At 38.9% G+C, this 59,568-nt stretch overlaps 3 protein-coding genes and 1 non-coding gene across 4 annotated transcripts; all 4 read left to right on the top strand.

Moving 5' to 3' along the window:
- The first annotated feature begins 16,018 nt into the window (after positions 1-16,018).
- On the top strand, positions 16,019-21,941 carry LOC148872305 (uncharacterized). Its single transcript, XM_088971086.1, has 3 exons — positions 16,019-16,461; positions 18,084-18,392; positions 21,619-21,941. The coding sequence occupies exons 1-3, from the start codon at positions 16,340-16,342 to the stop codon at positions 21,686-21,688; spliced, it is 501 nt and encodes a 166-aa protein (XP_088827212.1). The 5' UTR covers positions 16,019-16,339; the 3' UTR covers positions 21,689-21,941.
- Positions 21,942-28,011: 6,070 nt separating this feature from the next.
- LOC148872304 (putative sugar phosphate/phosphate translocator At3g10290) lies at positions 28,012-40,520 on the top strand. Its single transcript, XM_088970270.1, has 4 exons — positions 28,012-28,693; positions 37,327-37,430; positions 39,200-39,428; positions 40,094-40,520. Exons 1-4 carry the CDS (start codon positions 28,259-28,261, stop codon positions 40,238-40,240), a joined length of 915 nt encoding a protein of 304 aa, XP_088826396.1. The 5' UTR covers positions 28,012-28,258; the 3' UTR covers positions 40,241-40,520.
- A 3,784-nt stretch (positions 40,521-44,304) lies between these two features.
- On the top strand, positions 44,305-45,267 carry LOC148872303 (uncharacterized). The gene has a single exon (XM_088970116.1). The coding sequence runs from the start codon at positions 44,305-44,307 to the stop codon at positions 45,265-45,267; it is 963 nt and encodes a 320-aa protein (XP_088826242.1).
- A 10,163-nt stretch (positions 45,268-55,430) lies between these two features.
- On the top strand, positions 55,431-55,503 carry TRNAK-UUU (transfer RNA lysine (anticodon UUU)). Its single transcript has one exon. It is a non-coding gene; the product is annotated as a tRNA-Lys (tRNA).
- Positions 55,504-59,568: the final 4,065 nt, after the last annotated feature.

Here is a 59,568-nt window from a genome sequence, read left to right as displayed (position 1 = left end):
AATAAAAATTGAATTGATGGATGAATGCAACTAGGGTTTAGATTTTATTAAATCAATGTTATATAATTACTTATTTAATCCAACTTAATACCGAAATTACCCTAAGGTATATTAAAATTATTTGCATGTGATGGTGGACTTCCCTAAATTAATTAATAAGCTTTCTCAAGTCATATTAATCCTTTATTAATCCAATTATACGATCAAATTTCTAAGTGGTTGTCAAAAGGAAAAATAAGCATTAAGTTCTTTGGAAACCTCTAATCGTAGAAGGGGATTTGACTCACTAAGCTTCCTTGATTCTCACACATGAACTAATCATCTTTTGATATCATAGTCTATCATGCGATTTTTATTGCTTAGGGATCTAATTCATAACAATCATTTGGTCAATCATACATGAATCATCAAATCATTAAAAGATTGGCCAATTCTTTTAAAGCATTAAACATAGCAATAAAAATTCTTCATGCAAATAATAAAGGTCTTGAATTGAATTAAACAAATAACTATATAATCTTAAGATAAAAAATCCATCTAAACCCTAGCTAAGATAATTTAGCTAGACATCATTAAATTCAACATACACAAAAAAATTAAAGGGGAAAAAGAGAAAGAATACATCAAAGAATGAATAGAATAACAAGAAAACTTTAGCCTTTGGAGGTCAAAGACAAGTGCAGCAACTAAGCCTTTCTCCCTCTTAGATTCAGATTCTTCCTCTCTTCTTCTGATGTGCTGAGACAGCATCCTCTTTTCTTCTCTTCCAAATTCTCTTTAAGGATGTGTCCCTTTTTCCTTGAGTCTATGGTCATTTTTATAGTACAACATCCCTTCAATTATTTCTCAATGCAAATTCCTAATTCAACACAAATTAGGTTTCTTAGTCTTTATCTCAATTGAATTCCTATCTCTTCTGCACTGCCAACTAATAGACCCAAAACTTGTAGCTCAAATTGCAGTTGGTTGATGGAGAAATTAGGATGAGTGGTAAACTTAATAGTTGTAGCCCTATCTCTTAGCTTTAACTAGTCATTTGAATCACCTCAATCCGAATTATAGGTAGAAAGTTATGCCCAAAATACGAGAACTATATCAAAACAATAAATTTTTCGATTTTTGTGCATACATATCAAATCCGATTTCAATGGATTCTCTCCTTCATGACTACATCATGGAGCAATGGTCATTCCTCTATAATTATCTTGATCAATTAAATCAAACTCCACCTTAAATTTTCACAATTAAGCTCCAAATTATCTTCCAAGACAATTTCATCATAATTAGTGCAATACCATGCTAATTCCAAAAACATTATTACCAAACTCATCAAGTTATAGGTATGAAAATATGTACAAATATAGGCTTATCACTTTGCTCTCCTCTTCCTTTTATCTCATTTTTTCTTTCTTCTTCTCCTTTCCTTCAAAAACCTTATCTTTCTCTTTATTTCAAATCACTTAAACTACCCCTATTATTTAGCGTAATGAGACATAATACCCATACTGTTTAGCTATTGTCTTGTGGTACCCTTAAGTTTTTTGATAATTGTCCAAATCCTCCCCTGTCGTTACTCGACCATTGGGTCCCGTTTGCATGTGACACCACGTGATTGATAATTTTTTTTCATAATTCTCAAACTACCATTTTATGGTCAAAAATACCATTTTGGTTTTAGTTTGGGCTCGTTGGCTCTGACAACACTGAACCGATTGGACCGTTACTTGTCACCAACACTAGAACTGTAGTGTAGGGCTCATCGGCGTCCTGTTGCTAGTCACCAACACTGGATCGTTGATTGTCAATATCAACGTCGTCGGTGCGGTGGAAGTTTTCTTAGAGCAGGGCTCATCATTGATGTCCTCTTACAGAACGGCAATGATGTCATTTTAACTAGCAATGTCGTTTTAATTTACAGCGTTGGTAGCACTGACACCGTCGTTGGTGACACCAAGGAGGGTTTTGAAACCCGTGGTGTTTTGGAACTATAGTGTGGGGGAGGATAACGGCGGTGACCAATGCACTGTGCCACTACCATTGTGGTGTGGGGGAGGAGAGAGGAGAATGGTGGTGGGATTTCGAATAGATACAATCATTGACTGTCATCTATTCAACGAAATTCCTAGCCCCCCTTCCACCCCGTATGCCCAATCACCCATATGTGATGTTTAATTTGTTCTTCTAATGATTGCAGGTACAACAATTGTGATCCGTCACCATGAATGTGGTGTGTACATGCGGTGGAGAGTGTGTCATTGTCATGGTTAGTCATGGAAAGTCTGAGAACATTGGCTGATAGTTCTATGGGTGCCATTACTATATAGATTATCAGTTAGGTAATTTTGTTATAGTTTGCCCAACATGTTCTATGTAGGTTAATATGTTAAATAACATGCATTTGTTTTAGTTTGCCCCTGATAAATGATGCAACTTTTTCTTATGGAAAGATGAAGCAATGATGTGTCCCTATGGCATTGGGCTATACCGAGTGTTCATACCGAAAAAGCCTAGCAGCCAAGAAAAATGGTTATGGGTCTAGACAGAGCCTCGGGTAAGAAAAAAATTTGTTATTCCATAATTGTTTTGTTCAATGACTTATGAAAATTCAATTGTTTTTATAGGATGCAGGTGCTTGTAAATTCTTTTCATGAGTAACATCGGTGGATAATTTAACCATGAAAGTAGATGATGGTTCATGACCTTCCAGAATAAACGAAAGGTTATCTAGGGACACATCGGACGAAGTAGTAGTAGTTATACAATCTGAGAAGTATAGTTTGGATAGGATGTCCAAATTTTGTGATAAATTATTGAAGTGTATCAAGGATTTACGCATAAAATATGCATAATGTGGCTTTCTAATTTTGCATTAGTGTATGAAGATGTCTATTTAATATGTAGGGATGACTCACATAACTCTCTCTCTCTCTCTCTCTCATATGTTTAATCAAACAGTTGTGAACTTTTTTTCATATACTGTTAAGTATAATACTACAGTATGTTTATTGTCCATTTATCATTCTTAAACAAGTATCATTGTTGTAATATATTTGATTGTCATATATTTGACTCATATCTTGGCCATTAAACAAACTATCGTATATTTGACTCACACCCATAACAAGCTATAATATATTTGACTCACACCCATAACTTGTAAGAAAACAAACTGTAATATATTTGAACTTAATAATCCTTTGCTATACAATAGGTAGCATGATGTGGACCTCTAAGAAAACAAATTGTCTCTTAAATCCATATTCATGGTCCATATTCATAGGATGGAATGGAACTAATTTAGAAACCCCTTCATCCAACCAAGCTGCCTCTTGAATAGTGAATAGCGATATAAACTATTTATATCACCACTATATACTTATAAATTCTTATCATAGGTGTGATATAAGTTTAAAGGTATCTTAAGTTTAAATTCTTCTATGTTCAAAATATACCAAATTCTGAAGCATATCACAACATAGGTGTGTCAAAAATAAAACAACCATCACATATATGTATAAGTTTAAATTTTGTTTTGTTCAAAATATACCAAATTCAAAAACATATCACAAAGTTCAAAAAATATACTAAATTCTTAAACAACCATCACATCTATGTGTGAAAATATACCAAAGTTCAAAAAATAAAACAATTGAAAGTTATGTCTAAAATAATCAATGTCATCATATGGGCCTTCTCATGGTTGGGAGTATCCTGAAACAACCATCACATCTATGTGTCAAAATATATCAAAGTTCAAAATATACCAAAGCTCAAAAAATAACACAACTGAAAGTTATATGTCTGAAATAACCCATGTCATCATATGGGCCCTCTTATGGTTGGGAGTATCTCAAATCCTGACTACTCTGTTCCTCTGCCTACACACACCAATTGGAATGAAAGTCAGTACAAACTTCAATTGACATACTTAATTGTTGTGAGAAATACTAAACTGTTATGATAATAAAAATGTCCTCACATGCCTTTCTAATGAAGTAATGTCTAGATGTTGCAAGTTCCCCATGTCAGTTCTATCATCTATACCTCCCCTAACAGACCTCCCCCATGTTTTACCACCCCTATCAGACATTCCACTTGTACTACCATCTGCTGCTCCTGGTGATGACCCAACTTGATAAGTTGTTGGCGTGTGATGGGGCACGTATGAATCAACAACAACTTGTATAGATATAGCCCCTCTCTTGGGTGACAAGACTTTCCTTCTTGCAATCTGGGTAGGATCATGATCAGCAATAGGCCCTCCACCCTACAATTTAAATACCCTACTTAGTACACATTACACAAATAAAATATCATTCATAAACTCATTTGTGTTGAGTCTTGAGTGATTTTTACCACTAGAACCTCTCTATTCATATTCGGAGGAAGGGCTCTGCAATTCCTTCTATTGTGCCCTGTTATACCACAAATGGAACACTTGATTGTCTTCCATTCTAGTAGGGCACAGTATAATAGGGTTGTTTCATCCTCTTCTCTTCTCATGGTTGGGGGTCAACTTGGCCTCCTCCTCACTATGGAATGTCTAACTGGGTGGTGTTGCACTTGTTACACCTTTGCATATATTGCCTTGTCACATAGGTCCTCCACCATACCTCTTGTTAAAATAAGCACTGCAAGTGCATGAGCACAAGGTAGGCCACTTATATCCCAAACCTTACATGTGCATGACATTACATTCATCTTGGTGACATTTTCAACCAAATCAGCTCCTAGTGTTTGATACTCATATTGTCTTGATTAGAAAACCCTAACAGACATGTTAAAACACAATAAGTAAGTACATGTACAATGAACTGCTCAAGCCAAAAACATAATAAGTATATGGGCAATAAGCATCACCTAGCTTTCCTTGATCTTTTGTCAATGATTACTTGCACCTTAGGCAACAGATCAGACCTAAGTGCAATGGATGCCTTGTGTCTATAATAAATTTTTTGCACCCATCTTTTCCTTATGTCCTCTAACATCTCAATAATCGGTATTGCTTTGGCCTCCCCAATCCACGCATTAAATGACTCTGGCCAGTTGTTTGTTATGTCATTAGACTTAACTAATGGGCCAAACCCATGTCTGGACCATGTGTTAAGGGGGATTCTACTAAGCCATTCAAATGCATCTCTGCATATGCTTTTGATTACTTCCATGTAACAAATAAAGTCAGTATGGGTATATGATTTCCCAACAGCCTATACAACATCCTTCAATGCCTTCCCCTTGAAGAGCTTTTTGAAGTTGTTATATAGATGTCGTAGACAGAACCTATGATTTGCACTAGGCGTGCAACATGATACTGCTTCAACAATGCCCTGTAAACAAGCATCACATTTATTAGTGCTATTTGTAATCAAAACAAAGGAAATTACGCATTATCTCAATCTTGGTGTGAGTATTATACCCCTTATTGTACCAGTCTTGGTGTGGCAACCATCTAGTCCAATAAACTTTCTACAACCATTCAAGAACCCATCCCTTGGACTTGCAAGGCATATGAATACTCTATTGAAAACCCCATATGTGTCTTTTTTTGAGGCAAGTGGGGCATGCAGCTTCACAACAAACCTAGGGTTGCTTTCAAGCAAGACTGTACAATACTAAGGAAGTACTGCATATGAATCTGCTAATGATCCCCTAATCTTATCAACAGCTTTAAGCTTAGCCCTATGTATTTTTCTTTAGGTGACATCAATCCTAAACATTCTCCCGATTTCAGACCTAAGCACACTACTTGACATGGTAGGATTAGCCCTTAACAGCCCTTCAATCTTTGTTGACAGCCATGTATTTGTTGCCTCCCTATTTGTAGTCATCCTGATATAACCATGTGTATCATTGAGGGTCTTCACTATGAAGTTGCCTCCATCATGGCTAAGGGATGCATGAATCCTCCAGCCACGGTCAACTACATCATGCACCCTAGTAAACCTACACTTCTCATTTTTCTTTCTTTTAATCTCTATACTCTCCACCACACAATATTGTCTCAATGCTTGTCTAAACTCTTTCACATTGGTATACTCCATACCATCCAAAATCTTGGTTTGGAAAAGTCAAAATCCCATATATTGCTCATTTCCCCTGGACTGTCATACTCACTGATAGACTCATATCAGACAAATCAGCACCACCACCATCATGTATACCCTCATGATTAGCGTCTGAACCTTCATGATCCCCACCATCATCATCCTAATAATCCTCACCATCATCATACAAACCCTCAAATTCCCCATCATCAACATCATGATGACCATCCAACCCCTCATCATTGCCATGGCTATGATCAGCTACACCTCCTTCATCATCAACTACATAGCAGTCAACATTATCATCATCATCTTGCAATTGTGCCTTTCCCCTTGCCACTGCACCCATCATCCATACTAACACAATTGGCTTCGGTACAAGTAACATAGAACATTATCTTACGGAGGTTCCCATGGATGGAAAACATGTCTATCACATCATTTTCACAACCAAGAACACTTAAATGCTCCTCTAATTCCCATCACTGTATCTTGTAGTTAATAGTCACCATGCTTCTAGGAGGTATAGCAACCAATGAATAGAAGTCATTCAAGATGTCTAGATAGCATATTTTGTCATTGTCCATATTATCCACATGTCCAACTTGACCATTTACGTATGATAACTTCCCATCTGTGGTCTTCTAATAACCACCATAATTGATGATGAACATGCATCTACTCTCATCCATCACCTACATCATATATAGGGACAAATATAGTTACACCATAATCTACAAAATAAGCTACACTACAACCTACAACATAAGCTACACTATGAGCTAGAACATATAAACATACACAAACTAAAACATATGCTAAATTCCCCATCTATAACATTCCAATCATGAGCCCTACAATTATTCACTGGTATTGACAATTTCATGTTAAAACAGTGTTTCAAACATTGGTATTGACAGATTCATGTCGAAACAGTGTTTCAGACATTTTGTTGAGCACCTGGACCCACGTGTTGATCCCATGTGTATGAATTAAAGTAGACACATGGGTCCCAACACACCACATATACCCAGATCTGTGAGTGGTCCCCCAAAACCTAGCTATCTACCTCAATTCTAAGTGTCGTTTTACTTGGATTTGTCAATGAATCCTTGTGAGTGGTCCCCAAAAACCTAGCTAAAAAACACATAAAAAGCTGGACCATACCTCTGTGATGACAGAAAACGCAAGCTTTTAATATTTGAATCCCACTACAAAACAGTAAAAAGTTGTAAGAAAAAATTCTAAGACCTAGATCAAAGAGACGACAAATGTCGTCCAAAAAAACATGACAAAAATGCATGGTTTTTCATACAAACCTGTTGTGCACCGCCGTACAACCTGTCAGAGTTTGCAGCGGAAGTCGTGGAAGATGATTGTGGATCTTCTCCGCTTGAACGATGATAAATAGTGTTCAAGCGAGAATAATCCTTTAATCTGTCCCTCATTAAGGAAGGGTAAAAACGTAATTTGCAAAAATGGTGCAAAATTGGGTTCGATCTAAGTGAGAGTTAACGGAAGGTAAAAATGTAGAATCAACTTTTCCGTCCCAATTTAATGACGATGACAATTGTTAGAAAACTTAAGGGTACTACAAGACAATAGCTAAACAGTAGGAGTACCGCGTGTCATTACACTAAACAGTAGGGGTAGTTTAAGAGATTTACTCTTTTTCTTTTTTTGTGTTATTTTTAGTTGTTTAAATATATTTAGTACCAAAGCGTTTTTAAGGCTTCTTGAAGTGGATTCCATGCAATATTGAGATCAATCAACTAAATGGAAGCATAGGAGGCCTAGGAGGCCTGATTTTCTATTGCTAGAAACTATATGAATTCCATGCATTTATTGATGGTCTAAGGAGAGCCTTTAGTCCCTTTGGATCCCCCTCCATTTGAAGAACCTTTCCGGCTACTACCCTTTGGCTGCGTTTGGTAGAGGTGTAAAATCGAACCGGGGTAAACTTTGCACCCCAATTCGATTTTGCAGGCATTTGGTAAACATGTAATTTTACATAAAAAATTGGCAAAAAATTACATTTTACCGTTTATTTACTTTGATAATCGATGTAATAAATACATCAAAATTATTGATGTATTTATTACATCTCTCTCTCTCTCTCTCTCTCTCTCTCTCTTCTCCTTCCCTCTCTCTCATTCGCTCGCTCTATCTCTCTCTTCTCCTTCTCTCTTCCTCTAACAAGAACAGAGAGGCGGCGTCAGTAATGGTTGACCGTCGGCGACAGTAATGGTTGACCGTCGACGACAGCAGTGGTTGCCAGGGCAAGAACCGATTTTCCGAGGGATGGTTTGCCGTCGGCGAGAACAGAGAACAAAGAGGCAGCGACAGCAGTGGTTCTATCCATCATCTTCCTCTGACAAGAATAGAGAGGCGACGACAAGAACAGCTAAGGTTGCCTTCCCCATGACCGCTGCTTTGATGGTTGCCGTAGTGGCGGAGGCTATGGGAGGGTGGTCTTCGGCTTTGTAGAAGAAATGTTTAACGATGTTGGTGCCTGGCCATACTACCAGCTTCTCCTAGGCCTCCTCCGCTTCCTTGCCGTGCTTCAAGAACACTTCGGTGGCGTCGAGGCAGTGCATTTTCCCCCATGACCATGGTTTAAAATATCGATACGATACGCCTGATATGGGGCGTACATATCATATCTTTTGAAAAAGATACGGTCCAAAATGCCTGTTTCCAGGTGTTTCGGACCCCCAATTTTTTAATAATAAAAAACATGTTAAAAGCTTTCCAAAAAATCAAAATATATAAGAAAAACTAAACAAAAATAAAGTTTAGGTCGTTTCTAATTACTGATAAGATATGACCGAAACTCGTATCGTATCGATACTTTGAACCTTGCCCACGACAGCTCTTTAGCCGATAAATTTTTTGCAACTAGCAACGGGCTAACGTGCATGTGTCCACCTTGATCTCCTCGATCGCCTCCTCGAGGAGTATCGCCAGGGTTTCTTCATCTGCCGATGCTGCAGCTTCTGCTTGGAGGAACCTGTCCATCTTCGGCACCCTGATGGCCTACCTAATTCCCTGAGAATAGTCGGCTTCCGGATCAAAGAACCTCCGCACCTCATCCACCAACCTGGCCTTAACCATTCGATCCACTCGCTTGGACACAGACGAGTGGAGGATAGGCAAGCACACGTCCACCTAGAGGAAGCAACAGTCGTACCTTGACCGGAACTCAAGATCGTCCACTGGTGCGATTGCAAGCTCCCATTATATTCTTGGATGGAGATTCAACAGAAGTGACCAAATGCAAGAACTGGGTATGGTACACCACTCACCACCGCTCATGTACGAGAGCCTCTCCTATCGCAACACCCGGCCACTAGTTTCTGGGTCTGATATGCCACTCATCGCCACTTGTGGAGCTCTGTTTCTTGGCCGACCGACAAGGACTGCAACCCATCAATGTAATAATCCTCGGTGTAAATTTAGATTTACACCTCAATCAAACGCAGCCTTTGGTGCTCTACTGCCCAATGCCATTTGTTTTAATCTATTGAGCACTTTTGTTAACTTCAAACCTACCTCATCCTACCGCCTTTCCTTGGTGCTCAGGTGATCTTCCAATCCAGTCATGGCAAATTCCCAAAAGGATGACCACTCTAACCAAATATGTCATGTACCTCACCCTAGTATTGGGATGAGAGTGATGCCTAACCCTGAGTTATAATGACAGTCACACTACAAGAAAAATGGTCTAAAGCGGTGGTCGCAAAACCGCCGCCTTAGACTTAAAGACTAAGCCGGCGGTCATTCGTCTGCCGCGTAAGTGGGTGCCGCCTTGGATCAAGGCCACTAGCCTAGGTAGAAAAAAGCGTCGCCTTTTCCCCTTTGTTTGATGCGGTTCAAAGTTCTCTAAGGCGATGGTTTTTCAAACCGCTGGCTTCGCCTGATTAAGCTGGCGGTCTAGACTGCTGCCTTAAGGGCTATATGACGGCTGCCTTTGGTTTTATTAATGGGTAAGCTGGTGTACATTGATCGTCGCCTTAGGTCCTGTGTGACACCACTTCCCAATGATTTAGCATCTTAATATACCTACGAAATCCTATAATTGATACATGAAAACTTTGATAAATAAAAAGTGTAATTTAAAACATCTATTAATTTAAAGATTAATTACATTAAAAAATCCAAAAACAAATTGTTCAAATACAACATCCAATTGACATATTAACATTACAAGAACCTCAAAAACTTCTAAATTTTCCAACGATATTCAATTGACATATTAACCATACAAGCCACTGGTAATGATTTATTCAATTGACATATTATATAATTTAATTAATATATATAAGTTATATAAAACATTCAAATATTTTATATATTATATATAAGAATTAAATAATCAATCGAATTTGGATATTTATCGAATCGAATTAGGTGATCTTAAAATTCAACCGATTAGATATTGAATTATCTGAATTTGATTTGGTTATGTCGAATCTTGAATTCAAAATTGAATTTTTGAATACCATTGATACCCCTAGCTGGGTTGGGCTTGGCTAGACAATGTTCAGGTTCAGGCCAAGCTTTTCCTCTTTATTAATAGGAAATGTCTAAGCTTGAGTCCAAGCCTGGCCTGACCATCAAGCTTACATCTTGAGCCTGGCCTTGATCTAGACATAAAAAAAGTCCTACGTGTGGTGCAGTTAACAAATTAATATTAATTAGTTTGGTAATAATTTGATAAATTAATAATATATATTTACTATATATCGTTAATATATATTTTTATCATATATAATATTATTGGGCCAGTTAGGCTTATTAGAGAAAGTCCAAGCTTGAACTCACGGGCCTAAAGCTTTGTCCAATCCTAATAAACAACAAGTTGAGTGCGCCAACTAGACAGGTTACCGGCCCATGAATAGGTCTAGGTAGGAAGCAAGTGTTGATTAAATTTCCTAGGTGTTTGATAGATTGATCATACATCTTTGCACTTGCACTTTAAGTTTTGTGAAAGTAGCTTCTAAAATTTAAAATTTTCCATCAAAACTTTTGTTTTTTTTTTAATCTTTTTTACCTTATCCTACATAGTTTTATTCTCTCCTTTTTACCTTATCCTACATTGGAAACTAACAAGACTTATTTTAGGCTTATGGTAGGAATTGCTTACATATCTATACTACTTTAAAAAGTACGAATCGCCTCAAGAATATTTTTGGAATTTTTTATGACAAAATTTACCCCTCTATATTTAAATTGATAAAAATGAGGGCAAATAAGGTCATTGGTTATTGATATTAAATGATTTGATAAAGAGGTAATTTTAAGGTACTCAATGCATTCAATTATCTCTCATTAAATCCAACATTTAGGTTATGTTTGGTTTGAAAAAAAAGGTAGGGAAACCTTTACAACCCTTGTATTGGTTTCCCTATCTTTCCCTTCCTTTCCCTACCTTTTCTTTCAAACCAAGCATAGCCTTAAGGTATTAATTTGCATTCACCTTCACTGAATCATATATTTAAACATTTTTGTTTATTCTCATAATTAAATTCTATAATTAAATTCATACATAATAAATTAATAATTTCAATAACATAAAAACTTATACTTTTAAAGTCTACCTAGAAAAAATAGTGTTTTCATCTAGGTGGTGGTAAGAAATTAAACCATTTAGGTCAAATGGGCCAATCCATGTTGCCACAATTAAATAATAAAATTCAAAAATATATAAAATGCAAAAATATGAAAACTAAAAAAATTGGGGCTTGCTTTTGCCTTCGGGATATGATAGTTAGATGAAATATATAATTATATATTAATTAGTGGTCAAATGGACTAATCGATGATATGATAGTTAAATAATAAATATTTAAAAAATAATAAAAATATAAGTAATCAAAAGAATATATAAAAAATTATATATTAATTATGTAAAAAAAATAAGTGTGATAAGTAAAAATTATTTATATAGTGTAGATGAAATATATAATTTAAAACTGATCTAAAAGAAAAACTATTTTCTTATTTAAATGGTGGATCAATGTTCCAACTTTTCAAAAAAAAATCATGATGTCATAATTGAATAATAAATATTTAAAAAAGATAGAACATAAAAAATAAAAAAGTATAGAGTTTTGTCAAAGTCATTTCAAAACATTTCTAATGTTATATAGTCATCATATTAAATAAAAATAATTGTTAAAATAAAAATTATTTTTATTTAAGACAAATATGAAATACAAAATTTATTATTATTATTATTATTGTTATTTAAAATTTTTGTAGGTGTACATTTAGTACAAGCATTTAAGTTTATTTTTAATCATATTATTAATTTTTATTAATTTTTAATTTCTTTCTTAATTATGATATCTCTGAAATTCAAATAATTAATATGAAAAAAAATCATATGTGTAATGCACATGCTCAGTTGCCGGTATGCACACAGTGAGAATTGAAGCACCTGCTCTTTCAACGGCAAGATTGTGTATATGGAGAGAATTGAGGTAGAAAGGTGGTGAAAAATTTAAGGGATTCTTGCACAAAGAGGTAACTTTTGACCTCTATTAGCCACAAAAGGTAGCTCTTTTGTAAAATATCATAGACAAGGCATCTTTTGCAAGGTAATATCACAAAAGGGCAGTAAAACATGAGGTGCATCCGCCGCATGAGAAAAGCCTTTGATGCATTTTTTATGACAAAAATGCCCCTCTTCCTCTTTTTTTGCAAAATGTGTTGAAAACCCAAAGAAATCTCTCTGCCTTTCTCTTCCGGCTAAAGCTTTTGAAACCCCATTGTTCTTCTTCCTAAAGAAATGAAAAACTATAAAAAATCTAAGTCCTCTCTCCAAAATTGAAAATAAACCCTATTATAACCTTCATTCTTTGTACGAAACCCTGTTCATCTTTTTTGATGAATCAATTTTTTGGTCATGTATCAATCTTTTGGCTAAGTATCTCGTCATTTGATCTGCTTCCAAGTGGCCGATGACTCAGAGGCCAAAGTGGAGCTGCCTAGGTGTCGAGCTGCTTGTGAGGTGCTGGGCTGACCAGGTGGCAAACTACCTATGAGGCGCCGGGCTGACCAAGTGCAGGGCTGCCTGTGAGGTGCCGAGCTGCCTGGTCATCCCAACACCTCACAGGCAACTCGACACCTAGGCAGCTCCACTTTGGCCTCTGAGTCATCGGCTACTTGGAAGCAGATCAAACGACGAGGTACTTAACCAAAAGATTGATATATGACCAAAAAATTGATTCATCAATCGGCGTCATCTGTGGGAAACGCTACAAAAATCTAAATTCTCATCCTCCGAAAGGCTAAGTCTTCTTCTTCCAGAAAGCTAAGTTCTCACCTTTTAGAAACTAAAAGCTCTCAATTTCTAGTTTCCATTTTTTTATGAACTCAAACTATGCAGGAAGTTGATGGCTAACAGACTAAGTAGCTCTACCAACTTTATTTCAACTCGGATAACGCCTCATCAATCCTCTTCGCAAGGTGCCCTCTACAAAGATGAGCTCTTCATAGCTTCCACGGGAGTAGGCGATCAACAGACTGCATGGATGCCCCTACCAGTCGAGACTTCCAAGGCTCCCATGCGAGCTGGTGACCTAAAGTCAATAGTGCTACACCTGTAGGTCGAGCTCCTAGTAGCTTCTTGTAGGAGTGGGTAACCGCCGTCACTAACGAGGCTGATGCAGCGCAGCCATAGCTCTAAGAAGCCAATCAGACGCGAGCTGGCGGCCTAGCCCTGGCGCGATTTGGCGGCCTGGCCCTGGCGCAACCTGGCAGCCTGGCCCATGCGCGACCCGACAGCCTAGCCCAGGCACCGACTTTGCGGCTTGGCCCAGGCGCAAACTGACGAATTGATAAAAGACCTCGGCACTATGATAAGTCCTAGTCGCCTCCTCGACATGGGCATACAAGTCCTAGTCACCTCCTTGGCATGGGCATACAAGTCCCAGTCACCTCTTCGGCATGGGCAAAATCAAAGATCAAGGAGAGTGGACTATGAGTCGCTCCAACAGCCTAAGGGCTAAAATACCACATAAGAACCAATCGCCTCTTCGGCATGGGCAAGATCAAGGAGAGTGGACTACGAGTCGCTCCCAGAGCCCAATGGCCAAAATACCGAACTAGCGAAGACCTCCTCACCATATAAGACCCAGTCACCTTTTCAGCATGGGCAAAATCAAGGAGCGGACTGTGAATTGCTCCCAAAGCCTAAGGAATTGAATCGACGCTTACAAACTCATCGAATTATTCATTCTGGGCCAAAAGGAGAGATCTACTCCCTTTGCCGAGTTACTCTTGGCTCGGAGTGGGGGGGGGGGCAAATGATGAGGGCAGATTTGGCCCTCCAATGATATTGTGACACATGGCACCTCGGAACAACTAGGTGACACCCGGAACCACTTTGGCAACAACTTGCCTTAGCCAAGTTGATGGTGTCCCACCTGGTGGCGTGAAGCCCACGCCAAATAATGCCTATATAAAGGCACCAACCCCAGAGGCGAAGAGGCAAGCAAGTAAGCATATTCTAGCTCTCATACTTTGTGATTCTTAGTTCGCGATCTACTATGAGAGTACTGACTTAAGCATCGGAGTGACCTCGTCGGGTTAGCCACCCCGAGTTCCTCTCTCATTTGGTTCCTTGTAGGTCTCTAAAGAGCAAAGAAGCTCATCAATCCAGCTCGCCAGCTGGGCAACTCGCCACCTGGTCAGCCCGGCACCTCACAGGCAGTCCTGCACCTGGTCAACCCAGCGTCTCACAGGAAGCTCGGCACCTCACGGGCAGCCCTGCACCTGGTCAGCCCGGCACCTCACAAGGAGCTCGCCACCTAGTCAGCCCAGCACCTCACAGGCAGCTCGGCGCCTAGGTAGCTCCACTTTGGCCTATGAGTCATCGGCCACTTGGAAGCATATCAAATGAAGAGGTACTTAACCAAAAGATTGATACATGACCAAAAAATTGATTCATCATTTTTGTTGCTAATAAACTCCGGCAGCTGCAATCCAAGAGCTTCTTCCCAAGAAGCTTCGACGATGAATTTTTGCGCGTTAGCCTTGCTCATGACGTAAAAACCTGCCTAGTTTTTGTTGCTCGTAACATCAGCCTTGGCCACGCGAAGGCCGGTGACACTGCCGTAACAGCGAAGAAAGTATAGCATTACGCGACCGACGTCACTGCGCAGGGCGAGCCAGGCAGAGGTCTCCTCCTGGTAATCTGATTTCGCTGGAGGAGACATAGACGATGTGGGTGATGTATCCTACTGGTCTCCCCCATTCCTTGATGCAGGCAAGGCTTGCTTCCAGCGCCATTTCCAGTACTGTTGGGTTTGCTATTTCGAGCCTTTGCTTGGTCGTTGGTGAGCCCTCTTATGTCAGTTCTGGGTACTTGTCTAAGATCTCGCGGCCACCACAACACCAGCTCGTAAAGTTGCACTGGGCGATTGAAGAAGCTTCCGATTTGCAGCAGAGACCCATGTCGGGAAGCCATCAGAAAGCAACCGGCGATTACCACCTTCGTCAATGAACAGAGCAAAGTATATTTAACAGTCCAGAGTGGGAGGTTTTTAACGGGGAGGGTAATTTTGTCTTGTACGATATAAATTCAATGTATATGTCATATGGTGAATACACGTCATATATCAGTGCTTTTATCTAATAATTTTTTTTTTTCAAAAGATTCCTTAAGCTGATATTTTCAAAGGATCATACCTTCGAATGACATTTATCGGTTATAACCCCAAATTTTAAAGCAAAATACAAAATGGTACAAATTTTATATGAAATAGGAATACAAATCATAATTCCAAACAGATGCAAAATTGAATATCAAATTTTCAATCTAACTTAAATTTAGAGGTATAAATCGAATCCTACCGCCTGTGATCTGGCACAATGGTCTGCAGGTCATACTAATCCCGGCAGGACTATACGAATTGTATTGGGTCTGGGGTTTTAGATTTATGGGCCGATACGGCATGACACGATAAGGGGGCCGCGGATTTGCACAGAAAACTAACAGAGCCGAATGTTCATACAAATGGGCAAATTCATGTTACATGTATATATGTCCATATGCCAGTAGGTTGATTCACCGGTTGGACCACCACGGGTGGCCACTGAACATGGCCGATTTGAAGATGATGAGAAACCGGAAAACCGCCATAAAGATTCGATGGGCCACTCGGGCTAAAGGTTGATTCCAGTTTGGCTACGGACACTCTAAGTTGGCCTTGGGTTGGGTGCGACGCAATTCAGCGACAGCGAGCAAGCGAGCAGCGATCGAGCGAGTCCGCTGGAGGCAAAGAGGGATGTCTCTGGTTGATTATGCTTCTTCCTCAGAAGACGAGGCCGAAGCCAAAGAAGAAGGAAAAGAAGAGTTGAAAGATCGACAGGACAGCCTTCTGCCTTCAGCTCCTGGTTCTCATAACCCGTAATTTCTTCCTTCCCTTATTAATTTTCGCAGTGTTTCCCTTCTGATTCAGTTTGTGAAGCAAAGTAGAGAATTTGGATTCTGGCTTTTTCTTCTTCTTCTTCTTCTTCTGGTCCTTATCTTTGTTTATTTTATTTTTTTATTTCCTTTTGTAAAAAAACTTATGAAGACTCTGGGGCTTAGGGTTTTGATTGTTTTTTCTTCGGTTCGCTGGCTTCGATATTGGGAAAAAATTTTCTGTTCATTTCGTATTCATGACTTGAATCAACGATGATACATGGATTAAAATGTGATGTAGATAACTTTGCTTGGACTTGGTAGACTCTGAAGCTGGATTGCATGGTCTTTCCATAAACAGAGAGAAATGGGAAGGGTTAGAAACGAGCATTCAGTTTCAATTGTATGGGTTTTGCAATTAGGGCATTCTGGCTAAAATAGAGTGGATGAAGAAGATTGGTGTAGAGATTGCATGTTAAGGCGAAGAAGAAGTTCTAATGACTAAATGGAGATAAAAACATAAGCTTAAATGCTCAAAATTAGATAAGGTGCAAATCAGTAATAGTGAAGACTGAAGAGTATCATATAGTAAAGAAAGAAAGGTCTCATGCTTACGTGAAAACCGTATTATGCATGAATGCATTTCATCACTGGAGCTACCTACTCGGCCCTTTGGCCTTACATATAAGACTTGATTTGAACATTTGAAGCGACAAAATGTTCATATCTGGAATGGCTGAGGAAAATATTTGCGTTAGAGTGGAGTTTAGAGCTTTCCACTTCTTAGAAGTACCACCCGACTATAGAACTGGTTTAAGGATGCTCTACCCAGCCAGTCACTGCAATTATAAGCAAAATACTAGATTCAATTAGAGAGCAGTACAGTAATGCAATTTGCAGTTGAGGGGGGTACCCTATCTGGAACTCTACCTTGCTCGTGGCATTTTTTAAGAATAAGATGAACCAAAGTTTTTCGAAGCAGATAAAATTTCTGCTTAAATTGTAGGAGGACGTATATCTTTCCAGTAAAGTAGCCGTATTTATATTTCTTCCTTTCATAACTACTCCAGTGTCTGGAAGAATCAAAGAACTTCATATGAGATGCTGGATTACAACTGGAATTCTGGGCTGGGAGTCTGGAGATGCAGGTTCCATAAGGTTAAGTTCTCCTCAATGGTGTAAGGATGATAAAGCAGATCAAATACCAATCTCTCGTCATTGAAGATAGCTCAGCTAGCACCATAATATGCAGGCAAAACATGGGCAGAGAGGGTTTTTTGAATGAGATTAAAGAAATAACTACACTCTTTATCTTGTAATATATTGATCCATAGAACCTTAATGTAATTGCTGCTGGGATTTCCAGATAAGGGGAAGAGAGGGTTTTTTGTATAACGATAACTCTCGCCCATGTGATTATTCTGTATGTTCATGTGAAATTAATAAATATATTTCAGCTTTGGAAGAACTGGAGACCATACCTAGCTTCCACACATTGAGAACCAGGGCTTTCATTGTTTACAACGAGTGCTAGAAAGCTGTGGGTCTTTTATGCACGATGTGCAGTTAAATCGAGTTTAGTCAGATGAAAACCTAGTGCTTCACTGAATATTTTGTGTTTGCAGGGGCTTGATATCTTCATCATTTCAGAAGCTAGATAGTGCCTCAAGTTTACCTGCACCTCCAATTGAGAAGCTTCCAGATGCTTCACTCCTTCTCAATTCACCTATTTTCTCATCTCATCAAATAAGTGGCAGTGACCACACATCTAGGGTTGCAGCTGCAATGGCGGAAAGTGCATCAAGAAAGAGAGAATCAAATGGACCAGCTTCCTCATATCCCCGGAGTAAAGTTCCTAGAGGGAACCTGCGTTACACAAAAAGTGTGCCAGACACTGTAGGTGGGCTTCTAGTCCCACCACAACTTCATGGAAGGTTAGCTTTTACTTGCATGAATTCCATAAAATGGAGTTAGGTAGACTTCACAATATGTAGTCAAATTTCTTACTTTGTCCAGCCAAACATGAGCTTGCTAAGTGTCCAATATGAAAGAAAACATAAAATATGAACAAGTACACATGAATAATTGACTTTTAGGCTGTTTGATTGCATGTAAAATGAATAATTTCCTTGGAACCATTGCAAGGATAAGAAGGAATCTTCAAGGAACCATCACCCTGGCTTTCAATATCCTATTGAGTATCATTTTCCAAGGAAATTGGTAAAAAAAAAAAAAAGACAAGGCAAAAACAACAAGCGCATCACAAATCTCTCCAAGCTTTACATCAACAAAGCGCACTTGCTGTACACATCTCAACTTTCATGATGTTGGATCTATCAACAATGCAGTTAGACCTGGCAATTGGGTTGGGTGGGTCGGGTTCGGGTTGGGTCAAGGTACTTTGGGTTGATTTCGGGTTGGGTTGTCAAATGCTAGACCCTAACCCTAAATGTTCGGGTTAGGGTTGACCCATGGGTCAATTCGGGTCATCCAAAAAATAATTGAAATTTAAAAAAATAAAGAAAAATTACATGAAAATTGTCAAAATTAAAAGAATTAACCTTAAAATTTCAAATATAAAATAAAAAACTTGAATATTTAACAATTTAAAGAGTAAACAATAAAAAGTAAAGACTAATTAGAAAAAATTAAAGAGTGGAAATTTCTAACAATGCATAAATAATCCCAATTAAACTTGACAATCGGGTCAGCGGGTTGACCCAAGACCCAACCCAGTTTTTTCAGGTCAGGTCGGGTTGGATTCACAGCTTGGGTCAACTTTTTGCCAGGTCTAAATGCAGTCATCTGTACTAATCCATCTCAAAATTATAATGTAGGAACCAAAGAGGTCTTATCTCATTTGCATGTGATAGTTTCCATGGACCTCTTCCAAACATAAAATAACACAATCAATTTCAACAAGAAAAAATGAGGTTCAGCTTAGGTAGACCACTAAAACTTAGAAGAACAATTATCTCTACCTCTACAGAGTTGGTCTAACCTGTTGGACTACCTAAAGCCCAAATGATATATTCCACCCTATCTGAAACATAGCTGATAGTCCCCAACCATAGAAATGGAGGGTTCACAAGAAGCTTCCATTGAACCTCAAATGAGCCTCCTGTATAAACAGGTTTCCAATAAGAAGCCGGACCATCAGGAGTTGGTGAAGCCTTAAAAACAACTGAAAGCTTCCTTAGAACTCTTTCATAAATGGTTTGGGTAGAGGAAGCCCTCCTTACTGGTGGGTGAGTGGGTGTCATTATTTATGAGAAAGAGAGAGAGAGGGGGGGGCATGTTTTCAATAGAAGGCACTTTGTTTCTTTTTTTTTTCCACATACCACAAGGTTAAACGGTTTGGATAGAGGAAGCCTTCCTTACTGGGGGATGTTTTCAATAGAAGGCATTTCACACCACAATGTTAAGAAGGAATATTCTTAACACCACAATGTTAAGAGGATATATTTTTTTGAAAGGTAAATAAGTTTTTAAGAAAAGTTGGGATAGGTGTGGGGCAAGCCAATGAAGAACTACACAACTTTACCAATTGAACAAACCAAACCTCCGATGGAACTACCATTTTGCCTTTACAAGGATAATTTTGTGCAAAGTATCTGTCACTGGTATAACATGACACCCTTGTTTACCCAATCAAGCTATCAGTTTTCAGCCCTTTGTCTCCATTTGCTGTTTTCCTTTTTGTGTTTCTTTTTCTTTTCCTATTAATGACCTAAGAAATTTTGTTGATGTAAATAAAATAGTTCTATTTACAATAGGATCCTTTGTTGAGCTTGCAGTAGCTAATCTGACCAGCCCATACTTTTCACCTTTTCAGTTTGCGTACAATATTAATTGATTGCACCCCAAAACAAATGATCTCTGTTTACCCCTTGTTTTGCTAGGAAGTCAGCCAGGATCTAAGCACCAATTCAAAGGATACCACCCTAACCCTTCCCAATTGCTTTATCTCCCTCAATGTATGTTAATACTGCCATGTTCCTCGATCTTCTTCAAGTAGCCATCCTTTATTACTTTGGAGGCCCCTTCCAACACTGTTTCTTAGTTGCTTTAGTATGCCCAACTGCAGCCCTTGTAAAATAGCAAGTAATGTTGGCTCTTAAATCCCGTAGGTCCTAAGTATTCTGCTAGTGTACACCTATAATGGTTTCTGAAGACTCCTTCTATACCTGAATTACCTGGATACCCATGCTGCACCCATCAAAGTTCAGCTTTGTCTTCATTTTGATGTTGGTTTTTTCTCAGAGGATTTCTTGTGTGGAAAAAAGGATAATAATAATATGTATTGCTTTTGCAAAGCATGCCTTCTGGCAGTTTTTTTTTATGTAGAAAACATAGATCCTAGGGTAGTTCCCTAGGTACCATAACCATATTTCCTTAAGAATTATTCATAATTTTCATAAGAAAAGTATAGAGTTCATGATAAAGTATGTAAAAACAACATATTCATGAGAAGAAAAAGAAGAAGGAAAAGAAAATTCAAAAAACATTGGGGCTGAACCCTTATTTTTGTTATAGGAAAAGAAGAAAAGAAAATGTGTTGATTAGAAAGTATGTAGTAGAAAATGTGTTGATTAGACAAAATTTTAAGTTCTTCCTTACTTGTTGATTCGGGTTTTAAAGTCTTTGGGGGTTTAATATAGCATTTAGCAATGTTTATAATGATTAAACCTTAACAAATAAGAAAATAATAAAAAGAAATTAGTATACAAACACACAAAATGAATATTTTAGTTTAATAGTGCCTATTTTATAATTATGATGTCAAAAAATAAAGAATAAAAAAGTATTTTATAATACATAGTACAAAACTGTTTGGCGATTAGGCAAGGTGAGCCTTAAAGGGTGCCTTGTCGCCTAGGCGTCGACTTGACAACTATGCTCCTGATATGATATGATACGCCTAATATGGGGCATAACATATCGAAGAAGGGATTTTTTTTTAAGTTGATTGATTGGGGCTTGATTTCTGCTTCTGAGTTTCTAGTTCTTACATTTGCCAATTTTTACATTTTGCTAACCGGTCAAAATCTAGGTAATTTCTTTTGCAGCAATCAGATTTTGTTCTTTCAAAATCTCTATAAGATATTTCTGAAGTAAAGAGATACGATATCTGATGATGTTGGGTTGGGCTTTTGGCAGGAGCAACACTGTAACAGAAGACATTGGCAAGCTGTTTGTAAAAAGACATCCCGAGTCCACCTCTCTCTAGTTCTCTAGAATCAAGATTCACTGGCATTTGCTGAGATGTGATATTTACTGTTATCATCTGGAACTAACACCCAACAAGCATCTTGTTCAGAAAAAAGTCTTGAATTTGTAAAATATGTTCGTTTATATTTTTTTCTCAGTTAACAACTTTTCAGTTGTTTTGGGATCTTTGGCGACAAAATAGAAAATGAAATCAGCCCATTTTTCTGTTCATAACATTTGATACAGATCAACAGGAGGCTGCTATTGCAAAATATTCAAGTTATAAGCATGGGATTCTCATTTCCACTGTTATTTTTTGATGATGAACTGACAGATTCCATTTCAAAACCTTAAACCTTTTTTGCCTTAAAATGCTGAGGACAATTGAATCAAATGAACTTTTGAATTGAAAAATGTATAAAATGATTTCATTTCCATGATTCCATCTAGTGCCAACTACCATATGCAATATAAACTTGTTCTACTTGTTTACTTTTGGCCAGCGTGGGGAGCTTGGGTGCTTTTGTTTTTGGGTCATGGAAGCTCGGTAATTTACAAAGCTAGTTTGGTTACCAAACTTTGGGAATGGTGGTTACTCATCGCAAATGACGAAAATGTCTCACTCCATGTTGCTCCAAACTTGAAAATGGCTCAGACCGTGTGTGATTGGGTATATTCGTGGCCCTATTTCTCTGGTAGGTGGATGCCAATAAACATGGCGCCGACAGTCGGGTCTCTGAAGGCCTGAGGAGGGATGGGTTGGGGAAGATGGAAAAGTGGCCGGACCCCTGTATGGGCTGTATTACACTATTATGTACCCTCCAAAGAGGGATCGGGCTGCTGTAGTTCCTGCTAGATAAGGTTCAAAATATCAATACGCCGGTTGAGGTGCATTGGGCGTTTCGGTATTTGTTTTTTTTATTTTTTATTTTTTTTTCAAAACTGATTTAGGGGAGTAGGTTTAGGACCCCTTCACCCACTGTAGGGGTGTATCAGAAGGGTCCCGGAATGATATGTATTGGCCGATACAGGCCAATACATAATGATATTTTGAACCTTAGTTCTAGGTCTATAATTTGAGGAAGACTGAGAGAGAGATTTTGAATTTGAGAGTGATAACCTCTTTTGAATGGAAATGAATTTATATGAAATAGTTTATAGAATCTTCTTATAACTAGGTGGCAACTATCAACCACTAGTTTCTGTACTTCTGTATAACTGCTTGATAATCTGGGTTGGTCATCGGGCTAGATTGATTAAGTAGATTCTGGCTCAAGATGGGTTAAACTGGGTTTGGCGGTTTGCATGTCTAATGTTCACAGTAGGTATACTCGCAAATTGCAATGCTTGTTCCTTCAGGGTTTAGAACATGCTTGGATGAATGCTAAGACTGAGATGCTTTAAACACTGACGCTATTGAATGCGTCGTATCAATATTTTAAACCTTCACGGTACTTGAATCAAGTAAAATATTAAGTATAAAAGCTGTTGCTCAATAATGTTTGGTTTCATTTACGTTTTTTCATTCAATGTTTGTATTTTATTTGTTGATAAAATCGAGAAAGGTAATAATTACAATTGTTTATGGTAATTAGATGCCACTAAGCACCACATCAGTGTAACAGTGAAAAAATGCCTAATCATTTGTGGAAGCTTTAAAAAATAATTTTTCCAAACGGTAGGCATGCATAGAAATCAAATTTCACTTTTATCATTCCCGATGCATACGGACGAGCATGAGAGAGGAACTACTGAAGTGACACCTATGTGGCAGCGTTTGTTGAATAAATGTCCATAGAACCAAACACCCTCTTAATCTGCCAACCGTTCCCCTTTTTTGCATGCCAATCTTTCTATCTCTTTTAAGTCCAAAGGTTGTGTTTGGCTTGATAGAAAAAGAGAGAAACAAAATAACAACGGAAAATGGTTCAACTATGAAATAGAAAAGGTATGATATCTAAAAAATGTTTGACTAATCAACTGGAATTATAGATAAATAGCCAATCAGGTCTTATTTATCAAAATTCATGAATGTATTTTGATTGGTCAAAACTCTTTCAATATCATATTTTTCCTGCATCATAGATTTTCCCCAAATATAACTTAAAGAGCCCTTTCTGTCCTTTAGTTATTTCCCATGCCTCTAGATTGCAAAGTATGATATCCAAGATATACCTGTATAAAGGGTGCTGAGTTGTCTAACCAATTCACCCTATTTGGCCATGTCTGTGTAAAATAAGTTGTAAGCTTGGCAACAAGATGATAACTACAAGGTCTAACATATTGACAAAAATAGGGTTAGGCATCCTCATTAATATATTGACAATAATGTATGATGATAAGAAAACCCTCCCTCCCCATTAAATGACAAAAGATGCACTATTATGTAATTATATTTTCAATGTACTCTTTATTACATCTACCATTCTTTTCATGACTTTTCTTTAACCCCAAACTTGAGGTAGGGGGCGGCTACCATTTTATTGGCCATTGAAAGGAAAACAAGCACAAAGGGAGAACTTAGGCAGCCTTATCCTAAACCTAGAGACTACAAAACACTGACCATCTCATACCTCTCAAAAGAAAAAATAAAATAAAAAATACAATGGCATAGAGCCTAGTCACTTGAAACCAAAAATATACAAAAGAAAAAACCAAACAAAACTTCTAAACCAGAACAATTCAAGATGACCATAAATAAGAACATGGATTTAATTGGTTCTTAAGAGAGGGAAATCCATATAATCTTCATATAGTAGTTTAGAAAGACTTTTGGGTAGTTGTGAGTTTCCTTAAAAATAATGAAGTTTGAAGATTTTGGCAAGCAGTTCAGAGCAGCAGTTTCCTTCTCTCAATGTATGATGAGAGGATTTAGTTTACATGTTAAATATAACCTTGTTGATCAAAGCAAGAAATCAAATTTTCTTCTTAGAAATATGACACTTTGTTTGTTTGAAGTCCATCTCTTATTCCTTCCTTTGTAGCAGGGTTTTCAAAACTGGACCGGATTGGGCGATCGGACCGGAGAAACTAGGAATTGGTCAGGTGACCAGTTTTGTTTTTCTTCAAAACCGGATTTTTGCAAAAAACTGTTGATTTGGTCAGTAACGCTGATCTGGGTGGTTGAACCGTTTGAACCAATCGAACCATTTGAACTGTTCAATGGTTTTGATTGTTTTTTTTTATTTTTTTGTCAGAACGAACTGATGGACCATTCGACCCAGGAACCGAATCCCTGACCATTTCGGTCTTCAGGTCAGTTTTAAAAACCTTGCTTTGTAATTTGTATAGATTCTATTTTTGCATAAAAAGTATGAGTGTCAATAGATTGGGCTTGGGATGGACCTTGATGACGTGGATCAGTCCAGACTTAATGGTCTAGAGTATTTATTGGCTTTGATTAGACCTAGTTCATTTGTAATGGATTTTATTGGATTGGGTCAGATTGAACCAATATCTAGTTCAGACATTAAATTAAAACCGATTTTTGAACAGTTTAAATAGTCCAATGATCAAAAGTATTCATCAGATTGGATATGACCTGGCCCATCTATAATGGACTCATACTAAACCACATCAGATTGGACCAATATCTGAGCCATTGACAGCCCTACTAAGAAGAGTCTCTAAAGCCTAATAATTGTTACTTTCTAAACCAAGGTTTTTAAAACTGGACCGAACAGGAAACCGTTCTAGGATCCAATTCCCAGATTGAATAGTCCAACCATCCAGTCTGAATGGATGGCCCACTCTGACAAAAAATAAAAAATTTAAATAACCCAAAAAAGTTCAAAAATCATTCCTAGGTCGAATGATTTGATGGTTTAACTGCTTGGGTCAATGGTTTGCTGTCCAAATCAACAGTTTTGGGGTAAAATAAAACCAGTCCAAATTTTTCTGATTCCCAATTTTTCCAATCCAACCGTCCAGTCCGGTCTAATTTGAAAACATTGTTCTAACTAAACCCATGAAAATTTTTAAAAGCAACGCATTCTATGGTTCTAGTGGACACGCATCTAAATGTTGTTGATAAAGAAAACGTAACATAACAAGGGATGTTTAATTCTATTTCTATTTGAGTGAATTTCCAATGCGACAGTATCTGTTGAAAGCAAAAATTATGCACACCTGCAGATACATTGCTAACATCTCCATATGAGTTTAAAGTAAATGTATGAAAGATATTCTTGACATGCAATTGGGTTCCATGTGTGTAGCTTGTAAGAGATCTGGGCTCGTTTCAAATAGAATAGAAAAAAAAAAAAAGAAAATATGTAATTCTCTCTCTCTCCTTTTCTTTTGGTCAACGGATAAATCTATTTAGAAAAATGTCTACTTGAAAATAGCTAATGTTACAAAAATGGTTGGCTCCAATCCACAATCTATTATATATAATTCTTTTTATACATTATTATATATAAATTCATAAAATATAAAAATAGATTGGATTGGGATTGAGTTAAGCAACATCCAAATCCCCCTTCAGCTTCATTTTTAAAATAAAGAAAAACTAACCAAAAGTTAATTATTTTTAGTTTATATATAACAAATTACTATCATTATGTATTTTTTTTCAAAAAAATATTATATATAATTTATATATATAATATAATATAATATATAAAATTATATATTTTTATATTTATAATTTTGATTGGTAACCAATCAGGTGATTTTCATCAAATTTTAGGACAATTTTTTTGATCGGTTAAAGCTATTTTGGTATCATACCCTTCTATATCATTGATTTTTCCATATTATAATCAGAATCACATTTGAATTGCATGGATGTAAAATGTGGATTCATCCTAAATAGGCATAACACAATTATGTGAGACTTTTTATAATTGAAACAAAAGATCCTTTCTGTGGAACTAATTACAAAGGTTGATAGTTGAAATGTCATCATATTTGATGTAGCAATTAAGGATTAAAATATTGATACGATATATTTGGATATCAGACATATTGATATTTTAATTCTTGGTGATAATATATATATTTCTCATCAATTTTATTGATCAATCCAAAAGATTTCAGTTAGAAGAAGCATCAATGGCACCAAATTCAAGCTTAACAGGTTTTGAAAATGACATCTATCACATATCTTTTACATGTTTATATGAGTATTATTTTGTATACATAATCTCTTGAATAGGACCTAATCCCATTCATCAGTGCTGCCCAAATCAGTTGAAAGAGCAAGGTTTCGAAGTGTCAGCCAATTGAGTGGTGGCTCAGTTGGTATGTTAGTTGGATTGTCTCGGCAGATGTCAAATTTAGAAGAAAACTTTCTTCTGTGTTGCTGTGCTATGCCCCAAAAAAAGGGATAAAAAAAACACGAACAGGCTCGATGCAGATTTCTGATTTCCACTACAGAGTTATAAACATTTAAAATGTTAACAATTCACACTTTATGCATCAACGTCCTCCCATAAATTGACATCAATTCCGAACTGGCACCTACCCCAATAGTACTTTGGGCCTATAAATTCTAACCCTAGACTGAGCCATTATTCTCCCTAAAAAGAATTACAGACCTATGGGGAAAAAACCCCTATTTTGAGGTACTTATTTTTAAGCACTTACTAAATAAAAGTGATTATTTGAGGGTGAAACCACACCAATAAGCACTTATATGCATTTGTAAGATGAGCCCAAATGGGTGCTTTTTTTTTTTTTGAAAAAAACCCATTTTTGAATAATCACAAAAATTTTTACCTTTGTTAAAGCATTTTTTTTTGAAGCGCTTGTCATGTTTCTAGCCATCTCCCAATGTAATTTTCAAAATACCTATACTATCCCATTTAAACGAAATGATTTTTCACCAAACACTCGCAAAGTCACAAGTACTTATTAGGATAAACACTATATACTGTAAAAACATGATAATCTGGCCACATATTGGAATATCTCGCCATGACATGACATGTAGGGAAAATATTCCCAATATGCGGCTGGATGATATGTGATCCGAGCACGACAAGCTTATTTCGGTGTAACATTCCCCTATCAAAACAGTTAAAAACAACTCTCTATCTCCTGATCCTGTTTCCTTAGTTATAACCGTTGATGGATGTCATGCACCTTGTCTTCTCGAGGCATGTCAGAGCATCCGACCATCCACATTGTACGTGTCAGCAAAGTGGGGACATCCCCTTATCAGATGGATGGTCCGAAATACAACAAAAGAAAACATAAGATTTATGTCCATCAGATTAGGATCTCCAAACCGACCTCTATCAGATAGATCCACGCAAAAGACCAAAATACCCCTTTCTTTCCTTCAAAACTACACAAGATTCGTCACTTTCCCAAAATACAGGATCATCTGAACGTTCTGTGAGCGTAATACAATTCTATTAATCACTAAAAACGTTCATCGAAAGCAAATGCTAGAAGCAGGGAAACAGACACCTCATCTTTCTCCCCTCGTCCTACCTACATTCCCAAAAATGCTTCTGAGAGCAGCAGTAAATGATGTGTTATTAAAAAACTGGAGCAATAATAAAACAACCATCTTCCATTAGAGCTTCAATGCGAATCGCCTCCGCAGAACCAGGCTTCTTCTGCAACAATAACATCGAGAATGTCTTCAGCCCTCTTCATATCCTCTCTGGTCGTGCTGTGGTATTCATCCAACATTGGGGTTCTTCTCCTTAACAAGTACTTGCTCTCCAATTATGGGTTCAGATTCCCAATCTTCCTCACAATGTGCCATATGACTGCATGCGCCGTTCTCAGCTACATTTCCATCGTTTTGTTCAAATTTGTCCCTCTTCAGGCGGTTAAATCTAGGACCCAGTTCTTCAAGATCGCCACTTTGAGCGTCGTCTTCTGTTGCTCGGTTGTCGGTGGCAACATCTCCCTCAGGTTTCTGCCTGTGTCTTTTAATCAGGCTGTCGGTGCCACAACCCCATTCTTTACGGCCCTCTTTGCTTACCTTATGACCTTTAAGCGGGAGGCCTGGATAACGTATGCAGCGCTGGTGCCGGTGGTTACCGGAGTGGTGATCGCTAGTGGGGTATGGCTAACTCTGTTGAATGGCCGCTCAAGTTGTTAGATTTTATGCTTTTCTTGCTTAATGTTGAATAACTGTGCATTTAGTCCATTGGTGTAGGTGAATTTTTTCTTTGTATTGTGTTGGGGTGATTCAATAATTGTAGTTTGGTGTATTAGTTTTGAGTTTATTTTGGTGATTGTCTTCGGTTCTTCTTATCCTTCTTCCATTGTTGATGTTACTGTCTACTTGACTCTAGTGTTAATTATGTGTTCCCATTTGATAGTTTAAGTTATAGATCTGGAATATTTTATTGAAGTTTTTTTGTGTTTGGATGGTTCATGCTATCTTCAAAGCTAGTAGTTGGCATCTCCCTGGGTTGGGAAGAGGTCTAATTTCTTAAACCAAAAGATCTTGGTTATAGTCTAATTCTGTAGCCAACATTTGATTTCTCCAGTCACGGTTTTATAGTGCAAAATAATAGTTATTAATGGTGCCTGGGGAGATTGTCAGTGTTGGCTGCAATGATCTACTCGGTTGATAGAATAAAAAAGGCAGGACAGTATATGTAGTAGAAAATTATTGAAGGTACGTTTCCTCTTGTCCTGTAGGATCATTTAGGCCCATGCAAAAGGTCCAGCTCTTACCCTCAATGGAGGGAGTCATCAAATGCAGTTCTGTGGTGGTTAAATTGGTAATCTTTTGCATAGGTTTAGGGAGCATCCTCGTAAACCATGAGTGGGGGATTGGGCTTTTACTGGTCCAGTTAAAGATGCTGTTTCTACAAACCTAAAATCATGGTCACCTTAACTGGAGCCTGCTTTCGTACAAGGTTGGAAATCTTTGCTTCTGTGAGGGTTCATTTTAAATGGAGAGCTTAACTTTGTTAGCGTAGGGGTATTTCTGTCTTTATACCTAGATTAATGTTGCTGATCTGTAATGTTGTGTTGGAACAAGTGCTCCTAACTTAAGTAAGGGCACATAGGTCTTTTCAGTTATGTTTTAATAATATAAATACTCCCTAGCTGACTGGGAGATGTTATGTTGACTCTTCCCGTTCGAACCAGAATTCTCTCTTCTCTTTTTCTCTCTCTCTTTCACCTTTCTTCTTCTACATAACTGATCTCAGACAGGCAGAACTCTAAGGCAGACCCGAATTCTAACATGGTATCAAAGCACCTTGAATCTGCCTAGAATTCTGCTTGCCTAGGTTTCTATTCTCTGTGCACCCTATCTAGGGTTTTTCCTCATTTTTCTGTATTCGATTGGAGATAAGGGAAAGGGCGGAAAAGGAGTGATCGCCCTCTTCCCTTGGAGGTTTCTATGCCTCTAGTCAGGTTGTATGTGATCGGTTGTTGTGATTTCTGAGATCGCCCTCTCCTAGTAGAGGAAGAATAGAGGGCCGACATTTTTCTGTATTCGATTGGAGATAAGGGAAAGGGCGGAAAAGGAGTGATCGCCCTCTTCCCTTGGAGGTTTCTATGCCTCTAGTCAGGTTGTATGTGGTCGGTTGTTGTGATTTCTGAGATCGCCCTCTCCTAGTAGAGGAAGAATAGAGGGCCGAACTGTGTGTGCAGTGGCTGTCGTGTGTGGCTGTTATGTGTATAGTGGCTGTTGTGTGTGGGCTAATTTCCTACTCGTCTGGTTGTTACTTCAGTGATAAGGTAAGAGATCTCAGTGCATGATATCTGTTATGGATTAAATAGGAAGTGTGTTTCAGACCATATGCTAGGGTTTCTGACAGTAATGTGCTAGGGTTTATGCTGGTTCTTTGTGCATTTCGAAGGAAAAGATATGATCATATAGTGGTGAGATTTCAGGTAGTTGTAGGAGTAGGGTTTATGGTATAAAGAGCACATTTTTCAGCAACAAGTGCTGAAATCAGTGTGACAGGTGTGATCTAGGGTTTGTGGTGTAAAGAGCATACATTCCAGCAACAATAAGTGCTGCAATCAGTGTGATAGGTGTGACCTAGTGGTGTGTAGTATGCAGATCTCAGTGATAATAGAATTCAACAAGTGTGCAGAATCGGTGATAACATAATGGGAGATAATAGTGATTATAAACCTAGTGTGATGGTGCCTGCAGACTACCTGAATGTTCAGATGACCTCCATTAAATTAAATGGAGAGAATTATGTGCCTTGGGCTAAATCTGTTGAAGTCTTTCTGAAGGCAAAGAAGAAGGTAAAACACATTAGAGAGGAGAAACCCTCCTCTGACTCTCACGAGTATGAAGACTGGGAGCAAGAGGATGCTCAGATCATTACATGGTTGTGGAACAATATGGAACCCAAGATTAGTGTGAACTTCATGTTTCTTGATACTGCCCAAGATGTGTGGGACCATGCGAAGAAATTGTATTCGGGCCAAGACAATACAACCAGAGTTTATCAGCTTTATCAAGAGTACTTTAACCTGCAACAGGGCAATCAGAGTCTTGAAGAGTACTATGCCAACATGAGGAACATACGTAATGAGTTGAATGTCTATCATCCTCTCACTTCTGATGTCAAGATTCAGCAACAACAGAGAGAGTAGCTTGATGTGACTAGATTTTTTGTGGGACTAAAGTCTGAATATGAACCAGTATGGGCTTAGATATTAGGAGGATCAGCTCTTCCCTCCCTAGAAGAGGTATTTGCTCGACTCTAGAGGATTTCTATCGGATCTATTGAGAACTCTAATATCTCAGATAGATCTGCCTTTGCTGTATCGAGAGGCCGTGGTGTTAGAGGTGGAGCTAGGGGAGCTCAGTCTGGCTGTGGTGGTGGTAGTGGTTCTGCGTATGGCCGAAGTGGCAATGGTGGGTCTACTCATAATCCTGGTGGTGGTCGTACTAGGGGCAGAGATTCAGGGGAGCCCGTGGTAGACGGCGTAGCTCAGGCCCGAGGATGTGCACTCATTGTGGTATGGATGGACATACCGTCAACTATTGTTATGATCTACATGTTCCTCCCTCAACCTGGGCCAATCATGCCGCGACCGGTTCCAACTTTAGATAGGAGAATCATTCATTTGATCAGTTGCTTCCTACATCCACAGATGGTCCCATGAAGGAGATGGTGAGTGTTCCCCGTAATGAATATGAGAGGTTTATCCAATCACAACAGAACACGGTGACTTTCGCTCACTCAGGTATGGCTTGTCTGGCATCCAAACCCAATCCCTGGATCATGACTCTGGAGCCTCCGATCACATGACTGGAGCTCCAGGTGTGTTTTCCTCCTTATCTCATTGCTCAATATCACAATCTGTCACCCTTGCTAATGGTTCCACATCCTCAATTTGTGGTGTTGGTAATGTTGACCTAGATCCTGTCCTGTATCCCTTTCATCAGTTCTGTATGTTCCTAAATTGCCTTTTAACCTTATGTCTATTAGCAAGCTGACCAAATCACTTAACTGCTCCATTACCTTTTATCCTTCTATGTGTGTTTTTCAAGATCTCAAGACGGGGATGAAGATTGGTGGAGGGCATGAAGCAGGTGGACTGTATTATCTTGATGGTGGTGGCGGTAGAACTTCAACAGCTCTCCAGTCATCTCTTTCTCCTCTCCAATGGCATTGCCGATTTGGTCATCCGTCGCTAAAAGTCTTGAAGTCCTTGGTTCCGTCCTTGAGTCAGCTTTCTGTTTTGGATTATGAGTCGTGTTAGTTTGGGAAACACCATCATGTTCCCTTTAGTGCTAGGGTTGATAACCATGTGTCGAGTCCTTTTTCTTTAATTCATTAAGATGTTTGGGGTCTTTATAAAGTGATGTCATATAATGGATACAGATATTTTGTCATTTTTGTGGATGATTTTTCAAGGATGACGTGGCTCTATTTAATGAAAGAAAGAAGTGAATTGTTTATCATTTTTCAGAAATTTTATGCTGAGATTCGTAACCAATTTGGTACCCACATCAAAGTTTTCCGTTCTGATAATGGCCGTGAATATTTATCCTCATCATTTCAGGAATACCCGGATCAACACAACATTATACATTAGACCTCGTGTACCTACACCACACAATAAAGCGGGGTGGCTAAGAGAAAGAATCGCCATCTCCTTGAAACAGCAAGATCCCTCATGCATCACATGCATGTTCCCAAACCTTTTTGGAGTGATGCAATGCTTACCTCTTGCTTTCTGATTAATTGGATGCCCACGTTCATCCTTGATGGTCATTCTCGGTTTCAAGTCTTGTTTCCCACTTTGTCTCCGTTTCCCCTTACGCCGAGAGTTTTTGGGTGTGTCTGCTTCGTCCATAATTTGGGTCCTGGGAATGACAAGTTCGATGCCCGTTCTCTCAAGTGCATCTTCCTTGGCTATTCTCGGACCCAGAAAGGGTATAGGTGTTACCATCCTGGTTCTCGACGGTCCTTTATGTGTGCTGATGTCAGCTTCTTTGAGTCTACTCCGTTCTTTTTGGGGTCCGGTGATTCTTCTTCCTCCTCATCACCTCCTCTTCTTCCTCTTCCCGTTGTCGATCCTCCTTCGTTTGTTCTAGTCATGACCAAACCCTTGCCTCTGGTGCCACCACCTGTTGAACGCCCACCTATCCTTCATGTGTATACACATCGCCCACGCGCACCAGCTACTACTCCTCCGGCTACATCTCCGTCGACGGATCCGGCACCAGACCCGCACTTAGCATCTGAGTTTGATCTACCCATTGCTTTGCGGAAAAGTAAACGTACTTGCACCCTTCATCCCACTTCTAATAATGTTTCTCTTACTCACCTTTCCGCTTCCTATCGCCAGTTTGTCACCCTGTTATCATCAGTTGTTGTCCCTAAAGATGTCTAGGAAGCCCTTGCCTCTCTAGGGTGGTGCTGAGCCATGGAAGAAGAACTCTCAGCCCTTCATCATAATCATACTTGGGGCCTCACTGCTCTTCCTCCTGGGAAGCAAGCTGTTGGTTTATACGGTTAAGTATTTTCCTGATGGTAGTGTTGAACGCCTGAAAGCGTGATTGGTTGCAAAAGGGTACTCCCAAACCTATGGTATTGACTACACAGAGATCTTCTCATCGGTTGCTAAGATAGGGTCAGTTCGTGTTGTGATCTCTCTTGCAACCATGTATGAGTGGCCACTATATCAGCTTGATATCAAGAATGCCTTTTTGCATGGTGACTTACTCGAGGAGGTCTACATGGAGCAACCTCTAGGGTTTGTTGCTCAGGGGGAGGATGGTAAGGTGTGCAGACTAAGGAAGGCTATATATGGGCTTAAACAGTCTCCTCGAGCATGGTTTGGTAGGTTTAGTGAGGTGGTAAAGAAGTTTGGTATGAAACAGTGCAAAGTTGATCATTCTGTATTTAGTCATGACTCTCTGGGAGGAAAAATACTGTTGGTGGTGTATGTAGATGATATTGTTATTATTGGGAATGATAACATTGGTATTGATAGGCTGAAGACTTATCTGCAGGATCACTTTCAAACAAAGGATCTGGGTAAGCTGAAATACTTCTTGGGGATAGAGGTAGCGAGATCCAAGTATGGTATTAACCTGTGCCAGAGGAAATATGTACTTGATTTGTTGGAAGAAACAGGCTCGTTGGGTGCCAAACCAGCTAAAACACCCATGGACACAAATACCAAGCTAAGCAGTGATATGGGTGAAGTGTTTGAAAACCCTGACAGATACTGACGACTTGTGGGCAAACTGAACTACCTAACCATTGCCAGACTAGACATCTCATTTGCGGTTAGTGTGGTAAGCCAGTTCATGCAAAAACCTCTGATTCCTCATTGGAATGCAGTTCTGAGAATTGTGAAGTATCTAAAAGGGGCTCCGGGTCGCGGTCTGATATACAAGAGTGGGGGAAAACTTGAAATAGAAGGGTATTCTGATACTGACTGGGCCGGTTCTATGTCTGATAGGCGGTCTATTATAGGCTATTGCACGTTTCTGGGAGGTAACCTGGTGACATGGAAAAGTAAGAAGCAGACGGTTGTGGCAAGAAGCAGTGTAGAAGCAGAATATAGGGCTATGGCGCACACCGCTTGTGAATTGGTGTGGCTAAGGAACCTTCTACAGGACGTAGGGTACAACATTAACACTCCAATGAAGTTCTATTGTGATAATCAGGCTGCAGTTCATATCTCCTCTAATCCAGTGTTTCATGAAAGAACCAAGCACATTGAGGTTGACTGTCACTTTGTGAGGGAGAAGGTGCTGAATAGAGAGATAGACACTATACATGTTAATACAGGAAATCAGTGGGTTGACTTATTTACAAAAGGCTCGAGTCGGGGAAGAGTGGACTACATATGTAATACTCACCAGCTTGAGGGGGAGTGTTAGCATAGGGGTATTTCTGTCTTTATACCTAGATTAATGTTGCTGATCTGTAATGTTGTGTTGGAACAAGTGCTCCTAACTTAAGTAAGGGCACATAGGTCTTTTCAATTATGTTTTAATAATATAAATACTTTCTGGGCAACTGGGAGATGTTATGTTGACTCTTCCAGTTTAAACCAGAATTGTCTCTTCTCTCTTTCTCTCTCTCTTTCACCTTTCTTCTTCTACATAACTGATCTCAGACAGGCAGAACTCTAAGGCAGACCTGAATTCTAACAAACTTCATTGCCAAATAGTTCAGCTAGACTATGCCATGGAGAGGGTGCTTTTTTGTGCAGCAAGAACCTTACGCCTTTGTGAGCTTTTGTAGAATGAGAACTAGGACTATATAGCTATGCTTTTAGTACATCTAGTTCTATCCCTTCTGATGTATATTGTGTTTCTTCATCAAAATAGTAAAAAATGTTCAAAAAGAAAAAAGAAAAAAAAAAAAAAAGAAAAAAAACGAAGATACAGTTACCTATTCTATGGTAAGTAGGTCAAATTCCCCATGTAGTTCTTGTTCTTCATGAAAAATTGAAATGAATCTGAAGTTTTACTTGAAGGTATTTATGCAATTGTTGTGGTAAGATGCTTAAGTTATTGATCCATATCCATTCACATGATTTGAGAAATGGACTTATATGAACTTGTGTCTGAGAGTGGACACTTTGTGCAAGAAGAATGCCAAGCTTAAGTCTGTGTCCGGTCCACCCCTCCCAAGACCCCAGCTCTTATATGAACTTGGCTCTTCTTATAGGAATTATTTTGTAAGTTTTTTAAGGCTAGTATAGGCAGTTTCTGAACAGCGGGAGTTAACAACACAGAATCCTTCCAATGTCACACAGCATTTTGCTTTGATAAGAATAACCACTTTGTTAGTGTTCACAAAACAGTAAATTCTAAGATTAAGGCAGTTGAAATGGTGTAATGACATTCCATTCCTCTAGTGCACAGTCAATGCTTTTGATTATTGCAAATGCATATAATTTATTTGACTATGATGGTTGAACAAATTTCTGTGTAAGTAATGAGTTCATGGAGAAGCAAACTTAGATTCAAGTTGTGCCTGTCTTTGAAAGAGCTAGCTGACAAGTGGATATATATACCAAATTACCTAAAAATAGTTATTTTTTCTACAAGGTTTCAGCAGCTGATTGCAATTGATCCTATTATTCATCCTTTTTCTTGTCCTTTAGTTTTTAGTAGTTTTGACATTTATCATATGAGCATAAATACCTTGATTCCATTCTCTATGCTTTTGATGAGTAGTAATACTCTACTCATAAGCATGTCACCTTCTCTACCGTAACTAGGATGTTGCTTGAATGCTTGACATGTCAGACGGTTAATGATGTACATCTATTTGGTATTTAAACTCTTAATTTTACCTAAATGTATTTGTAATAACATGACATATGTGTTTCAGATTGTCCAAATTCCTAACCCTTTTTCTGTTCAAAGTTTTGATGGGTTGGGTGGAGAAGAGCCAGGGTATGGTAAAAAAGAACATGGATTGAGGTAGTGAGAAATTATTTTAGTGCTTTCTAGTTAATTGTGGATTTGATCCTTAATAGAGTGGAACAGCAAAACAAGACCTGTGTATAACATTAGATTTTGTTGAGTTGGTTGTAGAAACTCCAATCCACATAAAGATACTTTATTTGTCAAACAATTCAAATTCATAGTGAAATGGTTGAAAAGGGCTTGTGTATGGTTGGGATAAGGCTTTGTTGAGTTGGTTGTAGAAATCCAATATGCAGACTGGAGACTGCACAAAGATGCATTGTTCTGGTAAACAATTTGAAAATTTCATTGAAACTTTTCTGAGGATTCCTTAGAAATTAGCATGATCAGATCCTTAATATTACCTGCAATAGTTTGCAGGAGCCTGCTCATAGATCCCCAAGCAATTGCACCTGTTGAATCACCCTGAAGGCCTCAACTACTGAAGGCAAATTGAAACACCAACAGAATTAATAGGAGCTTAAGTGGGAACATTCCGTGATGTCCATTAGAGTTTATCATAAAATCAGGTGGGATAGAATCTTTAAAAATGATGGCATCTCTAACGATGCCAACTATGCTAGCTGGACCAAGATTGTATGGGGGAACTACCATATAGATGGGTTTCAGCAATCCACCCTCTGGTTTCTTCCAACATTATTTTTCTTCATTTTGGGGATCTGCATTGGTATATTACTATCCAAATACTCTTCTATCTTTTGATAAATTTGCTTATGAAATATTTCTCCAAAATGCTTTTTTAGATCTAACATGTTGGTTTTCTGATGGATTTATGAAGACAATCCCCTATTTGGTGGCAGGGTGAACCAGGTTTTCATTTGTATGGATTCATTATGTGCATAAGTGCAACTGCTGCAAGGGCCTTCAAGTCTGTTCTTCAGGGTGTCTTACTTTCTTCTGAAGGGTAATTGTTTTTTTTTTTAATATTTTTTCAGTTAGCAATTTTTATTCGAAGTAGTTTATTTTTAATGTTTTTTTAATATTTTTTCAGTTAGCACTTTTTATTCGAAGTAGTTCATTTTTATTTATTTTCCTGAATATTGCTTTGCTATTTAAGAATCTTGGTCTGTATGATATCATATTGGAACTATAGTCTTAAATAGTAACATATTTCAACAAAACTCTTCACTGCTATGCTTTCCTCAACTCTTTTGTTTGTTTGTTTTTTTTTTTTTTTGAAAGGTACAGATAATTTTATTAGCTATAGCAAAGGAGGCAGAGCAGCCTCAAAACAGAGATACAACTGATAACAACACCTACAAAGGACCCAGATACAGATCAGTTGCACACACACACACACACACACACATATCTTCCTTGTGCCCTTTGTTTCTGTTTTTCCTTGTGCCCTTTTACAGAACTAAAAATACCACTTTTTAAGAATTTTAGAACATCAAAAGGATAGATTGGTTGTTGTTTACTTATTTCAACTGAACTTAAGATCTAGCATTAAGAATTTCGTCTTTTGACCAAAAAGAAAGAGGTGGAATACGCCAGAGAAAGTTCACCTAATAAAAAGGGATTTCTGTAATTGGCATCTATTTTGTTAAATTGTTCATACGAAATTAAGAACCATGTTTTTAATTTTATCTGGAGATATCCAACAATGGTTTCCATTGAATTAATAATTGATCTGCATCCTAAAAAAATAGGGCTTTCAAATAGGCGTGAGTGATCAAATTAAATAAAGCAGCTTGATAAAACTCTATACCTAGAGCTACCATCATATGACCCAATTGAGACATTGTAGGATAAGCTAAACTTCTTTTAATGTCTTTTTGGGTAAGAGTCAAAGTAGCTTCTAGTAATGATGTTATTATACCTATCAGAGAAATAAGATTTATCATGTAAAGTATGACTGAAAAGAGAAAGAATCCAGGCTACAAAGAAAAGTTTCTGCCACTACCATAATAGCATCTTGTGTATAAGAGCTGAAATGGGATAGGTAGGTCCTTCCATGGCATACATGAAGGGGGAATTGTGAAGATTTAGAAACTGTACTGTGAAGCTTCTGAAACTTAATTGTATAACCTCTTGTCATAACAGTCTTCAAAAAGCATAAGGTTTCTCAGAGATAGATTTGTGAAAACCATGCCTTGTCTTTCTGCACTTTCTGGATTTAATTTTTAAAACATCTAAGCCGGTGCAGACAATAGCAGGAGAAAAGGTTTTCATGCTATATTATTTAATCAGCCAATGGTATGTAAGACAGATGCTTTGGCTTAGACAAGGAATGAATAGAAATCAATTGTTTTGGAGGATTGTCCCCAATGGAAATTGGTAATTGTAATGTGCAAGTTAATTGAGTGGTTTATGGGGGTAGGGGGCAGGGTCTAGCCTATTAAATGGGGGTGCTTGGCACAATTTTTGTTCTATCATACCTCATTTCATCATAAATCAATAGAAACTATAATTATATTCTGTATTCATGTTTGATTTTATGTCTTAGACTCTGTACAGTTGTATTTGTTAAATTTACATTTTTTAATAATTAGTTAAATGGACATTCATTCATTATGGTGATTATGTTGTCTTGTAAAACAAGGTTGTATTTATATTCTTTTGATAAAGCTGTGTCATTTTTACTTTTGTTCTGCCTTCTTATTCACTTTCCAATATGAGAATATATCTTGTTGCTTATAGATCTATTCTAACATTCTGATTTTGTTATAGGGAAAAGTTGAATTCTGTGAATTTGCTCCTATATATGTCTCCAATTTCTGTTCTGGTTTTGTTGTTTGCAACGATAGTAATGGAGCCAAATGTATTAGATGTCACTGTTTCACTTGGAACTGAACACAAATTCATGTGGCTACTTCTTTTGGTGAATTCTGTGATGGCCTATTCAGCAAACTTGTCCAACTTCTTGGTGACCAAACATACAAGTCCATTGACACTCCAGGTCTCATCTTTCTTATCTCATCTTTCTTATCTTCTTTTTGCATTATAGTTTTTCTCCATTGATTGCTGAAGTATGCTATTTCTAGCATATATTTTCATTTGACTGCTAAGCAATTTTGTATAGAGCAGATACGCTATAGGTTCACTAAGAAGAGTTTTACATTATCTTACTTAAATCATATATGAGCTGAAGATACTTACAAGTTACAATTAGATAAATGGTGATTTTGTCACAAATTTTGCCAAGGTTTTGTGGTCACATCCTTTTGAAGTTGCTTAGACTGTACAGTTTTGAGATATTTTCTAAGATATGGAGATTATGTCTCATGGATTTTGTGTTTGGTTTTGTACCTTCTCAAATTCCCAACTTTTACATTAATTTTATTGCAAAACTACATGGATAAATGTTTAAACCATGATTCAAAGTATCAATGCGCTTAATAGTTAATACTGAAGAATCAGTATCGAGCACTTCTAACCATTGATATTTTTATATAACTTCAGTTTTAGTCAATGCCCATTAGATTTCTTTTATTACTCATCTATTATTATTTTTTAAAGTTGTCAGTTGTCTCAAATTCCTTTTATTCCTAAAATGGTTTAGGTTAAGTATGACTACAGAGTTATTTAGAGACTATTCTTTTGACATTTGTTTTTGGAATCCAGGTGCTGGGAAATGCAAAAGGTGCTGTTGCTGTTGTTATCTCGATTTTCCTGTTCCGGAATCCAGTAACTTTTATTGGAATTGCAGGATATTCTTTGACTGTCCTTGGTGTGGTTGCCTATGGTGAAACAAAGCGACGGTTTAAATGAATGATTTAACACATTCATCATGTTTCAACACTCAGTTTTTGTGTGTGGTTCCAAAGAGTGGGATAGAGAGCTGTAAATCCTCAAAGAAGAATTTTTCTCACCACACCTGTAGGAATTAAATCCTTGTCCTTTCATGTATCCAATGAGACATTTTTTCCCTCTAGAATTTTCATATTTTGTTATTTCCACTCTTACAAACATGCATGTATTATTTTTGCATTTGTAAAAGTTACTTCCTGTGACTCACACTTAATTGCATTGTGAAATCGGAATTTGCAAACTCTGTGACTCACACTTAATTCTGTGACTCGTACAATCAAAAGTTACTTTCTGTGACTCACACTTAATTCTGCCATGTGCAAACTCTGTTAATATCCTTAGTAGTTGTGCATGTATGTAGCCAGTACTCAGAACTCAGAAGGAATTGAACCTACTCAGGAGATCAATGCTTTGGGATGTTACAACCACCAAAATATCATATTCTTCTGTGAATTGCAAACGGGGTAACGTCTGAAGGTGCAGTAAGCTGGTAAGGCAATTTTATTTACTAGCATGCAGAAAATAGAAAAACTTCTGAAGCACTCGTTAAAGATGAATCTGCAGACTAGACTGATTTACAGAAAGGTCTGGAATTTGATTATGTCAAAAGGGTTTGGAGGGAAAGCTCGAAACAAGATATCCTAGTCTTCTAACTCAATTCAAAAGGGTTTGTGGCACCTTAAATTAAGATTTTCGGATGTCACATGGACACGGTCTACTTATTTTTCATTACTTTACATTTTACAGGGTGTAATTAAAACTTTAACAACATTAATGATGCATTTGTGAGGTGTTGTTTTATCATTTATTCACATTCTTTGCTTCATGGTGCAGTTGATGCATCATAGATTTTGCAGTATTTAATGTAGATTTTAAGCTCAGTTTGGAAGAAGTACAAATACAAATAGGTACAATGCAAAACCTAGTATTTTATATTATTTTGTATGTATTTGTACTGTACATATTTGTATTTGTATTTCTTCCAAATTGAGCCTTAGGCTATGTTTGGTTTGAAGGAAAAAGGTAGAATGAAAGTTAAGGAAATGGAACACAAAGAAGGAAGGCCAGCACTGGTTTGTAAGGAGTGAAGTGGGGGAGAAGATGACGTCAAAGGAAAGATATTGGCTGTGGAAAAGGAAAGGTTTCTGCTGGAAGAAGTCGGAGGAGGTTCTGCAATTAAAATTAGAGAAGGTAAGAGATCTGTTGTAGTCTTGGGGAAGGAAGCAGTCTATTGGTTTAAAGGTTTCCTTGATGGAACAATTTTTGCAATCACAGAGCCTGAATGGAAAGGAGAATTGGTGAAAGGTAGGAAGAAATTCTCGGTGGAGAAGAAAAGCAACAACAGGGGAACCTATATTCAGCTCACTGAAGCATTTGGAAATGGAAAGAGGCAAGTGGTTTGCATACCGGAAGGAAAAAAGAAGCAAGGTTGGATTTTGATTGCTGGTGCTCTCGATGACTTCGAACAAAGAAGGTGGGGATTGGAAAGAAAATCAGCCCCCCCAACCAAAAATTAGTTGCTGATAAGAGCCTAGCAGTCTCACAGGTTGGAGAAAAGGAGAAAGAAAATCTAAGAGGGATCGGTGGAACTATTGCATGCCCAAGGCTTGTATTAGAAGGACCGTTAGAATATTGGGTAAAGAAAAAGGTGATAAGCCTCAAGGGGGAAGTGATGGACTCGAATGGAATCCTAGCCGATGTCATGAAGATGATTCCTGAGATTGAACATGCGTTCCTCTTCCCGTTTGAGAAGAAGGCTGCTATCTTGGACCTTGGTCGCCCTCTTAAGGTTGTGGCTAAGATACAGCCACGAGAAGGTTGGGCTTTGCTTCAGAGTTAGTTCCCGTCCTGCAATGAGCTCATGATGGAAGAAGAGGAGGCTTTACAAGTAAAACTGATTGGGCTTCTCTTCAATCTTTGGAAGTAGGAAGTCTTCTCCAGAGTGGCAAAACTCTGTGGAGGATCGCTCACTGCAGTGAACCTTTCATCCCTTCAAGCCGCTAAGATCAAGATTCAGGGTTTTCATCTGCAGAGAGTTCCAAGGTTCATTGAGATTTCTTCTGGCGGACGATGGTGGAGACTTTTCATCCCTTCAAGCCGCTAAGATCAAGATTTAGGGTTCTCATCCGTAGAGTTCTGAGGTTCATTGAGATTTCTTCCGGTGGACGATGGTTGAGAGTTTGGCTAGCTTTGGAAGTTGAAACGGTGCTTTGGGAGAAAGGCAAGTTGGTTGGAGAAGATGGTGATGTCCAGAGTAATGCCTAGTGGACAAGAGTTTAAGGAAAATCAGTAGAATTATGTCGGTTCTGCTGTAGAAGGAAAACCGTCAGGTCTTAAGTCATTAAAGATGGGCTCTTCAATTTTTTTTGAATTTCATCGTCCAGTTAGACTGATGGCTAAATCGTCATTTGTGGATATTTTGAGGGATGGGGGTGACAAAGCTGGTCCACCCGCTGAACCTGAGTTGAATCGGCATGCCAAACTGCCTGTTGAGCCTGCGCCACGTGATAACTTAAAGTGCACATGCGAAGCTTTTAATAGGACGATGGGGGATGGCATTTTCGATCTATCATCGTCCCCATCGTCCCAAGGTAGCCGAACTGGTTCGAAGATCTCACAGCTACAGTGGAAATGTTGAAACAAGCCAAATCCTCGATATGAAAGGTCGAAGGTGGACTAGAAGGATGACGACAACGGTATTGAGGATTGTTGGGTTCGTTCTGAGAACTTAGATGAGGATTTCTCCTCTAAAGACGATTACAGTAGCAGAAACTCAAATGTCGGAGATACTATTTAGGTCACTGTAGAGAGTGGGGATGAACTTCAAATAGGTTCTCTCTTTGAAGAAAAGGAGGTAGCAATACAAAAGGGGAAATCACATGTTGAAGACGTTCTTCTTTCGACTACCGTCTTACGACCGTTACCGATTAGTGGTGTGAAGGATCGTCCAATTTTTCAGGATGGGATTAGAGGTACCCAAGGGGGTAAGGAATTAATCCCAAATGAGGAACAGGAGAATGATGACAAATTGATGTTACGACAGGAGAACCAGAGGGGGTACAAGCTCTAGTTTGGCCAAGTCAAATATCCCTTTGAGGCTTTCCCAACTAGTTAGAACTAAAGTTTGGGTTTGGAGAATTTCCAAAAGGAACAAGGCACCGAAACTCCTGTGTTTAAGGCGTTTGTCCTTTCTTCTCAGCATTCTAGTAACTTCGATAATACTGTTAGTTTAATTTTTTATGCTAACTTGTGTCATGTTGATCCTGCCGTATATCCAGATCCCATCCAAGGCCGTGATTTGCCCATGAATCCACCAGAATGAGTGAATGCAATAGAGATAATAGGAGAGATAAGAGGGGGGTGTTTTTGAGGCTTGGGGTGATAGAAGGCAAAAGGACAAGGAAGGTGCAGAGGCTGATAGGGGAATGGTATAGGGGGGACAAAGAATCTGCCAAACTGTTTCATTCACAAGATGATGTGAATGAAAGGGGGGGGGGGGTTGGAAGTCTTAACTAAGGGAAAGACAGAAAATGAGGCAGGAGAAAGTAAAAGAAATCAATGTGATCAAAGTGCTATGGATCCTATGGTGGCTATGGCTGAAAAATGGGGCTGAAAGTGGAAAAAATCAAAGAAAATGAGTATCAAATGGGGGCAAAAAAAGAAAAAAGGGTAAGAGGAGATGAAAGTTAAATGAAGTTGAAAAACTCATTAGTGATGTGGAAGGGGATAAGGAGTTCAGTGCTATGGGAGGAATGAGGAGAGGAGGTCTATAGGATGCAGGGGGGGCTGGTTTAAGAATAGTTATGATCATGAAGATTGTTAGCCGGAATCTAAGGGGCTAGGCAGTACCACAAAAAGAGTAGTAATCAAAGGGGTATCGAGGAAGGAGATACCTGACTTTGTTCTAATTCAAGAATCCAAAATTCAAGAAGTTGATAAGAAGTGGATAAGAAGTGTGTGGGGAGAGAGGAACATTAACTAATGCTTTGCTCCATCTTGGGGTGCCTCGGGGGGGCATCATAACAATGTGGAGGGAAGAAGCAGTTCAATGTTTGGAAAAGCTGGTTGGCAGATACTCAATTTCTATTAAGTTGAAGGATGTGCAAGATGGATTTGAATGGGTTCTCATGAATGTCTATGGGCCAAAATCATATAAAGAAAAAAAGAAGTGGGAGGAGCTTGGAGATGTTAGGGGTCTCTACGATGGACCTTGGTGTCTATGGGGAGATTTCAATGTAGTTAGGTATGTGAGTGAGACAATAGGAGGTAGGCAAAGAACCACATTGAGTATGAAAAAGTTCAACTCCTTTATTGAAGTTTTTGAGTTAAGAGATATTACTTTTAGGCAATCTTGTTTTACTTGGTCAAACCTTCAGACCATTGGCCCATTTGTTTGTTTGTTTGAGAGAACTAGTGATGGTGGCCCAATCCCTTTCAGATTTCAAACTATGTGGCTCACTCACCCGAATTTTAAAAAGAAAGTTAAGGTTTTGTGGAATAGTTTAGTAACACATGCAATGTGGGAAGGCCGGAAGTTCCTTAAGAAACTACAATTGTTAAAAAAGGAGATCAAGGAATGGAATAGGGTGAAGTTTGGGAGATTGGAAGAGAAGAAGGTGGAGCTGATTTCTCAGATAGAAGCAATAGATAGCAAAGAGGTGGAAGGAAGTTTAGATGTTGGTGATAAGGAGTTGAGGTGGAATTTGAGGAAAGAACTAGGGGAGACCATATTGAGAGAGGAAATTTACTGGAAGCAAAAGTCGAGAGAAAGATGGACCAAAGAAGGCGACGGAAATACAAAAATTTTCCATACCATTGCAAACGGAAGGAAAAGGAAGTGCATGATTAACTCTTTAGTGGTGGGGGAAATTGACATCACAAATCAAGATGAGATTGCTAAAACTTTTATAGAGCATTTTAGATCAATTTATAGAAGACCCCTAAGTGAGAGGTGGAGGATTGAAGGCTTTGATTGTGCAACTGAATGAGAATCAAGTCCAATTTTTGGAAAAAAATGTTTGAAGAGGAAGAGATTAAGGAGGCAGATTTTCTATGGACAAATCAAAACCTCCAGGACCCAACAGTTACACAATGGATTTCTATCAAGATTGTTGGGAGATAATTAAAGGAGACTTGGCCAGGGTGTTTAATGAGTTCTATAGGAGAGGGGTAATAAGTTTGGGAATGAATTATACTTTTTTAGCTCTAATTCCAAAAAAGAATAATGCCAACCATCCAAAGGATTTTCGACCAATAAGTTTGGTCACCAGTATTTACAAGTTGATTGCAAAGGTGTTGTCTCTAAGGATTAAAAAGGTGATCTCCCATTTAGTTTCTCAAGCTCAAGGGGCTTTTGTGCAGGATAGACAGAGTATTGACCAAATATTAATTACAAATAAATGTGTGGAGGCTCATAAAAGATAAAAAAGGAAGGGAGTGACTATCAAGTTGGATATGGAAAAAAGCCTATAATTTAGTGGATTGTAATTTCTTGAATAAGATTATGAGTAAAAGTGGGTTTGGAAACTTGTGGTGTAAATGGATCATGGAATGCCTACGAACTTGTCATTTTTCAGTTATAGTTAATGGAACAGTGTATGATTTTTTGGAAAGATTCCGTGGGCTTCAGCAAGGTGACCCCCTCTCTCCTTTTCTTTTTACCTTGATTGCTAAAACATTAAGTAAATTGATTTCAAGAGCAAACGGGTGCAGTTTTTCAGGGGATGGTCAATGGGGAGGGACAATGTTTTAGTGACCCATTTGTAGTTTGCAAATGATATATTTATTTATTGTGATGGAGGAAGTAGGGAGGGAGTAGAAAATTTGAGGCTGGTTGCGGAACTCTTTGAGAAGATATATAATTTGAGGATTAATTGGTCAAAGAGCTTAATGGTTGGAGTCAACATTGAAGAAGATGAAATGAGATTTCTTGCAAGCTCTCTAGGTTGTAAGAAAGGTGAGTGGCCAATGAAATACTTGGATTTACCCCTTGGAGACAATCCTAGATCTGCTAGTTTTTGGGCTCCAATGGTGGAAAGGATAGAGAAAAGATTGGCGGCGTGGAAAAGAAATTATATTTCATTGGGGGAAGAATAACACTAATTAAATCCACTTTAGCAAATCTCTCAGTGTACTATATGTCAGTGTTTAGGATGCCAAAAAAGATAGTGAGGAAAGTTAAAAAATCATGAGTGATTTTTTATGGGAGCCAGGGAAAAAAAAAAGAATGATCATTTGGTTAGATGGGAAAAGGTGAGTAAATTGAAAGAGGAAGGGGGTTTGGGATTTGTAATCTTAGAATGAAGAATCAGGCTTTGCTAGGCAAATGTCTCTGGAAGTTTTCAAATGAAAATGAGAAATTATGGCACAAAGTGGTTGCAAGCATTCACGGTAGGTCGTGTAACGGATGGGATGCTAGTTGTCTATGTAGGGCTAACTTGGCTGCCCCTTAGAAGGCTATTCATGATGTCCTCCCTGTGTTCCTTAATCTCATCAGGTATGATTTGTATTCCGGTAGTACAATCAGATTCTATGAGGATTTGTGGATTTGGGATACTCCTTTAGGGGAGAAGTTTCCTTCTCTTTGTGATCTCTCTAGGTTCAAGGGAATGCCTATTTCTAATTTCCTAAACCATCATTCTCACTTTCTAGGATTGAATTGGAACATTGGTTTTAATATGAATCTTAGAGAATCTGAATTGCTTGCAGTCTCTGAGTTGTTAGGTTTGCTGAATTCAGTTTTTTGGGGGGAAGGTGGGTCAGATTCTAGAATTTGGGGTCCTAATCCTAATGGATCTTTTTCTTGTAAATCCCTTTTTCATTCGATAGATGTCACATAGTCTTCTCTTTAGTTTCTAGTCAAAGAAGTTTGGTTCCATCCTATTCCTCCTAAAATCAGTGCTTTTTGTTGGGAAGTCTTTCATGGTTGTATTAATACATTTGATGTACTTCAAAGGAAGAGGCCAAATAGGTGCTTGTCCCCTAATTGGTGTGTCCTGTGTAAATTGAATGGTGAGACTGCTATCCACCTCTTTTTATCTTACCCCTTTGTCAGTTTCATTTGGAATTGGTTTATTTTATTTTATTTTTTTGGGTGCAGGTGGTCTTCTCCTGACTAGTTGGAAGGTTTATTCAACCCTAATGGTTGCAGTGGTAAGACAAGGAGGGGAAGGATTCTCTGGAGATGCACTAGAGCAGTAATATTGTGGACTATTTGGGAGGAAAGAAATGATAGAATATTTGAAAGTAAGGAAAAATGCAAAGAAGCTCTTGTGGAGACAATAATATTGTGGGTGGCACATTGGGTAAAACGCTTAAAGCGGTTCTCAGATTTTAAAGTTGAAGACTTCTTCAGGGTTTGGGGACTTATTGCTACTTCATCAACTATGAGGTGACAAATTTGTGAAACATGGTCCCTTCCAACAGAGGGTTGGGTGAAGCTGAATTTCGATGGGAGTTGTGTGGGTAATCCAGGCCTTTCAGGTATTGGGGGGCCATTAGAAATGAAAATAACTCCATTATTGCTTTGTTCTCCGATCCTATGGAGGAGGGTGATGTAGCTAGGGCAGAGTTTCTAGTTGCAGTATATGGGGTTGAGAAGGCCAAAGAGCTGGGATTAGTAGGCTGATCATCGAGGGAGACTCAAAAACCATGATAAAATGGTTGCTAAAAGGGGAAGGAGTGACCTAATAGCTGAAGAATGATTTCAAAAGATTCAAATGGATTTCTAGAAATATGTCTATTCAGGTAAGATGGGTTAGGAGATCGGCCAACAGCTTGGCTGATAGCTAAGCAAAGCAAGGGGTTCAAAGAATGAAGATGTTTTGGGCACTTTTGTAATTCTGTCTTGGGCCAGCTTCTAAGTTGATTTCTTTATAACATCTTGTTGTATATTGAAGCTTCTTAATTAATGAAAATTTTCATAGTTATTGATCAAAAAAATAGGAAAAATGTAGGGAAATGAAGGGAAAGTTAGGAAAACCTAACGTAGTCTAAGTTCTAACATTCTAGGATCTATAACGGTAGTTCCAAATAGTGTTAATCCTCAGGGGACCCCACATATAAATTATTAGGGCCATACGATCAATGTGGGCAAAGAGGACGACATGGAATTTGATTGGTTTTATTCTTGTATAGGCAATCTTTAAGGTGGGAATAGTTCAATGATGGGTTTGGATCTTCAAGAAATGCTAAACGTGGCAAGTTATGGGGATCAATCTTTCAATTTGATATCTCATGTGTGTGGCAAGTTATGGGGATCAATTTTTCAATTTGATATCTCATGTACGACTGCAGTCGAACTCTAATTGAATAGCTTGGGATCAAATTCGATTAACATATACATATATGTATGTATGCATATGTATGTACATGCATACATGAAATGATAGATTCAAATCAATATATGCAAGCAGATAAAGGAAAAATATATATATGTACATATGTATATGCAAGCAATACATGCGTACATACATGAAAATATAGATTCAAAATCAATATATGCAATCAAATAAAGGAAAAATATGGACAACCATCTCTAGTGTTCTCACAAGTCACAAGCTTATATGCACACTAGTCTCCTTTATTTTCCAACACTTTTATTTTTAGCTGAAGTGGTATTTAGGTCTCCTTCATTTTCCAATAGTTTGCTTAATACAACATAACTGGCTTTATAACTATTTTATTGATTTTTTTTTCTTTTCACCTAAAGTGGTATTCATTTTAGGGAAAATTTCCCGATTAGTACCTTGTACTTTGGCTCGAGTGACGATTTGGTCCCCAAACTTTAAAATGTGACAATCCAGTAACCGAACATTCAAAATCTGAGTATCTGAACTTTCAAAATGTGACAATCCAATAACCAAACTTTCAAAATGTGACAATCAAGTACCTGAACTTTTAAAATGTGACAATCTAGTACCTGAACTTTTAAAATGTAACAATCCAGTACCTGTCGTTAACCAGTTCATTAATCTGTCGTTAAGTGTCAATTGAAAAGTGAAAATTTCCCTTCAAGTGCCATCTAATTCTCTTTATCAACCATCCAAATGTTGACAAAAAACTGAAGAGTCCAAATTCTAGTCTCTTCTATTCAAAAAGGTTGGTGACTATTTAGAAGAATCTAAAATTTGGGACTGTTCATTATTTTGTCAATGTTTGGATGGTTGATAAAGAGATTAGATGGCATTCTTAGGGCATTTTTGACTTTTCAAATGTCACTTGATGGCTGATTAGTGGTAGGTGCTAGATTGTCACATTTTGAAAGTTCAAGTTCTGGATTGTCACACTTTGAAAATTTGGGTACTGGATTGTTGCAATTTAAAGTTTGGGGGCCAAATTGTCACTCGAGCCAAAGTACAAGGTACTGATAAGGAATTTTCCCTTCACTTTATCCCTTGTCACACAGGACTTTGTAGATGCACCCGTCTATTTTGCCAATCTATAGCTAGTTCTATAGGTGGCATCCTAACTCCTCTCCTGGTATCCATTTAAATGCATGTGGAGTTCTAATCAGTTTAAGAAATAATCCCAATGTGAGAAAGTGTGCTCTTTGGGTAGATGGGTAGGTTGGGTCGGATGCACGTGTGACATTGGTACAAAAGGGCATCATTATACTTATTTGTGACCATCTATGTTAATCCATAAGGCTTAGTTTGGAAGGAGTACAAATACATACAAAATAGGACAAAAATACAAGGTTTTGCGTTCTACATATTTGTATTTGTACTCCTTCCAAATGGAGCCTAAAGAGCATCAGTATGCTTCTCTCTAGCCTCCCGAGAGATTATACCATCTCTAAGTGATTTTTCTACGATCCATATATGGAACAACATCGAGTAACATCTCTAAGTGAATTTTTTTGGCTAGCCATCTAATGCAAGACGTCATGTTCAGCAATGACTATGTTTGTTGGTGCTTAGGGTCAAGGTTCAAAATATCAATACGGCCGATATGGTGTATGAGGTAGTATCGGTAGTTTCTTTTTTCTTTTTTTAGGTTTTTTTTTTTGAATCTAGTTCAGAGGGGCCAATTTAAGGTCTAACCACCCTCTGAACCAATCAGAACCCCGAAACACCCCCTATAGGGGCATATTGGGAAGCCCTCGATACAATTCGTATTAACCGATACGACCTGATACGAATCGATACTTTGAACCTTGCTTAGGATAGAGAAAATTTTTGTAAAGAGGACACATTTTCTATAGGTGGCAAGTTTTCAAAAGGCTAAAGGCATAATGGCTCAAAGAGGCGAGGCATATGCCTCAATTTTTTTAAAATAGATCTGTTAAAATTTATAAATAATAGGGTAAATTATACATTACTACCTTGTACTTTGGGGGGTAGTGGCAATTACCCCCTAAACTTTCATTTGTGACAATGACCCCCTTGAATTTTCAGATTCCAACAAAGACCCCCTCTTTGTTAAGTTAAGTGACAAAACAAGTTAATTTACCAAAATACCCACTCAAGAAAATTCTATCAAATGAATATTGCAACAAAAAAAAAATTAAGAAAATTCTATAAAAACCTGGAATTGCAACAAATACAACATGCAATTAATATTAACCAAACCGGTAACAAATGGAAATTGAAAACAAAATGTGAAACTATCCCCAACAATTTATTTTAGAAAATCATTGAGAAAAAGGTAGTTTGGGGATTTAGATCAAAGTTAACTAATGAAATGCTAATGGAGGAGGTCTTTGTAGGAATCTGAAAGTTCAGGAGGTAATTGCCACTATCCCCAAAGTAAATGTAGTAATCTATAATAAGAACATATAATAAACTAAGAAAGGATGATAGAACTTAGAAGAGTTTATAAAATAAATGTAAATAAGTAACAAATTTTACGCTTTCTTTCAACAAAATAATAACTAATCAACTAACAACCACATACCTTATATATTTTGAGTTTTTAAATTCAAATTTCTCAAATTGTTCAAATGGCCAATCATATGTTTTAGATTATCAAAATTCCCCATAATCAAAGTTTTCATAAAAAATGAGATCTTCTAATGAATCACCCATACAACTGATACTGTATTTCTAAGTACCCAACATTTTAGAAGAAAATAAACAATTTAGTTGATTTAATTTATGAAAGAAAACCCGATAAAAAGAAAATAAATCTATTAGGAAGAGAATTAGGTAGACTTGTGGAAAAATAGAAAAAAAATTACAAACTTAGTATGCTAGATTTCTAGTCAGCAAAAAGTGCAGAATATTAAGAAAAAAAATACTTCTTGACTTAACAAAGAAACTTAGGTTGGTTATGCCCAAGTGATATTCTATCAAAAAACTTAGGCCATGTTTGGTTCAATTTGCATTCTTTCTCATTCTTACTCAATATGAAATTCTAAAATGAATAAGAATGGGTAAAAATGGGCAGAATGAGAAAATATTGGTATAAACCGAACCTTTTTTTCTAAAAATGAATTATTTTCAGACTGACAAGTGTCTTATGTAAAAACACTTTTGCAAAAAAACTTTTGTATAAAAGTTCTTTCATAAAAGTACTTTTACAAAAGTGCTTTCATAAAAGTGCTTTTGTAAAAGTACTTCCATGGTAATCCGCTAATAAACATTTATGGCAATAGTTTTGTAGGCAGAGTTTCCTCAAAGAATGAAAATGAGCAAGATGGGGCATGATTATTTTTCATGTTGTAGGCTACCTCAATTTTTGTGCTATGGGTTAATTTTTCACTCTAGAAAGAATGTGGCCCACTGCAAGAATTTTGTAACCAAACACTCTAATGTTATTCATTCTTACCTAAAATGAGGAAGAATTAAAAGAATGAAGCCAAAAACGGTGAACCAAACATGGTCTTAGATTTCACATACACCATCCATTTTTTAACCCCAAACTTTACTTCACAAACACCATCCATGAATGATCTTTCTACATCCATATATGGAATGTCCAATAACATCTCTAAGTAATTCTTTTCTAACCAGCCAATGCAAAAAGTCTTCTCCTGTTCTCTCATAAGAACTTTGGAAAATTCAAGCTTAAGCTTGATTCCTCTACCCCTAAACAATTTGTGTAATGTCTGCAAATGGTGGATAATATGAACTATGAAGTTCAAAGGTGCTTATGTTTTAGGGTCAGTTCATTTCCACTAAAATCTTACCTCTAAAGTGAAGTTGTAAGGAATCTTGGGACAGAGTTGTTTTTCTTTTTTATAAATAAACAAAAACCTTAATAAAAAGAAGAAACAAACTGTACACAGGAAGGAGGGCTGCTCCAAAAAAGATGCACATTAGAAGAGGCTTTAATCTCCTAAGCTAGAAAATGAGCAGCCCGATTATAAGACCCTGGAACAAAACTAATATTTACAAAAGATGGTTTCAAAAGGTTAATATCATACGTCCACTTAAAAATAGTCCAAGGAAGAAAAGGGGATCCAGATTCCAAACAGTCATTTTTTGCATTAGACAGAATCAACACTGAGGTCCACTGACGTGATTTCACTATTTCGAGAGCTGCTTTTATAGCAAAAGTTCTGCATCTAACAAGCTATCAAAACCCAAAAAATTCCCACTTGCAGCCAACAGAAATGGTTTATTCTTAGGGCTGTTAATGGGTCAACCTACCCGATAGACCCAAACCGTCCTCGTTTTGGTTTTTCTCAAATCGGTTTGGGACCGGTTTTGTCTGTCCCAAACCATCTAGACCCGAATCTAGTATACATATACACCTAATTACTTTTATATTTTAGTATTTTATATGTTTTATAGTTTTGACTTTTAGTATTTTATATATATAAGTAATATAAAAATTTTACATGTCTAAAATCACAATTTTGGTTTAAAACCTAAAACCCTTAAACCCTTTTTCGGTAATACCTTCAAACCCTTGTGGCTTTTTCCTTTTTGATGTAGGCGCTTTAGGTAGGCCAGTAGCATGCTAACACGCGGCTGAGTGCGGTGTGCAGCGCGGGACCAATGGGGCAGTCACACGCGGCGAACTCGGATGGCAATCTCAAGTATAAATAGGCGCTACCCCCCTCAAGGTAATCATCTAAAAACATGGGTTGGAAACCCTCGAATCCAAGCTCTCTAGCTCCTGGGCGACCTCGTCTGAGCTACTCTCTTCAGGCCTCGTCCACCCTCTTTGCTACACCCTCACTAACTTAACCATCGGAGTCCCCGCCTCGGGTTGGCGTCCAGGGCCTCTAACGTTCCCTTCTTCGCAGGTCCTCGGCCTCGACACTCCTTGGATCCCACTAGTCCTCGGCCTCAGCACCCCTCGGACCTCACTGGTCCTTGGCCTCTGCACCCCTCGGGCCCCATTGGTCCTCGGTCTCGACACCCCTCGGACCCCATTAGTCCTTGGCCTTGAAACCCCTTGGACCCCACTGGTCCTTAGCCTCGGCCCTCCTCGGGCCCCATTGGTCCTCAGCCTCGGCCCTCCTCGGACCCCACTAGTCCTCAGCCTCGGCCCTCCTTGAACACAACCGACCTCGGCCACAACAGACTCTTCCATATGCTAGCTCGTCTAGGAAGCGAAGTTACAGAGTTGTCCTTTGCCCATTCTAAGCATCAACAATTGGTGGCATCTATGGGAGCAACTGCTAAGACTTCCTCCAATCCGCAGCTAAGCTTCCAAGGAAATGGCTAGAAACACCAAATGACCTTGGCGGCCTCGACGGTCAAACATTGGCTGACTCCTCGACTGTCACACCTCGACAGTCACACCCTGATGGTCACACCTTAGCGGTCACACCCCGGCGGTCACACCTCAGTCGGCTCCTCAGCGACCCCCTCTGCCACACCGCGGTAGCCCCTCGGTGCTCCCTCTGCCACACCTCGGCAGCCACACTTTGCCCCCCCCCCCCCGACGGTCACACCTTGGTGGTCACACCTCGACGATCACACCCCGACGGTCACACCTTGGTGGTCACACCTCGACGGTCACACCTCAACGGTCACACCTCGGTGGTCACACCTCCGCCGACCCTTCGGTTGCCCCTTGGCAGTCACACCCCGACAGTCACACCTCGGCGGTCACACCCTGACGGTCACACCCTGATAGTCACACCTCGGAGATCACACCCTGATGGTCACACCCTGACGATCACACCTCGATCGGCCCATCAGCGACTCCCTCTACAACACCTCGGCCGACCCCTCGGTGGCCCGCTTTGTCACACCTCAGATACACCTCAGCGGCCACACTTTGGTTGCCCCTCGGCGGTCACACCTCGGCTACCCCCTCTGCCCGCCTCTCGACGAATGCACACCCCTCCTTGCGAGATTTCACCTCCTCAGCTCAGGGCATCGTCACCTCGGACAACGGCCACACTTCGGCTACCCCCTCAGTGGTCACACCTCGGCTACCCCATTTTCCCGCCTCTCGACGGACACTCAGCCTCAGCAGGTCCTTGGCCTTAACAGTCCTCGGACTCCAGCAGTCCTCGGCCTCAACAGTCCTTGGACTCCACAAGTCCTTGACCTCAATAATCCTTGGGCCCCACAAGTCCTCGGAAAACAACAACTTGGTTTTTTATCTCAATTCAAGACTGGTTTTTGTTCAACTCAAGACTTGGTATTTTATCTCAGCTCATCACTTTCTCTATTCGGAAAATGTGAAGTTTTGGACCTTGGCTTCTAGTTTTTATTTCATTTTCTCCCATTATTTTTTTAATAAAGAATAGATGGATGTAAACACGAGAGACAAAAACCAGAACAAAAAAACCACTAGCAAGACTAGTGGCCAGAACGATTCCATTTCCAAGTTATTTTTTATAATATTAAGACTAATAGAGAATACAAATACGTATAGTACAAAATCTTATATTTTGTATTATTCTATATGTATTTACACTATATATTTATATTTATACTCTTTCCAAATTGAGCCTTGACACAGCCTCATCTATATTCAGCTTAATCCAATTCCTAGGAGGGGATTGCAAAAACAAACATAGACTACCAAATCCTAGAAACACCTGATAAAAGGTTGGCATCAGAATATGTAAGAAAAAATGTATGGGATTTACAAATATTACTCCATATCTCACGCAAATAAAATTGTTTTCCTTGTAACCACATAGTGTAACAGGGCAAAGATAAAGGAGCTTGGTCCATAGTTTTCATTGAAGAAGCCATTCATGAAATAATCTTATATTCAACTAAATTAGTTATATCAATCCGTCTTAGCTCAGCTGGTAGAGTGCGTGGCTTTTAACCACGTGGTCGTGGGTTCGATTTCCACAGACGGCGTTTTGAAATTATAAGAACTGATATAGCAGTTATATTTGTTTTCAAAAAAACAAAACGGACTGTTTTGTGAAAATCGCTTTTTCAGTTCTCCACTCCCAATTCCCAAGATTCCAAGTTGTTCAAGTTCATTAAATGCTTAAAAATTAGAAGGGAAAATCTATGATGCGAAAAAGACATGATATGGGCAGATAAGGGGTGATTTGGCCCGACCTAGTGAGCAGAGGATACGTGGATACGACTTGTCAATTAGATTGTGAATCGGTATTTATTGCCACTTCAGCACCACCTACTATCTCAACGGGCCAAGACACTTTTGGTATCTCAGGCACCTCGGTGATGACCGATGTCCGAGAAGCTCGAGATTGCCTAACTTGCCAAGGTGACACGTCAAACTTCTAGAAGCTTGCTATCCATCTCCGAGCTCTTCAGGATCGCGCCACACGACCGAGGGACTTATCCTTATCTTGCTTGAATCAGACGAACATGATAGGCTTTATCGGCTAGCACGTTATCCACCTCCCTAGGTAGAACGGACTCCTAACGACATAGGATGATGATCTCGGAGGTGTTTCGTGAGACCCATGACAGCCCAACTATATAAAGGCATCAGCCCCTGAGACCCAAGTACACGCGATTTATTGCATTTTAACTCTTATATTCATTTAATTTCAGTTCGCAACCAACTTAATACCGACTTAAGCATCAGAGTGACCATCCTGAATTCTCTGAACACTTCTTCCTTACAGTTCAACCAGTCAGTTAAGCGAACTATTGTCCAATTAGGAACCACCACATCGTGCACCATCATCGACAATCAAAATCCACCCATGAATTTTGTCCAGTCGAACCCTTTATAGGAGAGTGGCGTAGCTTTCCCCTTCTCGGTTCTAGTCTAATAAGAGTGTACGTAGTCAATATATCCGGTTGCTTAGCGGTCCAATCAAACCAAATGCACGATGGGGGAAGAGGAAACAAGAAAATTTAATTGTAGAGAAGGACTATTTTATTTTTTATTCGAGGTTTAAAACAGATTTAAATTTCTTTTTTCTTCCTTACTTTTTCGTTACCCATGAGAATAATGACTCAATGAGGTCATAATACCTATATTTTGAACTATGAATCAATGTGGGCTTAATAGTTAATTAATACCTATATTTAGAACTTAAAGTATTTTTAATTAGACGAGTAATGTTAGAAGAAGAATTTGAGATAAAAAATGAGATTTAAACAATTGAATGGTATGTTGTCATCATCTCTGGCACAACAATATTTCTTATAACTAGTGGTGGGGCACGTGTGTTGCACGTGCAAATTAATCATTTTAATTTTTAAACATGGATTTGGTAAACAAATAGGGTTAAGAAGTAAAACGACATAATGTGGAAACTTATTCCTGTCTTTTGAAATGATGAGCAACAATGTTCTCATGCTTAATATATCTGAATCAAACAAGCATTCAGCATAAAGTTTATTAACTAACAAAAAAATGTGAAAGGGAAAGAGTTTGAAGTTAGGACACGATCTAGTTTTATCTATTTCGGAATCACTTAATAAAATCTCTAAGTAATATTAAGTACAAAATGAAGGAGCTACTCTTCACCCATTCCACTCTAAGTACATACACAATCAGGTACAATGGATATGTAAAAATAACACACTGATGATGTCAATTACACTAAGCATGCATTTTCTTCGTCTCTTTTAGTTGGAAAAGTTATTTACTGGTTTTTAGTTTAACATAATATCGTATCGTGTTTTTTCTCCTCTACCACAAACTGCAAATCTTGATAGTGAAACAAACCTGAAGACTAAAAAGGCACTTAAAAGCACTTGTGATGACTTGACTCCTGGTAGGGCCTCTGAATTTAAGGATTTAACCGGCGTTTTCCACTTATGCAACAACTAATTTTAAGCTCCTTTGAACTGAAGATGCAAGGCTTGTGTTCTTTAGATTGGGTTTTAGTGTGTGGGGAGAAATTGGTAACTCTAGCTACTTCTTAGCTAGTAAGTTTTTATTCATGACAATCATAAAAGGAGATGTTGAATGAGAAGGGAGTCCACTAAAAAAATCAAATGCAGTTCAAAACAATAATCGTATTTGATGGAGGACAGTTTGACCCAACCTATGAGATGGTGACACGTGGACACTAACTCAGCACGAGCGATAGCTCAGCATTGCAGCCTAGTGCGACCAAGTGACGGGCCCATAAAGCAACTCGCTACATTGTAGCTCACAAAAGGAGGAATTCGCCACAACGCGAGCTCCGAGTTCCCCGAGCTACCTTTGAAGGGATACTCCGAGGCAACTTTAGCTCGCGAGCTAGGGGAACTAGCTCGCCCGAGCTCCCAAGCAGACAAGTCATCCCAACGACCAATTCTATTAAGGGTAATCCTAAAGTGTACCGAGCCCGCTACAAAGTAGCTCGTGAATGAGCCGCATGAGCGCTCCTCAAGAAGCTTCTATCTGACAGGCCGTACCGATCAGATTGTGCCACGTCCCTTACTGACGGCGCAGTCCCTGTCCTTTCGACAGTCTGCGTCCGCGTCTCTCAGCAGGCGGAGGCGTGCCTGCCACCTTGGAGACGTGTCACTCACCCAAGCAAGGAGTACGTCACAACGGCCACCTGCGCAGCCCTAGCTAGTAACGGTTGTGGCAAGAGCCCAGTGAAGGTTATGCCGACCTGACATGAACGCCCCATTAAAAAGCCCTTGGGGCAGAAGAGAAGTTTCTTCTTGAGATTTCTAATCTCTCGAGTATAGTGAGAACGTGCTATCTGCACTCTTAGCCTTCGTCTTCTCTTTGCTTCTCCTACAGAGTACTAACTTAAGCATTGGAGTATTCCTGCCGGGCAAATCCCCTGGGGATTCTTCTTCTTCTTCATCTCAGGTACCTTCCAAGAGCCACATGAGTGCCAGCTAGGAGTGACCGGATTGCACTACATCATTTGGCGCTGTCTGTGGGAAACGCTTTGAAAAGCCTTTCTCTAAACTTTCACAGCTCTTTCTTCCTTGAAAACTCAAACACTCATGGCTTTCTCGAGCAACATCGGACGAAGCATGGAGATGGATAACTCCAAGGAATAGCCCCAGCTTCCTACTGTCTGCATCGAACAGTTCCCGTCCCCCTCTCAGCGGACGGTATCCCTAATTTGAACGTGCCTCTAGCAGGGGCACCCGTCGTTGCTCCACTCCCTGCCACAGTCGGAACAACCTTCACCAAACCCTCAGTTGTGCCCCCAACGGCCAACTCAAACCAACTAGAGGACTTGGTGCAGTGCATGCGGGCCATGCAGGCTCAAATGCAATAGTTTTAATAGTTCCAGATCTATCAGCAACACGTGCTACATTAGGTCTCCCAATACCAGTATCAACAGCAATTCCCTCAGCTGCCCCAACCTCAACTTTAGAAGTCGCAGCTCCCTCCCCAACACCCAGCCTCATAGCGAGCCAGGTCTCTCCGTTAGGAGGAGCACCTTTCTCGCCAAGGAGAGCCCCCCTAGAACCCTCCTAGGAGCCAGGCCTCCTCCCGCAGCAGACAAGGAAGACCAGCCACTCCCGCCTCACCGCGGGCAGTCAGGTCGGGAGGACCCCAGCTCGCCAGGTCCACGTCTCCTCAGCCCTCAAAGCCTGATACCCCATTCCTAGAGAACCGGTTTGATATCCTAGCCACAAGCTCCCAGTAGGATCCCTCTGTTCGCAGCCATCACCGGTGGCTTGAGTTACTTCTTGCACACACCATTCCTGACAGCACAGAGGTGAGCAGCACCAACGTCGAGCCCGCCAAGAAGCAGAGACGCCGCCGCCGAGCTCGCCGATCTGCCACCCACGACCTGCCCAAGATCGGAGGCAAAGAAGAGGTAAGCTCAGCCGAAGCCAAGGCTCCCCTCCTTTCAGTTCAATCCCCCTTATCTCCCGAGCTTCTAGCAGTCCTAATGCTTAAAGATTTCAAGTTCCCCCCTCTTGACAAGTACGATGGGTCGTTCGACCCAAATGACCACGTGGATGCCTTCCAGTTGCAGATGCACCTGGCGAGAACCAGTGAGTCGTGCATGTGCGTGGCCTTCT

Source organism: Nelumbo lutea, chromosome 2, assembly GCF_056320005.1.
Source record: "Nelumbo lutea isolate HS-2025 chromosome 2, American lotus-T2T, whole genome shotgun sequence".
Taxonomy (NCBI): Eukaryota; Viridiplantae; Streptophyta; class Magnoliopsida; order Proteales; family Nelumbonaceae; genus Nelumbo; species Nelumbo lutea.
Note: the sequence above shows the minus strand (reverse complement) of the source record. Positions and strands in the feature narration are given on the sequence as shown.

Excerpts from the sequence above, each read along its gene's own strand:
- LOC148872305 (XM_088971086.1), top strand. The coding sequence starts at position 16,340 with ATGTCTCTGGTTGATTATGCTTCTTCCTCAGAAGACGAGGCCGAAGCC. Across the intron at positions 16,462-18,083 it reads GCTCCTGGTTCTCATAACCC|GGGCTTGATATCTTCATCAT; the intron begins GTAATTTCTTCC and ends TTGTGTTTGCAG. Across the intron at positions 18,393-21,618 it reads CCACCACAACTTCATGGAAG|GAGCAACACTGTAACAGAAG; the intron begins GTTAGCTTTTAC and ends GGCTTTTGGCAG.
- LOC148872304 (XM_088970270.1), top strand. The coding sequence starts at position 28,259 with ATGTCTTCAGCCCTCTTCATATCCTCTCTGGTCGTGCTGTGGTATTCA. Across the intron at positions 37,431-39,199 it reads GTCTTACTTTCTTCTGAAGG|GGAAAAGTTGAATTCTGTGA; the intron begins GTAATTGTTTTT and ends ATTTTGTTATAG. Across the intron at positions 39,429-40,093 it reads CAAGTCCATTGACACTCCAG|GTGCTGGGAAATGCAAAAGG; the intron begins GTCTCATCTTTC and ends TTTGGAATCCAG.
- LOC148872303 (XM_088970116.1), top strand. The coding sequence starts at position 44,305 with ATGTGGAGGGAAGAAGCAGTTCAATGTTTGGAAAAGCTGGTTGGCAGA.